Source organism: Giraffa tippelskirchi, chromosome 1 (assembly GCF_054371585.1).
Source record: "Giraffa tippelskirchi isolate mGirTip1 chromosome 1, T2T-mGirTip1v1.2.pri, whole genome shotgun sequence".
Taxonomy (NCBI): domain Eukaryota; kingdom Metazoa; phylum Chordata; class Mammalia; order Artiodactyla; family Giraffidae; genus Giraffa; species Giraffa tippelskirchi.
This window is the reverse complement of record NC_137275.1, coordinates 124,495,903-124,567,991: the sequence shown is the minus strand read 5'-3', so window position 1 is coordinate 124,567,991 and position 72,089 is coordinate 124,495,903.

Here is a 72,089-nt window from a genome sequence, read left to right as displayed (position 1 = left end):
CCAATGTTTTAATGTACAAATAAAAAACAGCAATTAACCAGGATTTCAGAGATCTAAGTGTAACAGTGGACAGCTGACTCTATATTGAATCTATTACTTGAGTTCTAACCCTTGTGCTCTGTTGCTTGTGCTAGCAATGCTGACTCTGCACCTTCATCTCAAAGGGCAACAGAATGTTGCTTATTGTCTGAAATATACATAATAGTCCATTCTCAATGCTATGCCTCCCAGGCTTTACTTTTAAAAGTATAATACTTCTCATATAGAGATAAAAAATTGCAGAACAGAATATAACATTTATTTAGTTGGAAGTTCACAGGAATATTATGACCAGACCTACATGGATAGCTGTAAGAGCAAAGGATCTGAAACCAAGGTGCTTGAAACTAACAGCCACTCTCTTCCCTTTTAATACAAAAGAAGCCTAAATTTTAACTTAGGGAATGTGTTTCTTTATGACACTAGTCCACCATCTTCTCTCTCTTCTGGCTTTCTGAAAAATGTCTCTCTTCTTTGCCCCAACATCTCATCTCTCAATTTATTGTCCTGTATCCTGCAACAAGCAGCACAAGCTTCTACTTGGTAACATATACAAGGAAATGCACTCTTTTTAAGTATACAATTCAAAGGATATTTTAAACGAATAAAGTTGGATAACAGTCACCCTAAGTGATTAGTAAATCCATATACCCCACTTACCTGGAAATGATTAATTTGCTAACAGTTATGTCTTTTCTTGAGTTTCATAAATACAATTATAAAGTACATACTCATTCATGTGTCTTGTTTTTGTCACGAAACAAATTGCTTTTGTGTTTCATCCATGCTATTTTATTTATCTGTATTTTCCTTTTCTTGATGAAAAGAAGTCAATCATATACATTTTTACCACATTTTTTATAGAGTAGATGGACATCAAGTTGTTTTCATTTTGGTAGGAATATGAATAGACTGACTTAAAAATTGATTATGAGTATGCATGTGTTTATGTTTTAATTAATTTTCTGTAAATATCAAAAAGAGGGACTGTTGAGTCATGTTGTGACTGTACATTTACCTGTGGAATGCACTACAAAGATGGTGTCTAAGCTGGCTACATCATTTATTTTCAACCCCACCAGCAATATAGGAAAGTATGTATTATTTGTTGGAGCCATGATTTTTAATTTGAGCCACTCTAATGGGTGTATGGTGACATTTAATTGTCATTGTAATTTTCATTTAATTGGTCATTTAATTTAACTTGTATTTAATGACTAAGGGTGTTGAGCATGTTTCCATATGTTTATTAGCCATTCATTTACCTATTTGTTTGAAGTATTTGTTCAGATCATTTACCCATTTAATATTGAGTCATTTGTCTTAATATTGAGTCCAAAGGATACGCTGTATATTCTGGATATGCAATGGATAAGTGTATCAGTCCTTTATCAGATATATTTTTTGCCAATATTTTATCTAAGACTGTAGCTTGCTTTTGTTTTTCTTAATTGTCTTTTGAGGAGCAATACTCATTAGTTTTTATTAGATTTCCCTTATCACTGTTTTTCTTTAATATTTTTTGATTTCAGACCTAAAAAAAATATTGTAGGGAAGATTTTCTCCTAATTTTTTTTCTAAATATTGTAAGGAAACTTTTCTCCTAAAAGTTTTATAGATTTAGGGCTTACATTTAAGTCTATGATCAGCTCAATAATCCTGAATCATAAGCTTAACTCCCGAACGTTCAGTTTGAGGAACACAATCAATATCTAAATGTGTATTCAAGGAAAAGCCAGGATCAATTTGGAAAGTGTAGATGAATGTGCCTCAAGAAGAGAAATGTGAAATGTGTTTCCTGAATCCCAAGTGTCTTGCATTTTGAGAATTAACTTATGTGACTCTGTGTGTACCATATTAATCGTTTACCACAGTAAGCCTAGCTAATAAATTTTTAAAATTTTACATAGGACAGATTTTCCAATGTGAGAAAATTTACTGACTCTCCAGTACTATGGTGGTGGTGGTGGTGGTGCTCAGTTGTGTCCGACACTTTGCCACCCCATGGACTGCAGCCCACCAGGCGCCTCTGTTCGTGGCATTTTCCAGGCAAGAATACTATAGGGGGTTGCCATTTCCTTCTCCAGGCAATCTTCCTGACCCCAGGATTGAACACGCATCTCCCGTGTCTCCTGCACTGCAGGAGGATTCTTTACCGGTGAGTTCCCAGGGAAGCACCCTAGTATGATAGCTCCATAAAAGGTTAGAAACATTCCAAAATAAAGTTTGGCTATCACTGGTGAAAGCCAAAGTAATTGAGAGGTAGTAGTTGAGAGGGAAATTCAATGTCTTAAGATTTTACATTCACAGCAAACTGATTTTACACAAAGGCATAATGCTTACTCCAGACCCTCAGTGAGAATATATCATTGTCAGTCTCTATAATTTCCCAGATAGTAAGAAGTTATGCAGAATCATTAAAAACATACAAACTACAAAAGCAAAAATCAAATTTCCTCTTTCTCTTCCTTTCCATCAAATTATCATCATACTTATCTCCTGCTTTCACTCCAAGCTGCTAACAATATATTGTCACTCACAGATTACACATGCTCAGTGAAACCGCTGCCTTCTAAACCCACTTCAGCCCATTTAGTCATTTTATATCAGGATGAAAGCCAGATCGGAAAACGAATTTATTTCACTCCGGTTAATCTCATGCTGGAAATTAACACAATCTCTTACTCAGTTGCGGAGAAGGCAATGGCACCCCACTCCAGTACTCTTGCCTGGAAAATCCCATGGACGGAGGAGCCTGGTAGGCTGCAGTCCATGGGGTCGCTAAGAGTCGGACACAACTGAGCGACTTCACTTTCACTTTCCACTTTCATGCATTGGAGAAGGAAATGGCAACCCACTCCAGTATTCTTGCCTGGAGAATCCCAGGGACGGCGGAGCCTGCTAGGCTGCCATCTATGGGGTCGCACAGAGTCGGACACGACTGAGGTAACTTAGCAGCAGCTTACTCAGTTGATCTGGAAATTGTTTATCTTTTGTTCCCATTCTGACCTCAACAGATATGTTAACAATATTATGGCAGACTTTTTTTTTTTTAAACAAAGCAGTCATAGCCACAGGGAATAGACTTATGAACAAAACATGGTGCCTACAATTCAGAAAGTGATAACTATAACTAAGTAAGAGAGTGAGACATGTAAGCACAGCATGATAAGGATTATACCCAGATGCCTGGATGCCTATGATGGTTAGCATTATGCAGGGATGCAGTGGTGGTTGAGACATGCTGCCCGAGACCCTCTCTGTGCTGGGAGTAAAGCACCCAGAGTTGTAGAAGCCTCAAGAGGTGAAAATCAACACACCTGGAAAGAGATGAACATGAAAAATACAGCACATTTTGAAGGAAAGGATTATTCCCAGATTTTTTGTTTCAGACAAATATATAGTGATACTGACATTAATCTTAATGATTGCTAAAGCAGAAGCAGACACACCTACATATTAATTTTACCATAAAATATTATAGTATAAAATTCAGAACATTTAATATTTAAGAACTTTATATAAAATATTTCCTTTAAGTTTGGAATACTTTAGAGAGCCACCATCTGATTTAGCAATCCCACTTTGGAGTGTATATCCAGAGAAAAACATTTTTTAAAACATGTTCATTGTAGTACTGTTTAGAATAGCCAAGACATGGAAGTGACATGAAGTCTATCAACAGAGGAATGGATAAAGAAGATATGCTGCATTGACACAATAAAACACTATTAAGACATCAAAAAGGAAGACATATATTATTTGCAACAACTTTGATGAACCTGGAGATTAGCAGATTATCATAATAAAGTAAGGTAAGTCAGACAAAGACAAGGATCATGTGATATCATTTATACATGGAATCTTTTTTAAAAAATGATACAAATGAACTTATTTACAAAACAGAAATATAAAGACTTAGAGAGAATGAATTTATGGTTACCAGGGGAGAAGTTTGAGGGCCAGAGGGATAGATTGGGAGTTTGGGATTCACATGTACACACTGCTATATTTTTTAAAAAGTGCCTTTCCATGAAAAATAAAGAAATAAATTCAAAACAAAGTTTGGGGTACTTTTATAGCCTTGCTTTTTGATTATTCTATAAAATAATCTCATGCTTTATTTTTAACTTTTCTAATTCATAATTATTTCAGTGATTTAAGTGGTAATCCATGTCATTTCAACTCTTAAACTGCTATATCTTTTTGCAAGATTTTTTAATTTAATGTTAGTTTGCTATGCATTTTTGTATGACCACTACTTTTATTAATTAAAGAACAATTACAAGAGTAAAATACACAAGGGTATTTTAGAAGGAATGATTTCATGTGACACAGTGAATATTATTTTTTAATTATGAGGATTCAATTTCTTAGGCTACCTTATCGTGGCAGGGACTGAACGTATACATAGATAATTAGTGTCTTAAGGTTGAAGGTTGAAAGAAGTGGCCTCCCACGTGCTGCAGGGTAAAGAATCCACCTGTCAATAGAGGAGATGGAGGCTCGATTCTAGAGTCTGGAAGATCCCTTGGAAGTAGAAATGACAACCAACTCCAGTATTCTTGCCTGGAAAATTCCACGGACAGAGGAGCCTGGTGTCAACGAGTCAGATACAGTTGAGCACGGACACACACTATGGTTCAAGGAAAGACTACAGTGACTCTGTACCACTACAGTTTAGTGTAAGGGAAATACCACCTTCATGTGGGGAAAAAAAAAAAAATCCTGCACTGCTATTTTCTATTGAAGAGGGTCTTTCTTGGGAGGCAGATGAAAAACTCATCCACAAAAAGGATATGACCTTAAAGATACACATTGGAAAAGAAAAGATCCAAAATAAATAAATTCCCATTCATCTTAGTGAAAACTACTATTCACAGAACAAATAAGATGTAAGCCCTATGGAAGAAATATGAATAATAGGGTAGGGTGAGTATAGGGTACACTGAATACAAGCTGTTCAAACATAAAAACTGAAGAATAAGGACTCTTTGAAAGTTCATACTGGACATGAATACTCATAAATTATTCAAAAGGAGTTTCTCCACCTGGTGCCAAAGGAGTTTGGCAGTGATCAATAGCGAATTAACAGTGTTTAAAACTAATCTGGTTGTCATGTAGAACACTGACCTAAGAATCCAAGCTTTACAATTCATCAGGAAAGACATTTGCATATGAAAGCCTAATTATAGGTTATAGAGACTTCACTTTTTTAATAGCACCAAATATATTTTAAATATACTGGGGTCTGGAAATGGTTTTTCCTGGTGGCTCAGCGGTTAAAAATCTGCTTGCCAATGCAGGAGACATGGGTTTGATCCTTGGTCCAGGAAGATCCCACATGCTGAGGAGTAGCTAAGCTTGTGTGCCACAACTACTGAGCCAGTGCTCTAGACCCTGGGGACTGCAAATACTGAGCCCACATGCTGCAGGTATTGAAGCCTGCAAAACTTAGAGCCTCTGCTAGAAGCCACCTGAAGGAGAAGCCCAAACACTGCAGCAAAGAGCAGTCCCTGCTAACTGCAAGTTGAAAAAAGCCTGCACAGCCTGGAAGATCCAGCACCGCCAGAAATGAATAAATAAAATTCAAACAAGTAATAAAAAGAAATACGTATAAATACACTAGGGGGAATAAGATTTATAGATTTGGTCAGCTTAAACACTTCACCTTTTGCTTTGCTTAAAATTAAATTTTAACATGTTGTATTTATTCAATATATTATGAGGGAATATTCTTAATTCTTGTTCTGAATTCTTGATCCCTATGCTGTATTAAAAAATAGGAGAAGTTTATTTTAAATAATGCAACTGGAAAAAAGACCACAGAAGTGTATGCATCAGATTCTAAACTTCTCTAAGTACAGTAAATTTGTAGCTCATTTCTGCATATTTTTTCATTCTGGATTTAATTGCCAAATTCAACAAATGGTGATCTGGGCTCTTTTGAGACACACACACACACACACAAAAAAAAAGAGAGAGAGAGAGAGAAATTATAAGTTAGTCAAAACTTCAAAGAGATGTCTCTGGCTTGTTTGCACATAGTGATAACATTACTTGTTAAGCAAAATGTTGCTATTCAGTCACTAAGTCATATCTGACTCTTTGTGACCCTGTGAACTACAGCATGCTAGACTTCCTTGTCCTTCACTATATCCTGGAGTTTGCTCAAACTCATGTCCATTGGGTTAGTGATGCCATCCAACCATCTCATTCTCTGTCACCTCCTTCTTATCTTGCCCTCAACCTTTCCCAGAATTAGGGTCTTTTCCAATGAGTCAGCTCTTCAAATCAGATGGCTAAAGTATTGGAGCCTCAGCTTCAGCCTCAGCACCAGTCCTTCCAATGAATATTCAGGGTTGATTTCCTTTAGGATTGACTGGTTTAATCTCCTTGCTGTCCAAGGGACTGTCAAGAGTCTTCTCAACATCACAGATTGAAAGCATCAATTATTCGGCACTCAGTCTTCTTTATGATCCAACTCTCACATCTATACATGATCACTGAAAAAAAACATAACTTTGACTATGTGGACCTTTGTCGGCAAACTGATGTCTCTGCTTCTTAATACACTGTCTAGGTGCGTCATTGCTATTCTTGCAAGGAGCAAGCATCTTTTAATTTTGTGGCTGCAGTCACCATCTGCATTGATTTTGGGGCCCAAGAGAATAAAATCTGACACTGTTTCCACATTTTCCCCATCTATTTGCCATGAAATGATGGGACTGGATGCCATGATCTTCATTTTTTGAACGTCAAATTAGCTTTTCCATTCTCCTCTTTCACCCTTATCAAGAGGCTCTTTTGTTCTTTACTTTTTTGCCATCAGAGTGGTATCATCTGCATATCTGAGGTTGTTGATATTTCTGCTGGCAATCTTGATTCCAGCTTGTGATTCATCCAGCCCAGGATTTCGCATGATGTACCCTTGCATGTAAGTTAAAACAAGCAGGGTGATAATACTTAGCCTTGACATACTCCATTCCGAGTTTTGAACCAGTTTGTTGTTCTGTGCCCAGTTCTAACTGTTGCTTCTTTTCCTGCATACAGGTTTCTCAGGAGGCAGGTAATGTGGTCTGGTATTGTATCCTTACATGATTCAACTTGCAAAGAGAGGATGTGCTTTTCATAAATAATTTTGCCCCAAATATCAGCACAATTCATTTTATCTAAGCATTTGCCCACATTTCAGTCTTTTTCCTTGTTAAGAGAGAAGTAATTTGACCTGAGGTCTTTCCAGGTTGTGAAGTGGTAAACAATCCACCTGCCATTGCAGGAGATGTGAGAGACATGGGTTTGATCCCTGGGTCAGGAAGATCCCCTGGTGAAGGAAATGGCAACTCACTCCAGTATTTTTGTCTGGAAAATTACATGGACAGAGGAGCCTGGAGGGTACAGTGAACGCTATTGCCAAGAGTCAAACAGGACTGGGCGGGTAAGTACCTATAATCTGACCTGAAGGAGTCAGAATTGCCAGGCAGTGCATGAACTGAACAGCAGCTCAATCACTGGGGCATGCTAGAAGCCTAGCCCAGGGGGAGCAGGTACCACAAAAATGATTTTCACAGAGACCTCTGATCACAGAGAGCAGCCAGGATGCCCCTCCCCACTCCTCTGCTCCACCTATGGTTAGTGGGCTCATTCAAGACCTGATGGGCATTCTTCCTTGAAGTCTTCATGAAAAACATGCTTTCCTTTCCATTTCCCAGAATACGTTTCACCTCCTCCCTCTTCCAAGATCTCTTCCTGACACCCCATCCAACGCCCCCCACCCCAACCCCCCACGTGTGACTAGGCTTTCGAAAGTCAGGACTTTTTTTTTCCTCTGTAACATAAGACATTCTTATATTTTTTTTATCTCCTCTCCAACTCCAGTCTACGTCTCAGTTTTCAGAGAGTGAATGCTTGTGTTTTAATATGTGAGTGATATTTTCATTTTCAACTGAAGCAATTTGCTTCACTGAGTCACTGTTACTACTTAAACTGGGAAACGGCAAAAGGGCAGAGGGGTAGGGAGATACACACAAGGTCTTCAGAAGTAAATGAAGTGTATAACCTTAAGTATTCACCTGGAGAGGCCCTTGGAAAAAAGTGGAAATAAATCCCTACAGCATGCCATAGAGAATATCTTGATATTTGCTCTTTGGCAATGGAACCCCCAGTTCTCTCTGTACAAGCAGTAAGTTCTGAGCAATTGCAAAGAATCATCGTGACTCATTCTGCCCTCCTTCTAGTGGCCCAGAAGCACTGCTTGCCTATTCCTGTTAAAGCTGTTTTATCTCTGATGCTGTCTTTGGTTCTTATCCGTGTCCTTTCATGAAAAGGAAGATAAATGTTGTAAGAGGAACAGATGTTATTTTGAATCTCAAAGTAGAAACATAGTGTATAAAGCAGGTTAAAGGCAATGCAGAATCACACGTGTAGGACTGGAGTAATGTACTGGCAGATATGGAATTACACACATATTTGATATCAATATTTTACATCTTCAGAATTGGTCTAGAGTCCAGTGAGAAAAGGGGTTGCAATCACAGTTAAGGTAGCTGGCAAATTATTTATTTCAGAGCCCGTTGTAACTCTTGAAACTGTGGACAAGCCCCCATGTCCTTGTCTTTGGAAGTAAAATACTGACACAAGAGTTAACGATTGGGAAAGGTGAAGATGTAGAAACAGAGAATTGCTGTTGGGCTAAGGAACTGGTAACAATTTAGACTATAATTCTGCCATAAAGCAGAATCACGGACTCCCAGTTTCCTGAAAGGTATAGATTAAAAAATCTTGACACAGATTCCTAAGTTATTTTTACAGAAAAACGAAAACTGCTGACCACAAGAACACAGACCCTAGACTGGTTGAAACCAGAAAGTTGATGATGCTTGAAACTTCACCTTGATGCCAACCAATCCAAGAACTGTCTAATGAGCTGATCACACCCTGCTCTTAAACAGTATAAAACTCCTCACTGCCCTCTCCAGGTTGTGTCACATGGTCTTCAGGGCATCAGCCCACTCTTTGCCTGGCAAAGGAATTAAGGCTATTCTCTTCTACTTCACCCCAAACTTTGTCTCCATGTTTCTTTTCAGCACTGGTGAACAGAGGCTGAGTTTCAGCAACATTTGGGGCTTCTGAATCCACTGAGAAACATCAATGTGATCCATCATAAAGCCATAAAAAAGTCCTTGCACAGTAATATCCTTTTCTCTTGAACTGTACCCATCTGTTTTCATTAAGTCTCTTTCCTCCAGGAAAAATATTTAGAATTATTATCCTCATTTTCCTGAATTGTTAGAGAAAATCTATCCACAAATCTTTGTGTAAAAGAGAAATAAATTACCAATGCCTGCCGTGAATTAAGTCCGTACAGCAGTCCAACATGTAAAACATATAAAAGAAAAAAAAAAAAAAAAAAGTTGAAACACTACAATCATGCCACCCAACCTTCTAAACGGGCTTCCCTGGTGGCTCAGCAGTCAAGAATCTGCTGGCAATGCAGGAGGCACAGGTTTGATCCTTGAGTTGGGAAGATTCCATGAAGGAGGAGATGCAACCTGCTCCAGGATTCTTGCCTGGGATATTCAATGGACAAAGGAGACTGGCAGGCTATAGTTTATAGGGTCACAAAGAGTCGGACACAACTTATCAACTAAACCACCACCTCCTACTCTGTAACTCCCTACTCCCACCATAGTTCATCAGAGAACTCTATCATTCATGCATTTAAAACTCATGGAACTCAAACAAGAAACTGGGGCTCTGTACCAATCTAGAGGTGTGGGATGGAGAGGGAGGTGGGAGGGAGGTTCAAGAGGAAGGGGACATAGGTATACCTATGGCGGATTCATGTAGAAGTTTTTCAGAAACCAACACAATACTGTAAAGCAATTATCCTTCCATTAAAAAGAAATATATTTAATTATAAAAAAATAAACAAATTTTAAAAAATTAAAAAAAAAAGAAACCTATCTAGTACAACATCATTTCTCATATAAAAAGTGAACCTGTTAGCCACTCAGTTGTGTCTGAATCTTTGCAATTTCATGGACTATAGTCTGCCAGGCTCCTCTGTTCATGGAATTCTCCAAACAAGAATACTGAAGTGTCTTGCCGTTTCCTTCTCTAGGGGATTTTCCCAACCCAGGGATTGAATACAGGTCTCCCGCATTGAAGGCAGGTTCTTTACCATCTGAGCCACCAGGAAAGTCCATTTCTTATATAAAGGGCTGCACATCCCTCACAATAAGTAAAATCATTGACAGACCTTCTAACAATCTTGAAACGAAAACCTAGCTCTTAAGTGGCTGTTTATAGAGTCTTTCTACTAAGCTATGAAACAGTTTATATTTTAAATTGTTCAGTTGGTGAAAGAAAATATTTAAAATGGAAATTATTTAAAAAGGAAAAAAAAACTTGGATTGGAGAAATAATTGTCCCCATTTTTTAATCCCTGTATTTTGCTGTTTATCACTACTTCAAACACTGCAAAGTTAAAAGATATTCATCATTTAAGGATCATTTCCCATTGTGGAGAGTTTGTCTTCACCGTCTGCTTCTCAACTGCATCTTCTGACAGGAAGCTGATCTCGGGACTACTGATGAAAATGACAAGCTTGAATGTGAGATGTTCAGCATTTTCCCGATGGCAGCTGAGAACGGACATTGACAAAGTGATTTTATTCAGTGATTTCTACCCCACTGACATGAAAGCATTATGATAAAAGCCATATTTATTTCTTCTGATTTTGAAGCTGTGTATCTATGGGCTTTGACATTGTACAGGAGACAGTGACCAAGACCATCCCCATGGAAAGGAAATGCAGAAAAGCAAAATGGCTGTCTGAGGAGGCCTTACAAATAGCGATGAAAAGAAGAAAAGCAAAGAGCAAAGGAGAAAAGGAAAAGATAACCCATTTGAATGCAGAGTTCAAAAGAATAGCAAGGAGAGACAAGAAAGCCTTCCTCAATGATCAATGCAAAGAATAGGGGAAAACAACAGAATGGGAAAGACTAGAGATCTCTTCAAGAAAATTAGAGATCCCAAGGGGACATTTCCTGCAAAGATGGGCTCGATAAAGGACAGAAATTGTATGGACCTAACAGAAGCAGAAGATATTAAGAAGAGGTGGCAAGAATACACAGAAGAACTGTACAAAAAAGATCTTCCTGACCCAGATAATCACGATGGTGTGATCACTCACCTAGAGCCAGACATCTGGAATATGAAGTCCAGTGGGCCTTAGGAAGCATCACTACGAACAAAGCTAGTGGAGGTGATGGAATTCCAGTGGAGCTATTTCAAACCCTGAAAGATGATGCTGTGAAAGTGCTGCACTCAATACTGGAAAAGGTCAGTTTTCATTCCAATCTCAAAGAAAGGCAATGCCAAAGAATGCTCGAACTACTGCATAATTGCACTCATCTCACACCATCCTTATGGCAGAAAGTGAAGAGGAACTAAAAAGCCTCTTGATGAAAGTGAAAGACGAGAGTGAAAAAGTTGGCTTAAAGCTCAACGTTCAATGCTATTCTCTCAGAATTGAATGTTGAGCTTTAAGCCAACTTTTTCCCTCTCCTCTTTCACTTTTGTCAAGAGGCTATTCTCTCAGAATTGAATGTTGAAATTTAAGCCAACTTTTTCCCTCTCCTCTTTCACTTTCAAGAGGCTATTCTCTCAGAATTGAATGTTGAGCTTTAAGCCAACATTTTCACTCTCCTCTTTCACTTTCATCAAGAGGCTCTTCAGTTCCCCTCACTTTCTGCCATAAGGATGGTGTCATCTGCATATCTGAGGTTATTGATGTTTCTCCCGGCAATCTTGATTCCAGCTTGTGCTTCCTCTAGCCCAGCATTTCTCATGATGTACTCTACATGTAAGTTAAATAAGCAGGGTGACAATATATGTGAAACAGAACACCATTCCAGGTTCAATGCATGAGACAAATGCTCAGGGCTGAGGCAATGGGATCACCCAGAGGGATGGGATGGGGAGGGAGGTGGGAGGGGGATTGAGGATGGGGAACACATGTAAATCCATGGCTGATTCATGTCAATGTATGGCAATAACCACTACAATATTGTAAAGTAATTAGCCCCCAACTAAAATAAATAAATTAAAAAAAAAAAAAAGCTCAATATTCAGAAAACTAAGATCATGGGATCTGGTCCCATCACTTCAGAGCAAATAGATGGGGAAACAGTGGAAACAGTGTCAGACTTTATTTTTTGGGGCTCCAAAATCACTGCAGATGGTAATTGCAGCCATGAAATTAAAAGACGCTTACTCCTTGGAAGGAAAGTTATGACCAACCTAGTAAGCATATTAAACAGCAGGGACATTACTTTATCAACAAAGGTCCGTCTAGTCAAGGCTATGATTTTTCCAGTAGTCATGTATGGATGTAAGAGTTGGATGGTGAAGAAAGCTGAGCACCGAAGAATTGATGCTTTTGAACTGTGATGTTGGAGAAGACTCTTGAGAGTCCTGTGGACTGCAAGGAGATCCAACCAGTGCATCCTAGAGGAGATCAGTCCTGGGTATTCATTGGAAGGACTGATGTTGAAGCTGAAACTCCAATACTTTGGCCACCTCATGCGAAGAGTTGACTCATTGGAAAAGGCCCTGCTGCTGGGAAGGATTGCGGGCAGGAGGAAAAGGGGACAACAGAGGATGAGATGGCTGGATGGCATCATTGACTCAATGGACATGAGTTTGGGTAAACTCTGGGAGTTGGTGATGGACAGGGAGGCCTGGCGTACTGCGATTCATGGGGACACAAAGAGTAAGACACGACTGTGCGACTGAACTGAACTGACCTTATCTATGTGCTTTTGAATTAAAGCTCATAAATAATTCTTGCTGCATTCTCTGGTTCCTCTAGTTCTCTTCAGTGATCTGTTGGTTGTATTAGAATGAAAATACTAATTTCCAGATTAATTCAGAAGCCAAAGAAAAATTCTACTTCTCTCAAAGACCAAACATATGGATGAAGAGGAGTTAGTATAAGACTGTGAAAAATGTTTTGTAAAGTATAAGAGAAACTCAGACTTTACCAAGTCATAATTTAATAGAAAAATAAAAATGACAACTTTGTTGAAAGAGATACATAACTCTAGAGAACAATAAATGAAAGAATGAGAAAATTTTAACATTAAAAATCTAAATAAAACTTTTTTAAAACTAACATATTCCTTTCTTCTGTTATGATTTAAGTATTTTATGAGCTGTCAAGCTACTTTGTCCTTCATGGCAAAAATACAGAAAGAGATATACACTTTATAAATATATTTTGGTATACTTGACTCTGTCACAGTCTAATTTTTATGAGTTTAGAAAATAATAATCTTTAGGAAATTCTAAAAAAAAAAAGAAAACTCTGAAGTTATTTGAGATTAATAGCTTTGGAAGTTGCAAATATAGATGCTTTGATCATAAGCTTAAATAAATGCAAAATATAAAAGAATAGTAAGTTGCTTTATCAGTCCCTAAGGCTTTTGTCTAGAGCTTACTGACTTGGAAGAGTAGAAATGTGAGATCAAAAGTAGCTAAGATAAAAGTAGGTTTATAAACTGGACCAATACTTAACAACAAAATGCTAGAGATATTAAACGAAAAAAAAACCCCACAATATTTAGTTCTCAAAATACCTTCAGTCTTCTAAGCCTTGAAAGCCTAGAATGCAGACACTTACATAAAAAAGCTACTCTCTGGATCTGCAATGCTGACTTACATACTGGGAACTCATGTGACTTGTTCAAGGTCACACTTACCTCCTTCTATTCATCGCCTGTCCTACAAATAGGAAAAATACATTGTCCTATTTGTCCTAGTGTCCTACAAATAGGTTATTGATGCTTATATATAAAAATGGGCATTTTGAAGTGTTTTTATCCCACACTTCTATTTTCACAGAGGATGTCAGTGGAGGAGCTACTTCTACCTGTGGGCATATTCTGTAAATCCTGGTGGCATTTTAGTTTCACAGCTTCAGTAGGTGTGGGGCTAGATGGGGTCAGCCAAGTGAGGACCACTGGGGATTAGCTGGCCCTGGTCCTGCCCTGTGAATCCTCAACACTCTCCTGTATGCTGTACAGCTTTTGACTGTTCTTCTATAAATGTGTGGAGGGTAAGATTTTTATCATTAATTACCTGAGACTTACTCTAACCATGCTGCACATAAATGAGAAGTGTCTAAGAACCAATGCAATGTGCTTATTGGGAGCATGTCCTGGATTATCAGGGATTGAATTCTGGACCTATGGTTTGAATTTGCTAGCTGTGTGACCCTAGATGAGTTACTTCATCCTCTGTGCTCTGGTTTCTCTCCTTGTCAAACAGGGAGGGTGACACCGGAAGGTGGTGAGTAAACACAAAGTACCTGCAACAGTGCTTCACAGACTGTAAACACCACATCTTAGTTGTTTCCAATATTTCTAATAGAGAAGGAATAGGTAAATCAGGAGAAGCCTATACTTTTTGTTCAAACTCTATTAAACCTTTGTAACATTTTGCAAAAATCTATATCTACAATGGTCAAATAGCAGCTTTTATATTTAAATAACCAACAGTACACAAATACTGGAGAAGGAAATGTCAACCAACTCCAATATTCTTGCCTGGGAAATCCCATGGGCAGAGGAGACTGGTGGGCTATAGTCCATGAGGTTGCAAAGAGTCTGACACAACTTAGTGACTAAACCATCACCACCACACAATTATACATTTTAGCATGTCCCATGGTGGCAGCAAATGTCTTCCCTCACCCCCAGATTTATGAACATCTGGTCTAATGACACACAGGTGCTCCTGGATGGGAAATCAGTTTATGACTCACATGGTAAACAGGAAATGGACTCCTTCAAGGAGAAAGGCTCAAGTTGTGTATGTGGAGAAACAGAAATAGGGAGAGATGGGTGGCTTGGAGTTTGTGATATGATCGCTGGGTGGGGTGGATGGGACTCTCTACTGTGACACGAATTTCCACCTGTGACCTGAGACACCAGGTGTGGGGGTGCACAGGGAGTGGGTGGGCAGTTTCTGATCCAATTACTCAAATACAGAGCAAGGGGAGGGGTGGTAACCTGAAAACTGTCATCTTGCTAACATCAAAAATGGAATCTTTTTATTACGGTTTCTTTCTATATTTACATCATTCACAGTGATTCCACGTTAAATTGTAAGAATCTCACTACTTCAATCTGACTTATAATGTAACTATGTCTCATAGGTTTACACTGAGCACTATCATTTATTATTATTTTAATATCTTCCTTACATTGATGGTATCATCTTGGTTTATGTTCCTTATATTAAGCTATAGATTATATGAATTTCATTTTAATATAGGTAACTATGTTATAAAATTTTTGTTTCTAAAAAATTTCATTGGGTCCTAGAGGTTTGAGAATATCTGAATTAAAATATGGACTTTTCTGAGACTTAGAATAATGAATAAGGAGGGATAGGGAAAAGTTAAGGGGGCATTCATAAAATGACATGTTTTCCAAGTGTTGTAACATGCAATATTATCCCCCAAGTGAGTTCATTATTTTAACTTTTTATGTATGTATTTACTAGCCTACATACGAATGATTTTTGGAACAAGATGCTTTGTCCCGAATCTCTCAAGGAGAGACCTTTATTGAACAGTCTATGCTGCAAATTTTAAACAAGAAAAAAAGAAAAATCGGTATATGCCAGATGGATTTCATAAACCCAGCTGGTGATCCATGAGTTTGGAGGCCTTAGGCTGGATTAGCTGCCTTGAATTTTTTAATTAATTGCTTTAAGGAATTGATTTATAACCACGGAGACTGCTGTGTAGCAACCAGAAAGTTATTTCACAAATAACTACAGAAAATACACCCTTGGAATCAACAAACTGCAGAGCTCAGGTGAGGGAAAGCGTTGATAAAGACAGCCTATTTACTGAGGAGTTTAGAGTGATAGAATTAAATGGTCTCCACAGAGAAAGAAAAACTGTATAATGAAGTTCTACAAAATAAAACTTCTGAGGTTCTGCGGCCATCCTCAATTGGTAAGTACACTTCTTTTTTTGGGTGGTGGGCCGAGACAAAGACATATTTTGCATCTTGCCACTGTATGCTTTGAGGTGGATTCTAATAAAGTATTTATTATGCATAGCACACTATTCAGACATTTTTGCATAGTGATGCTTAACAAGCTAAAGAGAGGCAGGGTTGTTTTTCACTGGCCCTATTGTTCATATTTCTGTTCAACTTCATTTCCCCAAGAACAGGAGATTATTTACCCCGAATGTGACAAATCCCAGGGTGTTCTTCATCTGCTGGTGTAAATAAAAGCAAAGGCATGGGTGCTCTGTACTCTGGCATTCATTTTTCATTTTTTAGAATCATACAATAGTTCATTAGGACTTCCCTGATAGCTCAGCTGGTAAAGAAGCTGCCTGCAATGTGGGAGACCTGGGTTCGATCCGTGGGTTGGGAAGATCCTCTGGAGAAGGGAAGAGCTATCCACTCCAGTATTCTGGCCTGGAGAATTCCATGGACTGTATAAGTCCCTGCGGCCTCAAAGAGTCAGGCACCACTGTTCGAATTTCACTTTCACTTTCACTTTCAATAGTTCATGAAAAGATATGGGTGTTTCATGGCCTCTCATTATTATAAACAAATATGATACTCTTTTCTTTGAAAACTCCGTCCCTATTGCTAGTTTAACATCTTCTTTTCAAAAATAATTTTATTTTTTATCAGTATTTTGTTAAATCTTTTTATTTATTATTCATGTGGCTGTATTAGGTCTTAGTTGTGGCACACAGGATCGTTTTTGTGTCATGTGGAACCCTTCATTGTTTAATCATACAACTTGCTAATGACAAGAAACTAGTTATCAAAACAACTGTAAGACTCCTCATTTGTGGGTGTGTGTCCATGTGTATTTTCTGACTCTAAAGATTATTATTCACTCAACTTTCAGAGAGAAAACAGTTGGTCTTTTAGAGTAAAAATGTCATATTTGTTTGAAGCTGACTTCTCATTTTATTTTCTTTTTTATTCCTTTCTCTTTTTCCCTCTCTGTAAACTTTAAAGATTAATTAATCAGGAGAAAGCATAAATAAAACATGTCATTATGTGAAGACTCTAGGGATATTTAAATCCAGGTAAGATTAATAATACCTAAATAAAAGAAAGAAAATATATTCAAAATTTTGTGTTTTTTTGTGGATAGTGAAAATATTAATACATCATATATATATATATATATATATACACATATGTATATGTAATAGTCTTAGTTGCTATATCTATAAGTCTTCTCCTATTTTTATTCTGACAAATATAATAGTCATATAACATGTTATTTCATGTCCTGCTGAACTTTAAAATTTAAGTTTTTAAAGTTAATAAAGTTCAATCCTGAACGTTATGACCACAGATTCAATCTTGGCTCCTTTAGGAGGATGAATTATCTTGCTTTATGCTTTCTTCATGATTTTATTCTCTTTCTCAGTGTGTAAACAACACAAACTAAAAATTGTGTTAGTTACATTTTCTTATTTTTATTCTGATATATATTTAATATTTAACCATGTAATGCATAATTATGCCTGGAAAATAAGTGGCCAGTTTTAAATTAGTCCAGTTTTAAATATTTAAAAATCTTATGGTTTATTTTATGTATCCCATATATTGTTCAATAAAATAAAACTGAAGTATATATTCTTATATGATCCCCTATATGTATGGTGTTGAAAAATTAAACCACAAACTCTTCTTAATGGACAAATATTAGAATCATACAAACTTCTATCATATTGTTTGTCTGGATAATTGTGCTATTTAATAATTGTGGATATTTATATGACCTAAAGAAGATAATATATCCATTTAGGTTGATTAATACTTTCCTAGTAGGCAAACTACTAAACAAATGTTGCAGCTATTGATAATGCTAGTTCACAATCATGCCTGCAGAAAATATTACTTAATAGAAGGTTTTTGCTTAAATAACATTAAAATATTTTTTTACCTACGATATAAATGGATATTGACTCTATGCTTCATGAATCTTACAGACCAAAGCAAAATAGAAAAAAAGAAATATGCAACAAGCATAGTTAAATGATTAAAGAAAATGTTTACATTATTTTACACAAAAGGAGATCACTTAAGAGATTATCTGTTTTTAGGAATTGAAGTACTTAATAAAAGATTGTATATTACTTTGCTGGGCTGACTGTAACAGAACTCCACAGATGAAGGAGCCCAATCAATATATATTTCTTTTCTTTTTCTTTCAATATTTATTGATTTATTTGGCTGTGTTGGGTCACAGTTGCACCATGTGGAATCTCTGTTTGGGGTGCCAGAGCTTCTAATTGTGTTACACCAGCTTAGTTGCCTTGTAGCACCAGGGATCAAACCCAAGTCCCCTGCATTGGAAGGTGGGTTCTTAACCGCTGGTCCACCAGGAAAGCCCTGGGCATTTATGTTCTGACACTCCAGAAGCTAGAGGTCCATGGTCAAAGCGACAGCGGGGCTGGTTTCCTTGGTGGCATCTCCCCTCTGCTGGCAGATCGTGTCTTCCAGCTGTGTACTCATGGTCTTCTCCGTACACAAGTGTCCCTGGGATCTCTCTCTCTGTGTCCTCGCCCCCTTTTCTAAGGACACGATGCAGACTGGATTAGGCCAACCTAATGGCATCCTCTTAATCACTCCTTTCAAGGCCCTGTCTCGAAGAACAGTCAATTTAAGGTACTCAGGAATAGTGCTTTAATTTAGGAATTCTCCAGATACATAATTTAGCCCAGTGTGTGAATGTCACTTTATAATTTTTTTTCTAAGCCAATTATTCAAATTGATGATTTAAAGATGCTGATTTCATTTAGCTAGCTTACCATTTTAAAACAAAAAATGGAATTTGCTGCTTAATGGTATTTAAACATGTGGAGACTTCATTTAAATATTGACATGTTCTTTTCCAGACAAATGGAAAATAAAGTCTGAAACAGGCTCATCTGACAAGGAGATTAACACTAAGTGGTCCCTACACTTCACAAGTCTGCGTTCTCCACTGGTCCCTCTTCCGCCTTACCTGTCTCATGGGCTAGTGGTTCTCTTCAGGTTTGAACATCGGACACCTCTTCTAAACTACTTAAACAAGTTAAGCTCCAGATACATGAGTCCATGTTCTGTACATTCATAAGTGCCACATTACTGTATCTTTTCTAATATTTATTTGTTATTTATTTTTATAGTAATGCTAACTTACAATATCACTTTAACATCAGGTTAGGTATACAATATAGTGATTTAGCATTTTTATAGATTCATCACCATACAACATTTTTATAATATTATTGACTATTAGATTCCCTGTGCTGTGATATTACATTATATTCCTGTGGCTTATTTAATTTGCAACTAAAATTTGTACCTCTTAATCCTCTTCACCTAGTTTGCCCAATTCTTTACTCCTAATCCCTTTTACAACCAACAATTTTTTCTCTGTATCTGAGTCTGTATCTGTTTTTTTTTTTCTGATAATTTGTGTTTTGTTTTTGTTTTTTTTAGCATCTTTCTCTGTCTGACTTTTCTTTTAGTATAATACCCTCTCAGTCCATCTACATTGTTGCAAATGGCAAATTTTCTCATTGTTCATTGCAGCACTATTTATTGCAGTCAAGACATGGAAGCAACCTAAATGTCCATCAACAGATGAACAGATAAAGAAGGTGTAATATATATATATATATATATATATATATACACACACACACACACAATGGAATGATATTCAGCCATTAAAAGAGGAAGTTTCTTTCAATTCTGGTTTCCTCAGTGTGTATGCCCAACAGTGGGATTGCTGGGTCATATGGCAGAGACACGTGTACCTCAATGTTCATTGCAGCACTGTTTATAATAGCCAGGACATGGAAGCAGCCTAGATGACCATCGGCAGACAATGGAATATTACTCAGCCATTAAAAAGAATACATTTGAATCAGTTCTAATGAGCTGGATGAAACTGGAGCCTATGATAGAGAGTGAAGTAAGCCAGAAAGAAAAACACCAATACAGTATACTAACTCATATATATATGGTATTTAGTTAATCGGTAAAGATAACCCTGTATGCGAGACACTAAAACAGACACAGATAAATAGAACAGTATTATGGACTCTATGGGACAGGGCAAGGGCAGGATGATATGGGAGAATGGCATTGAAACATGTAAATTATCATATGTGAAACGAATCGCCAGTCCAGGTTCGATGCATGATACAGGGTGCTCGGGGCTGGTGCACTGGGATGACCTGGAGGGATGGGATGAGGAGGGAGGTGGGAGGGGGGTTCTGGAAGGGGAAAACATGTACACCCATGGTGGATTCATGTCAATGTATGGCAAAGCAAATACAATATTGTAAAGTTAAAAAATAGATAAATAAACTAATTAAAAAAAATAAAAGAGGAAATTTCTATTTTTTCCCAAGCACCAAAATGTTTAATAAAAATCTGCATACATTACCTGTTTTATTTTTCTCTAAATGCTTTCATGTCTTTGATATTACAAAGTGAATATTTGCTTCAAAAATGTCTGTATTGTGTGGTGTCTTAAATATCCATAATGATATCATTATCATTTTTTAAACTGTTTGTTTTGTATTGGGGTATAGTTGATTGACACTGAATAATACACGGTCCTCTGCTCAGTGTTATGTGACAGGAGAGGGCTTTGTGAAAGAACTGATAAATGTATATGTGTGGCTGAGTCCCTGTGCAACAGCATTTTTAATCAGTTTTAATGATTAAGTTTATAATGGAAAACTCATATCTGTATTATAAACATATATAATAAAATATAGACAAGATAATTTCTATTACAAAAATCTACCACATTAAAACAGGAATTTTGAACAAAGATGGAATCTAAAATTCTGAAAGACTGCAGTTCAAAAAAAGAAAAAAATGGATGAACATTACTTAATAAAATCAGTTTAGTCCTTTTAAGTTATCCTGCCATTACTAATTGTGATTGTAGTTTTATATTCAATGAAATTCAATATGCTACTCTAAATAATTATTTCTTTTTATTTTTTTAAATTTATTTACTTTAATTGGAGACTAATTACTTTAAACATTGTAGTGGTTTCACCACACATTGACATGAATCAGCCATGGATGTACATGTGTTCCCCATCCCGAATCCCCCCCTCCCACATCCCTCCCCATCCCATCCCTCAAGGTTATCCAAGTCCACCAGCCCTGAGCACCCTGTCTCATGCATCGAACCTAGACTGGCGATCTGTTTCGCATATGATAATATACATGTTTCAATGCTATTCTCTTAAATCATCCCACCTTCGCCTTCTCCCACAGAGTCCAAAAGACTGTTCTATACATCTGTGTCTCTTTTGCTGTCTTGCATATAGAGTCATTGTTACCATCTATGTAAATTCCATATATATGTGTTAGTATACTGTATTGGTGTTTTTCTTTCTGACTTACTTCACTCTGTATAATAGGCTCCAGTTTCATCCACCTCATTAGACCTGATTCAAATGCATTCTTTTTAATGGTTGAGTAATATTCCATTGTGTATATGTACCACAGCTTTCTTATCCATTCATCTGCCGATGGACATCTAGGTTGTTTCCATGCCCTGGCTATTATAACCAGTGCTGCAATGAACATTGGGGTACATGCATCTCTTTCAATTCTGGTTTCCTTGATGTGTATGCCCAGCAGTGAGATTGGTGGGTCAAATGGCAGTTTTATTTCTAGTTTTTTAAAGAATCTTCACACTGTTCTTCATAGTGGCTGTACTAGTCTGCATTCCCACCAACAGTGTAAGAGGGTTCCCTTTTCTCCACACCCTCTCCAGCATTTACTGTTTGTAGAACGTTGGATAGCAGCCATTCTGACCAACTTGAGATGGTACCTCACTGTGGTTTTAATTTGCATTTCTCTGATAATGAGTGATGTTGAGCATCTTTTCATGTGTTTGTTAGCCATCTGTATGTCTTCTTTGGAGAAATGTATGTTTAGTTCTTTGGCTCATTTTTTGATTGGGTCGTTTATTTTTCTGAAATTGAGCAGCATGAGCTGCTTGTATATTTTTGAGTTTAATTCTTTGTCAGTTGTTTCATTTGCTACTATTTTCTCCCACACTGAAGGCTGTCTTTTCACCTTGCTTATAGTTTCCTTCGTTGTGAAAAAGCTTTTAAGTTTAATTAGGTCCCATTTATTTATTTTTGCTTTTATTTCCATTACTCTGGGAGGTAGGTCATAGAGGACCCTTCTGTGATTTGTGTCAGAGTGTTCTACCTATATTTTCCTCTAGGACTTTTATAGTTTCTGGTCTTGTGTTTAGATATTTAATCCATTTTGAGTTTATTATTGTGTATGGTGTTAGAAAGTGTTCTAGTTTCATTTTCTTACAAGTGGTTGACCAGTTTTCCAAGCATCACTTTTTAAAGAGATTGTCTTTTCTCCATTGTAAATTCTTGCCTCCTTTGTCAGGATAAGGTGCCCATAGGTGTGTGGATTTATCTCTGGGCTTTCTATTTTGTTCCATTGATCTGTATTTCTGTATTTGTGCCAGTACCATACTGTCTTGATGACTGTAGCTTTGTGGTATACCCTGAAGACAGGCAGGTTGATTCCTCCAGTTCCATTCTTCTTTCTCAAGAGTGCTTTGGCTATTCAAGGTTTTTCGTAACACACAAGGGGAATCCCCTTGCGTGTTATTTTTTTTTTCCCTTGCTGCTTTTAATATTTGTTCTTTGTGTTTGATCTTTGTTAATTTGATTAATATGTGTCTTTGGGTATTTCACCTTCTGTTTATCCTGTTTGGCACTCTCTGCATTTCTTGAACTTGGGTGGCTATTTCCTTCCCCATTATAGGGAAGTTTTCAACTATTATCTAATCAAGTATTTTTTCATGGCCTTTCTTTTTGTCTTCTTCTTCTGGAACTCCTATGATTCAAATGTTGGGGCATTTGACATTGTCCCAGAGGTCTCTGAGGTTGTCCTCATTTCTTTTAATTCTTTTTTCTTTTTTCCTCTCTGCTTCATTTATTTCCAACATTCTGTCTTCCACATCACTTATCCTATCTTCTGCTTCATTTATTCTACTGTTGGTTCCCTCCAGAGTGTTTTTGATCTCATTTATTGCATTATTTATTATTGATTGACTCTTTTTTATTTCTTCTAGGTCCTTGTTAAACATTTATTGCATCTTCACAATCCTTGTCTCCTGCTATTTATTTGTAACTCCATTTTGTTTTCAAGATTTTGGATCAATTTTACTATCATTATTCTGAATTCTTTTTCAGGTAGACTCCCTGTCTCCTCCTCTTTTGTTTGGTTTGGTTGACATTTAGGGAGAGAGATCAATCAAGCCAGTAATCACACTCCTAAGTAAAAACGGGTACTGAAGATTGGGTTCATAAAGGTACAAAATTGATAACAAATACCAAAAAGCAAAGATTAAAAGTCTAGAGTAGAGATTAGACTCTCAAAAATACAATATGAAAAAAACAAAACAAATTCACAAAAATTATAAAAATATATATGAAATTTGCTTTAAAGATAGGATCTTTTTCACAAGGTAGCAGAGGGTTATAAAAATGAAAATTAAAGGAGCAATAAAGGACTTAAAAGTGAAAAAAAATAAAAATTAAGAAAATGATAATAGTAAAATATATCTAGGAATTTCTATGGAGCTGTTGCAGGAAGTTTGGGGTCAGTTCAGTTTCAGATAGTTCCTTGTTCCAGCTTATACTTTTCATGGTCTATAGGCTCCTTCCAATGTAGTTGGTGCTAACTGCAGGGTTTTAATCTGTTGCACCTGTCACTTCCAAAGTGGTTCCCTCTGTTTATTCTGGCTTCTTCTGTTTATAAGTCTCTTCAGTGTCTAATTTCTGCCCTTACACAAGGGGGTGATGTGGTCACTTATTTAGGCTCACTTGTTCAGTTGTGCTGTGGGGAGGGAGGAACACTCCTTTTGAAATAATGGGCTGCCTTTCTGGGTGCCTGCTGTCCTCTGCCAGCGTTCAGAAATTGTTTTGTGGAATATGCTCAGCGTTCCAATGATGTTTCAATGAATTTGTGGGGGAGAAAGTGGTCTCCCCATCCTATTCCTCCACCATCTTACACTCTTGGTAAATAAATTATGTTTAGCAAAGGGTATTCACAGGTGAGATGCTGAGAGATGAAGACTGGAACAAACTTATTCCCACAAATACCTATCAATTATTTCTTTTTAATGCAATTAAAAAGAACTAAGTTTTTGTCGTATTATTCATTTTAAATGCTATTTTTGTCTCAATTTTATGTCCACCATCACAAAAATGTATTTCATGTTAGTAAATTGATAGAAATAGGTCTTTCTTTTACACCTGACTTATTTAATCTTTGTTAAAATCCAGTTTGAGCTTAATTTTGTTTTGTTTAGCCCTTTTCATCTTTTATTTTTCTGAATTACATCGACAAAATACCACTTTAGTTTTTCTCTAAATTATGTCACACAACAAATGCTTTTCCAGCTTTTTCTTTATATACATTCCAAGTGATATATTTTTATTAATCTATTCTTCAAGTTTTTACACTTGTGGCTAAAACCAGCATATAAGAGTTGCAACTAACAACATTTCTTTTTATAAAACAATTAGTGATAAGTAAATATATCTTTTAGATATGAAAAGTCAAACAATAATTATTAATTTGAAGTATTCAATTCTGCTTTTCCTATCCAGCCCCTGGGAGATAAGAATATATGCTGCAATTTTTAGCAATAAGTGGAGCCACTTTTTCCCCATTGAAATATATGATTTATTTTTTAATTTGAAGTATTTCTGTCTACTGTATTTTTGTTAATACTAATAAATTCAAAATTTCATAGTTAAAAGGGTGACTATAGGATAACTAAGTTTCCAGGCACCTTCTTGTTTGCACCTCTCCCCATGCACATGCCTGGCCCGATCATGACTTGAGATTTCTGCTGTAACTTTGCCGTATCACCTGGTATGCATTCAGCCAGTGAGAAGTTGAGTAAGAAGGAAGGGTATGCATAATAACTTATATCATGTCATGAAATCATCTCACATCAGTGGCCAGCACGTCCTGTCATGGCCACCCGATCTGCAAGCTCAGTGAGTTATTCTGTTGTTGATACTTCATTATTTAACAGAGAACAGACCTGAGTCCATACTGAATGCATTTAGCTATAGCCCTTGTGTTTTGTCTATCTCAGTGAAACTAAGCCATGCCGTGTGGAGCCACCCAAGGCAGATGGGTCATGGTGGAGAGGTCTGACAGAATGTGGTCCACTGGAGAAGGGCTTGGCAAACAACTTCAGTATTCTTGCCTTGAGAACCCCATGAAACAGTATGAAAAGGCAAACAGATAGGACACTGAAAGATGAACTCCCCAGGTCAGTAAGTGCCCAATATGCTACTGGAGATCAGTGGGAAATAACTCCAGAAAGAATGATGGGATGGAGCCAAAGCAAAAATGATACCCAACTGTGGATGTGACTGGTGATAGAAGCAAAGTCCAATGCTGTAAAGAGCAATATTGCATAGGAACCTGGAATTTTAGGTTCATGAATCAAGGCAAATTGGAAATGGTCAAACAGGAGATGGCAAGAGTGAACGTTAACATTCTAGGAATCAGCAAACTAAGATGGACTGGAATGGGTGAATTTAACTCAGATGACCATTATATCTACTGCTGTGGGCAAGAATCCCTTAGAAGAAATGGAGTAGCCATTATGGTCAACAAAAGAGTCCAAAAGGCAGTACTTGGATGCAATCTCAAAAACCATACAATGATCTCTGTTCGTTTCCAAGGCAAACCATTCAATATTACAGTAATCCAAGTCTATTCCCCAACCAGTAATGCCGAAGAAGCTGAACTTGAACGGTTCTATGAAGACCTACAAGACCTTCTAGAACTAACACCCAAAAAAAGATGTCCTTTTCATTATAGGGGACTGGAATGCAAAAGTAGGAAGTGAAGAAACACCTGGCGAAACAGGCAAATTTGGCCTTGGAGTACAAAATAAAGCAGGGCAAAGGCTAATAGAGTTTTGCCAAGAGAATGCACTGGTCATAGCAAACACCCTATTCCAACAACACAAGAGAAGACTCTACACGTGGACATCACCAGATGTTCAACACCGAAATCAGATTGATTATATTCCTTGCAGCCAAAGACGGAGAAGCTCTATACAGTCAGCAAAAACAAGACCAGGAGCAGACTGGCTCAGATCATGAACTGCTTATTGCCAAATTCAGACTTTATTGAAGAAAGTAGGGAAAACCGCTAGTCCATTCAGGTATGACCTAGATCAAATCCCTTATGAGTATACAGTAGAAGTGACAAATAGATTTAAGGGATTAGATCTGATAGACAGAGTGCCTGATGAACTATGGACAGAGGTTTGTGACATTGTACAGGAGACAGGGATCAAGAAAATCCCCATGGAAAAGAAATGCAAAAAAGCAAAATGGCTGCCTGAGGAGGCCTTACAGAGAGCTGGGAAGAGAAGAGAAGTGAAAAGTAAAGGAGAAAAGGAAAGATATTCCCATCTGAATGCAGAATGCCAAAGAATAGCAAGGAGAGATAAGAAAGCCTTCCTCAGTGATCAATGCAAAGAAATAGAGGAAAACAACAGAATGGGAAAGACTAGAGATCTCTTCAAGAAAATTAGAGTTTCCAAAGGAACATTTCATGCAAAGATAGGCTCGATAAAGGACAGAAATGGTATGGACCTAACAGAAGCAGAAGATACTAAGAAGAGGTGGCAAGAATACACAGAAGAACTGTACAAAAAAGATCTTCACGAACCAGATAATCACAATGGTGTGATCACACAGGTAGAGCCAGACATCCTGGAATGTGAAGTCAAGTGGGCCTTAGAAAGCATCACTACGAACAAAGCTAGTGGAGGTGATGGAATTCCAGTTGAGCTATTTTAAAACCTGAAAGATGATTCTGTGAAAGTGCTGCACTCTATATGCCAGCAAATCTGGAAAACTCAGCAGTGGCCACAGGACTGGAAGAGGTCAGTCTTCGTTCCAATCCCAAAGAAAGGCAATGCCAATGAATGCTCAAACTACTGCACAATTGCACTCATCTCACATGCTAGTAAAGTAATGTTCAAAATTCTCCAAGCCAGGCTTCAGCAATACATGAACCGTGAACTTCCAGATGTTCAATCTGGTTTTAGAAAAGGCAGAGGAACCAGAGATCAAATTGCCAACATCCATTGGATCATAGAAAAAACAAGAGAGTTCCAGAAAAACATCTTATTTCTGCTTTATTGACTATACCAAAGCCTTTGACTGTGTGGATCACAATAAACTGTGGAAAATTCTGAAAGAGATGGGAATACCAGACCATCTGACCTGTCTCTTGAGAAACCTGTATGCGGGTCACGAAGCAACAATTAGAACTGAACTTGGAACAACAGACTGGTTCCAAATAGAAAAAGGAGTACCTCAAGGCTGTATATTGTCACCCTGCTTATTTAATTTATATGCAGAGTACATCATGAGAAACGCTGGGCTGGAGGAAACACAAGCTGGAATCAAGATTGCCGGGAGAAATATCAATAACCTCAGATATGCAGATGACACCACCCTTATGGCAGAAAGTGAAGAAGAACTAAAGAGCCTCTTGATGAAAGTGAAAGAGGAGAGTGGAAAAAGTTGGCTTGAAACTCAACGTTCAGAAAACTAAGATCATGGCATCTGGTCCCATCACTTCATGGCAAATAGATGGGGAAACAGTGGAAACAGTGTCAGGCTTTATTTTTGGGGGCTCCAAAATCACTGTGGATGGTGGTAGCAGCCATGAAATTAAAAGACGCTTGCTCCTTGGAAGGAAGGTTATGGCCAACCTAGGTAGCATATTTAAAAACAGAGACGTTACTTTGCCAACGAAAGTCCATCTAGTCAAGGCTGTGGTTTTTCCAGTGGTCACGTATGGATGTGAGAGTTGGACGGTGAAGAAAGCTGAGCGCTGCAGAATTGATGCTTTTGAACTGTGGTGTTGGAGAAGACTCTTGAGAGTCCCTTGGACTGCAAGGAGATCCAATCAAACCATCCTAAAAGAGATCAATCCTGGGTGTTCATTGGAAGGACTGATGTTGAAGCTGAAGCTCCAATAATTTGGCTACCTCATGCAAAGAGTTGACTCATGGGGTCGCAAAGAGTCGGACGTGACTGAGCGACTGAACTGAACTGAACTGAAGTTGTGTTTTGTTGTCTGTGCTTAGTCATGAACCCATGGACTGCGGCACACCAAGCTTCCCTGTCCTTCACTATCTCCCAGAGTTTGCCCAAGTTCATGTCCATTGAGTCTGTGATGCCATCCAACCATCTCATACTCTGCCACACCAATCTCCTCCTGCCCACAATCTTTCCCAACATTAGGGTCTTTTCCAATGAGCTGGCTCTTTACATCAGGTAGATAAAGCTTCAACTTCAGTATCAACCCTTCAAATGAGCATTCAGCATTGATTTCCTTTAGGATTGCCTGGTTTGATCTCCTTGCTGTCTAAGGCACTTGCAAGAGTCTTCTCCAGCACCACAGTTCAAAAGCATGATTTCTTTGGCACTCTGTCTTCTTTATGATCCAACTCTCACATCTGTACAAGACTATTGGTAAAACTATAGCTTTGACTATACACCCCTTTATCGGCAAAGTGATGTCTTTGGTTTTTAATACACTGTTTAGGTTTGTCACAGCTTTCCTTCCGAGAAGCAAGCATCTTGAAATATATGTAAGAGTCCATTCTCAATGCTCTACCTCCCAGGCTTGACTTCTAAAGGTGTAACACTTTTGTATTCATATAGATATAAAAAAAAAGTTGCAGACAGAAAGTAACAGTTGTATTGTTGGTTTACAGGAACAGTGTGACCAGACCTACTTGGATTCTAGCCTCAAGATATTTGTAACAACCAGCCACACCCTCACCTCTTTTGGTATGAGAGAAGCCTAAAATCTAATTCAGGTAAGATGGTTCTTTAGGACACTAGTTCACCATCATTTTGGTCTGCTGGCTTTCCAAATACACTCAGTATTCTTTGCTCCAGCACCTCATTCTCTTGACTTTTTGGCCTGTCAGGAAGCATGCAGTAAGAACTTGGACTCAGTAACCACTACATGATAATAAAAGTTCTTAAAACTTCATTGGCCAGTTCAAGAATCCAGATTACTTTGTAAGATTAAGCATGTTTTTCTTTGCTATAATTACTTCCTGTATATGTTGAAAATAACAAGGAATTCTTAAGTTAGTTATTTGCCTAGTTATAGTGCATTGATTTGCTCTGTGATGCTTAACACTTCCCACAATAATTGAACACCTTCCTCAAAATATAACGCAGAGCTAAAGGTCAGAGGTGAAATTATAAAGCAAATGTGACTAATTCTTATTTGTAACCGATGATGTGAAAAAATTATAAACAAAATTTATATTAATGTTCCTGCATCCAAGCTCACTCTGCTTTCCACACAAGAGGTCAATGAATCTGAGGGATGAGGTGTTGAGACAAGAAATATGACTTTATTCAGAGAGCTGGCTGACCGAGAAGATGGCAGCTAATGTCTCAAAATAATCATCTTTTTGGGGTCTGGATGCCAGGTTCTTTTATGGACCAGAGACTGGGGGAGAAAACAAAGTAAAAAGGCCATTCAGTCTTGCAAGGATCTCCAAGAATGGCAAGCCTCAGGCAGGAGGATGTGTTAAATTTCTTCCTGCCATCTACAGGTGGACAGGTTCTGAAAAACGAAACTTTAACTTAACAGTCAGGCAAAGGGGCAGGATTCTCTGAGGCAGGCCATTTTGTATGATTATAATAACAAAAGTGGCCAGCAAAACAGATCTAGCATGGAAGAGTCAGTTTTAATTCTTTTGTTACAACAATAGTTCAGAAGGCAAAGCACGGTATATTTTATTTCAGCAAAGATAAGACTTTCTTTTTAATGGATGACATTTTGGCCTACTAAATAGGTGTGTAATGTAATCTATAAAAATGTTTGCAATGTCGAAAGCTCTAAGTGATATATATCAGGATTATACAAAAACTCAACAAATAATTTCAACTGGAAAGCTTAAAAAGACTAGCAACACAGGTTTTAGACTTGATGACTTAAAATGCTTTATGTGCCCTGGTGAGGGAGGCAGGTCTGTCCAATCTTTTAAGGACAATATGCCATTGTGTAGTCAAATTGCTTAGCCCGCAGCTATGTCCCAGAGCTTCCCTGGTAGCTCAAATCATAAAGAATCTGCCTGCAATGCAGGAGACAAGGGTTTGACCCCTGGGTCAGGAAGATCTCTGGAAAAGGGAATGGCTATCCCCTCCAGTATTCTTGTCTGGAGAATCCCATGGCCAGGAACCTAGCAGGGCTATAGTCCATGAGGTCTCAAAGAGTCACACACAACCGAGTGGCCAACACTTGGATCATCAGCTAGGTCCCATCACAGGGAAAACAGTTGACACAGAGGGAGAAGAACAGCTGGTGAGGTCAGCTCCTCTCTAGTACTGCTCTCAACTCCCTTTTACACATCAAGGATCTACTCATGGGCACGAACAGGCTCTAATCTACAGCAGAAAATTTCAGGGAAAATGTTCGTGTGTGAAAGGAATTTTTGTGCAGTAAGAGCTTGGATTCAGTTACAACTACATGATAATAAAACTTCCTAAAACTTCATTGGCTGCATACCTGTTGTGTTGCTGTTTTGGTAAATATTCTAAAACATGGATGTTGTAAGTTGGAAGTGAACTGCGTTGTGATAATTCTGTATTTTAACAATTTTCTTATTCAACTTTTGTTTCTCTCTTTGCTTCACGCTTCATTAGAATTTGTAGTTTACAATATATGTGACTATACACGGTGGCTGTTTTTAAGCAGAGGTGTCAAATAGAAGAATAGGATTCTAGATGTAGGAGTAAAGGTAATTCTGACAAAGATGAGGAATTAACATCCTCTAAGTCATTTATTACAGCACTGCAACAAAGATAACAAACGAGTTGGGCATTACAATAGAAGCAAATTAGCTTTTTGCTATCCTATTCTACTGTGTATCATCTCCAGTTCAAAATCTAAAGCAATGTCACCAACAAAACTGAAAAGAAAGTGAAAGGGAATGTCGCTCAGTCGTGTCTGACTCTGTGATTCCATCATGGTTATAGTCCATGGAATTCTTCAGGCCAGAATATTGAAATGGGTAGCCTTTCTCTTCTCCAGGGGATCTTTCAACCCAGGGATCAAAAACCAGGTCTGCAAGTGCATTCTTTACCAACTGAGCTATGAGACAAGTACAAATGATTGCTACTTGACAGTTCAGTTCAGTCGCTCAGTCGTGTCCAACTCTTTGAGACCCCCTGAACCGCAGCACGCCAGGCCTCCCTGTCCATCACCAACTCCCGGAATCCACCCAAACCCATGTCCATTGAGTCGGTGATGCCATCCAACCATCTCATCCTCTGTCGTCCCCTTCTCCTCCTGCCCTCAATCTTTCCCAGCATCAGGGTCTTTTCAAATTAGTCAGCTCTTCGCATCTTGACAAAATGCTAGTGATTTTAGATGGAAATGGGAATCTAAAGAAAAAACAAATCTATAGTTTTGTTTCTTCTTTAATTCACGGTCAGTGAAAACTCTCTGGGTTCTGGAAACAAATTATTAATTTATTGGATGATACTTCAAAATGGTTAATTTTATGTGACAAATACTTGTTTAACCCACAGTATTAAAAACACTTTGGTAACCAAGATTAAGTACACAAACATCTATTATATATAGCAATATAATAGCTTTATAGAAGAAGAATCCTTGACAAATTGTTCTATCTGAAAGGTGAATTGCAGTACTTAAAAAAACAAATAAACAAACAAACAAAAAAAAAACAGTAGGCCAGATTTTACTTAGTGCTTTGAAAAGGAAGCATGTCTGGAGAAATTCAACAGATATTTTTAAATTAGTTGAACACATCTCGGCAGTGGAAAGGAGAAAATGTTTTGATTTTAAGTGATGGAAGTCTTGGATTTAAAAGAAACTGGATTGTGGGGAATATGTTGCAAAATAAAATACTTAATATTTCCACTTGTCCTTTGGCTTGGAAGTAATAAAGGATATGAGAAAGTCTCTCCTATGAAAACCATGTAGGAAAAATGTAGAACACAGAAGAGCAGCATTTTAGGTACTTAAACATCTACATATTTCTCTGAATCTCCTTTTCAGCTTCTGACATGGAGAAAAAAGAAAAGATCCTTACAGAAGGTGGCCTAATAAAGCAGTGAAAGTGAGATCACCTGATTGTACCAGTCAGGTTCCAGATTCTATAAAAGATGAGTACACTGCCACTTACAAGAAAGAAACAAGCATTTTGATACCATGTTTAACATCTTCAATGTGTGAGAAAATTTCCTTATAAAAAAAAAAGGATTAAGAGCAAAGGTTGAAATTCTATCAGTTTACTTAAAGTTCCTCTGTGCTTATTTACACAGTTAAGCAAAGTTAGGCATTTGGGCAGCCAAAAAAATATTAAAGATATAAATTCATCCATGTTCAGGGCAGAAGAAAAAAATTAGGCTTATATAAAGCTGTAAATGATCAGGAAACTAACACATATATAAAACAAACTTGTAAATTCTATCCCTATATTTGGATATATAAGGATATCACTCACTCAGGGAGAAATGCTTTTATATCAGTGTTGAATAAAATTATTTAAGCCATATATTATTCATATTTCATTTAAAGGGTAATTGTATTAGTATACTTAGTCTTCAACACTGTCATAAATTTTCACATTATAAATGATCTTAACTAAAACCAAGTCACATTCACTAAATTAATTCTACCAAGGTTACCTTTAGAAAATTGAATGCTATTTGGATTACAGCATTTATTCATCAGAAAATGTCTACACAATGTTTTAAGATTTTATAAAAAGGGAAGAAAGAAATTGATTTCAAGAAAGATATACTATGTTTCATCTGTATTTTGTTGTTTTTGCTTTAGTTAGTAACTTTTAGTTAAAAGTCATTTTTGTTTAATTAGGAAAAAACAAAACTCAGACTATATCTCATATATCACACCTCATTAACTCATTTGTCTACTGCACAGTAGAAATCTATAATGAGTATTTTAGGCCATTTCAGCAAGTTAAAAAATAAAATAGAAACTTTAAAAAACAAACTTCCTGTACCTAAAATATTGATTTAATTAGAGTAAATACCCTTACAAGGGAGGAGAAATCATACAAAAAGGGAATAAGCTGGCTCAAAATAAGCAAATCTACAAAAAATTATCTTTCACCTCTCAAAATATCATCGACATTTTCCTTTTAGATTGTGATAGAAAACTCAGGGAGTATGTTAGCTAACCTTGACATTAGTTATTATAATTTTTACTTAGGGGTTCCCTGAGACCTGAACATGAGGCAGGAGTGCCTCCCATGTAAAATGCTTGGGAAGGCCACCACAAAGTCATGAGAGTGACTGAACCATAAGATCACAAAGCAACACAGATAAGTTCGCTAAGAATGATGATGCGCATAAGAAGTCAAAACCAAAAGAGTACATAGAGTGTAATGCCATTTATATAAAGCCCCCAAACAAGAGATGTCATTAGTCTTTGATGTGAGGGTTGCTCTGGAAGAGAGTAGTGACTAGTAGGGACACAGAGCATCTTCTAAGATCCTGGAATGTTCTATGTTTTTACCTTGTACAGATTAATCAGACATGTTCACGTGATGAAAGTTCACTCAGCTGTACACTTACAATGTGTGCAGTTCTCAGTGTATAATAACCATCAACAAAATTAATGAAAATCAACATAGCAAAACCAAACAGATTTTACAACAGTGCATTACATAAAAGTAAGTTATTAAGCATACTGAGATGTTTGTCCTTCTGTAGTGAGTCATGGAAGTTGAATGAAGATAAAAAGAAATAAAAAACCCAGAAAATTATGGAATGACCAATAATTCTACTGTATTATGAACTGTGAGTATGATAAACTAAGCTCTCTGATTTAAAAAGAAGATCAAGACAAGATGAAATAAAAACTCTACAAGACTCAGCAATGAAATCAGAAGTGACAAATATTTCATTTAAAGATGCATACATGTCAATGTATGGCAAAAACTATTACAATATTGTAAAGTAATTAGCCCCCAACTAAAATAAATAAATTTATAAAAAAAATAAAAATAAAAAAAAATAAAATAAATGCTTGCTAATAAAAAAATAAATAAATAAATAAAGATGCATACATGTTTATTCCTAGGTATCCCAAGAGTAGATTATATGCATTTCTATTCTTTGGCTCATCTGTAGAAAAATGGAGAACCCTAGAACTACCCTATAGATGGCCTGCAGAGGTTCCTAAAGGTTAGAACTTAGAAATCATCTTTAAAAATCATTTTTATGATGCACTCAGTTTCATACCTAAAAGCACCAGATGTCAATTCAATAAATATTTTCATACTCTTAACAAGCTTGTAATAATTTCACACTCATGACTTATTTATTTCTTGAACATGAGAACATTCATGGGGGTTTTTGTGTGCACACACATATATGTGTACATGTTTTAGTTGGAATAATTCAGTTAATCAAAGTCTAAAGGAAACCTGTATCTTAAATGTCTCATTTTTCAACTGCACTCTGCCTCCATGATTCAAATCCCTCAGGAAACTAGAGCTATTACTTTATGCTGTAACGTGTAGAATGATTCTTGACTTACGTATTATTGATTAACTCTAAAAGAGCTATATTGTATGTATGTTGCTGTACATACAAATGAGAGAAGCCGTATGAAGTCATGATTTGCCCAGCTTTGGTAGGCAAACAATGTACACTATATTATGCAGAGGCAACTTCCAATCTAAGAGTGTAAAAAATCACTAGGAATAATTTATGAGCAAACACTCTTTTATTACTGCTTCACATTATCAGATCCTAAAACAATATGAAATAGATATAAACAAATCATTCATTTCGTCCCCTGATAATACACAGAAATATCATAAAATTACAGACACTGGTTCTAGGAGTAACTTGTAAAGGTCAGTTCATCAGTTGATATTGTTTTTAGGAAGTCGGCACCTAGATAACCTAGCAAACCTCTCATATTTCTGGAAAAAAACAGTGAGATTCAGAGAGTTTAACTGAGTTCCCAGAGATAGTTTTAAGGGTAAATCTAGAACTCGTGTACACTTATTCTGGCCACACTCTTTATGCTATTATAAACCAACTCTATTACTATGTTTTTGGAAAATCTACTCTCAAACTAGGAAAACTGATCCCTTATATTCATTTTTAGACATCAAGGAAAAACATCTGTGAATAATACTCTGAAGATTTTAATGCTTAAAAAAGTGGTCTTGTATCTTAATGAATTTCCAAAGCATATTCTCAAAACCATGTGTATATAAGGATATATTGCATAACACAGGAAACATAGCCAATATTTTATAATAATTGTAAATGGAGTATAACCTTTAAAAATTGTGAATCACTATACTGTACATCTGTACGTTTACTATATATATGGGCTTCCCTGGTGGCTCAGATGGTAAAGAATCTGCCTGTAATGCAGGAGATCCTGGGATTGATCCCTGGGTTGGGAAGATCCCCTGGAGAAGGGGCTACCCACTCCAGTATTCTTGTCTGTAGAATCCCATGCACAGAAAAACCTGACTACAGTCCATGGGGTCCCAAAGAGTCAGATACAACTGAGTGACTAATACTTTCACTTTCAACCTACTCATTAAAGTATCAGGGGAGAATGATACATATATATGTATGGCTGAGTCCCTTCGCTGTTCACCTGAAACTACCATAGCATTGTTAATTGGCTATAACTCAGTACAAAATAAAAAGTTTCAAGCTTGAAAAAAATAGTGTTATCAAACCTTTTTGTGATTTTTCAAATTGGTGTAAAGAATGATATCTCAAAGTAGTTTTGATTTGCATTTCTCTCACCTGGACTGTGATTGCTCATTTTGAAATATATATATAAGAGTGATTTGCATTTGCTTTCATTGATTCATGCTGTCTTTTTTTTTTTAATTTTATTGAACTTTGATTTTTAGGAACTCTTTAGAAATTAATGGAATCAATCTTGTGTCTGTCATATGAATTTCATTTGTTAAACCGACTGGTCATTTGTCTTTTGACATTATTTTACTATATATATGATAATGTGTGACTTTTGTGTCACAGTAAAAATCCTTTCAATATTTCTTTCTGAACTTTAATGACTTCATTCTACTTTTAAATATCTGATGGGCCAAGAAAAATTTAAGAAGAGACAAATACTCACTATCTTTTTTCCTAGCAGCTACTCAGTATTTCCCACTACATCTATTCATTATTACACATATCTGATACTGATTTGAAAAGGCAGCTCTACCTTGCACTGAATTCTTACATGCAATTAGGTTTATTGTTATTCTATTTATTTCACTGAAATTACTATTTATTGCAACATTTTAATGTTTTTAGCTTTTATTTGGCTTGTTCTACATCATTACATTCTTCTGTTGGATATTACAATTCCTTATTTTCTTTTATAAATATGAAATTCAGTCTTTTTAATTCCAAAATAATTTATTTTAATATTGTTCAAGTATACAGGTTGGTATTCTTTCACCTGGCATGGGATGAGCATAGTTTATTTTCTTTTGCATATGTATCTTACATGCATTGTTTCCTGTCACATTATTTCTTTATACAATATATTTTGAATATTTTAATAATTATCTTAATACTTGTACTCATTCATGAAATATTTTTCAGAACTTAATAGTTTTAACATTCTTTGGCATTTTTGTGCATTATCCTTGTTTGAAATATTCACTCTGAAATAATATCACACATTATCTTGATTTTCTTGGACCAAATATTTCTACTCTTTGATCATAAAAGCACATTTAGGGGGACTTCCCTGGTAGTTAAGACTTTGAGCTTCCACTGCAAATGTCTTCTTTGCAGTTTATAACCTCTTGCCTATGTGCTTTCCATTGAGTCAATTTCCACTAAAATTGATATTATTGGTACTGAGGCTCTTCATCACTATTTTTTAATTTATTTTGTAGTTTGTAGAATTTTATGGAAAGTTAAAAGGAATAACAAAATCTAATATCCTGACACTTTATTAGGTTCCTCAATGTTTGAACTTCAGTTAGGACATGGTGTGGATATACAAGAGAAAATAAAATATTCACATTCATCTACTGCTTTGTTATCACATGACCATACTCATCCATTTCTGACTGAATTATTTGTCATTTTTAATGTCCTATTTGTAGGTATAAATGTCTGTGCCAGCCACACACTGAGTTATAAGGCACGCACACAAATCTGTCTAAATTAAACCATCTGAAGTTACAAAGAGAAAGAGCGCCTTGGCTCTCTTGATCTCACTGGTCAGGAGAGGGTTGGCTTTTGGAGTTGCTCAATCCACGGATTCCAATAATAACATCACTATAGCTTTTTTCTTGCTTCTCACAACATGGGGAGGCTTCTAGTCACAGATTAATCATCACTGCCTCTGACATCTAATCAACTGAGCAAAACCTCTGAAAATAGAGTCTGTTCTCTGGAACCTCCTTGGTGGTCCAATGGCTAAGACTCCATACTCCCAATACAAGGGGCCCAGGTTCAATCCTTGGTCAGGGGAGCTAGATGCCACAAGCCCAAACTAAAGATCTTGTGTGCTGTGACCAAGACCCAGTGCAGCCAAATAAATTAATACATATTTGGGAAAAGAGAAAACAGAGGCTTCTCTTTAAAAATGGTAACTAAAAAAGCTGGAAAACTCACATGCTTATGTGCACGCTCTGAGAACATCCATTTAGCCAGAGACTGAGACAAAATGATCAACCAGATCCTGATCATGTTCAGCCTGTCTGCCTTGGAGTCGATGAGGTGAGAGAGTTAATCCTATTCCACTTACATGGAACACAAACTCCTAAGAAAAGAGGGTTTCCAACAGGAATGTGGACATGCTGTTCAGAGAATACTTGATTCCCAAAGAAAGATCTTACCTATGCTTCTATTTAAAATTGGAATGTGTGTGTGCATGCAAGGTCAGTTATATCAAACTCTTTGTGATCCCATGGATGTAGCCCTCCAGGCTCCTCCGTCTGGAATTCTCCAGGCAAGAATACTGGAGTGGTTTGCCATTCCCTTCTCCAGGGCATCTTCCTCACCCAGGGATCAAACCCGTGATTCCTGCATTGTCTGCATTGCTAGGTGAGTTCTTTAACAGCTGAGCCACAGGGGAATTCCTAAATCAAAGAATTGTTCAGTATTGGAGGAAACTGTGTGGAATTCCTTGAGAATCACGTTCACAAGATGAATGACCAATGGATGAAATTTCTTTATCTTCCTCATTCATTTTAACAGGTGGAAGTTAAATTCAGTAGATTATAAGTCTATTTAGAGAAAATATAAAAGATACAAGCTATGACAGTGAGATTTAGAGGAAGACTGTTACCTTCCTTGTTGGCAAGATACACTACTTCTCTAAGAACAGGTGGGAGTCAGGACAAGGCTTTGTTAGAACTTACTCCTAGTCCAATGGAGTAACAGAAGAATTTTTCTTTGGAGTTAAGGAGATTCTCATATATACAAAGTACATAGCTGATTAAAATTTTAAACTGTCATCTGGAATATTTATTTTCCCTAGTGCTAACAGTAGTTCAATCTCAGAGAAGAAAATTGTTGACACACACAGCTTTAAAAAAAGTTAAAAAATAAAGAAATTCTCTTGTTTAAAAAATTAGAGTAATGCATGCACTTTTTTTAATGGCAGAAACTTTTTATCATTATCCTTGGCCTTGCAATATGGTATGTGGGATCTTAGTTCCCCAATCAAGTATCCAACCTGAACTTTTTTTCTGTAAAATGATATGGCATAAATTTATAGAGTTGTTTTCTCTGTGAGATTCCACAGTTCAAAACTATTTCCATAAACTTAACATGAAACCCACTCCAGTATTCTTGCTTGGAGAATTCCTTGAACAGAGGAGCCTGACAGGCTACAGTCCATGGGGTCTCAAAAAGTTGGACGCCACTGAAGCAACTGACCATGCACACATAGTTGGTTTATTGGAACAGTTCAAATTATAGCAAATTATTTCAAGGTTCTAGTTCCCTTTCAGATGATTTGGGTTTATTTTATCCCAATAAAAATATAATAAATAGAATCAAGTATTCTCTTTTTATGCTTAAATGAGATTTTAAAATTTTTCATCAATCTGGAACTCATTTGAAGTTTATTTTCTAGTCAATATAGAAGAATCTGCTGGTGGTGATGAAACAGGAACACACTGTACTGTTTGGATTCAAGGCAGCAAAATAGAAGTTAAAGTGTGTAACCAAAGTTATATGCCACTTTTTGTTTTTTGAATGCAGCTTTAATCAGTAATCTTGAAGCTCCAGATTTATGTATCAAACTGAGAAAATCTGTCTTAGGGTAGCTAGATCCTTTAATCAAATATTGGCAGATGTGATCTTCTGGGTGATAAAAACAGATTTAAAACTCAAAGTGACATTATTTGATGAGAGTCATAGATTCAGAGCATGCTTATTCAAGTCAAGATGAAACATATATTATATAATATGTGCTTAATTCTCAAGTCATTGAAAGTGAAACTGTTAGAAGTTCAGTCGTATCTGATTCTTTGCAACTACATGGACTGTAGCCCACCAGACTCCTCTGTTCACAAAACTCTCAAGGCAAGAAACCAGAGTGGGTAACCATTCACTTTTCCAGGGGATTTTCTCAACCTAGGACTAAACTCACATCACCTGCATTGCAGGCAGATTCTTTACCGTCTGAGCCACAGTGAAGTGCTCTCAAGTCATTACTATTCTTAAATAACATAACTACAATTTTTTATTCCTGATTTCATTAGCATATATTTAAAAGCAAATATCAAACATTTTCCTATTTATGTAACTGAAATACTTAATCTTTTCGTGTGTTTTCAGTTGCTTCTGTCGTGACCAACTTTTTGTGACCCCATGGTATAGCCCACAAGGCTCCTCTGTCCATGAGGATTCTCCCAGAAAGAATACTGGAGTGGATTGCTATGCTTTCTTCCAGGGGATCTTTCTGACCCAAGGATCAAAGGATCTTTTATGTCTCCTCCATTGACAAGTAGGTTCTTTACCACCAGTGCCACCTGGGAAGCCCACTTAATCTATAACTTAAATCCAAGATTTATAAGTAGAAATGTTTAGTTTGTGGGGGTAATGTTGAATCAGAGTTTTAATAGATGAAAACAATTATTAAAACATTTTATATATCTTATTATACCAAGCCTTATGAAATTACTCCTCAGAAACCTAAATCACTATAAAATTAGATAGCATAAAATTAATTAGCTAAATGCACACTTCCTTATAATAGAGATTTCAGGGAAACAAGAGAACTTTGTTCATTTTAGAAATATTTAGTGTTAATATTCTATTTATAGTGCTGCACAGCACACTAGGAGGTTTTTAAAGTGTCCTTGTGTTATTTTGAGTTGATGAACAGATATTAGAGGGTGGAGGAACCACTTTGGGTAAGAATTAGAATAAAAAAGTGATTTTTATACCCAAGGGTATAAATCTATATAAGATTTGAGTGCAGTCATTTTCCTCAAAAATATAGCCTGCAGCCTGGCATGGGAAGAGGAAGATTGTTATATTCATGGTTTAACAATGAAAAATTAATAACTTATTTAAATGTATAACACACTGCATGAAGTGATGCAATAAAGCATCTGCCTATTAATCATGCTTGATGAGAAGTCAGATCCCTGGAGGATGAAAACTTGGAGTCAGGCCTAGTTTTCAATCAAAGTTTTGTAATATGGAAGAAACCCAAATCACACCTTGGCCTTTCATCATGTTGTTTGGATTGTCAGCAGATACTAGCACCATTTACTATTATCTTGTTCTTAGCATTCCAAAAACTCTGACATTTCCTCCTCGTTTTCCATCACTTCACCTGATTTTCCTACACTGAGAGGAGTTTGAGCACAGTTATTCTGAGTTAAAGAGCTGTACTCAATACTCCAGCAAATTTGGAAAACTCAGCAGTGGCCACAGGACTGGAAAAGGTCAGTTTTCATTCCAATGCTAAAGAAAGGCAATGTCAAAAAATGTTCAAACGATTGCACAGTTGCACTCATCTCACACACTAGTAAAGTAATGCTCAAAATTCTCCAAGTGAGGCTCCAACAGTACATGAACCAAGAACTCCAGAAGTTCAAGTTGGTTTTAGAAAAGGCAGAGGAACCAGAAATCAAATTGCCAACATCTGCTGGATCATTGAAAAAGCAAGAGAGTTTCAGAAAAACATCTATTTCTGCTTTATTGACTATGCCAAAGCCCTTGACTGTGTGGATCACAATAAACTATGGAAAATTCTGAAAGAGATGGGAATACCAAACCACCTGACCTGCCTCCTGAGAAATCTGTATGCAGGTCAAGAAACAACAGTTAGAACTGGACATGGAACAACAGACTGATTCCAAATTGGGAAAGGCGTAGGTCAAGGCTGTATATTGTCACCCTGCTTATTTAACTTATATGCAAAGCACATCATGAGAAACGCCAGGCTGGATGAAGCAAAAGCTGGGATCAAGATTACCAGGAGGAACATCAATAACCTCAGATACACAGAAGATACCACCCTTATGGCATAAAGTTAAGAGGAACTAAATGCCTCTTGATGAAAGTAAAAGAGGAGAGTGAAAAAGCTGGTTCAACACTCAACATCCAAAAAATGAAGATCATGGCATCCAGTCACATCACTTCATGGCACATAGATGGAGAGATAATGGAAACAGTGACAGACTTTATTTTCTTGGGCTCCAAAATCACTGCAGATGGTGATTGCAGCCATGAAATTAATAGATAATTGCTCCTTAGAAGAAAAGCTATGACAAACTTAAACAGTATCTGAAAAAGGAGAGAAATTACTTTGCTGACAAAGGTCTGTCTAGGCAAAGCTATGCCTTTCCAATAGTCATGTATGGATGTGAGAGCTGGACCATAAAGAAAGCTGAATGCTGAAGTATGTTTTTGGACTATGGTGTTGGAAAAGACTCTTGAGAGTCCCTCGGACTGCAAGGAGATCAAACCAGTGTATCCTAAAGGAAATCAATCCTGAATATTCATTGGAAGGACTGATCCTGAAACTGAAGCACCAATACTTTGGTGACCTGACTGATTGGAAAAGACCCTGATGTTGGGAAAGACTGAAAGCAGGAAGAGAAGGTGACAACAGAGGTTGAGATGGTTCAATGACATCACCAACTCAATGGACATGAGTTTGACCAAGCTCCAGGAGTTGGTCATGGACAGGGAAGTCTGGCGTGCTGCAGTCCATGGGGCCGTAATAGTTGACACGACTGAGTGACTGAACAGAACTGAACTGAAGTGATGCTGGGGCTGCAACAGATGGGTTATTTAAGTAAAGTTTCAAAAAGTATCCTCCCTGGAAATAAGATTTCTCCCCTTGTGATCCCCCTAAAGTACTGCACTTAGGACTCCAAAAAGCAAAAGAAATGAGAATATTACCAGTAAAGATTAGCACTTTCTTGAATGACTAATAATATTCTCTGATATCCCTAATTAATAGGAAGTGCTGTGTTGTGTTTAGTCACTCAATTGTGTCCAACTGTTTGTGACCCCATGGACTGTAGCCTCCCAAGCTCCTCTATCCATGAGGATTCTCCAGGCATGAACACTAGAGTGAGTTTCCATGCCCTCCTCCAGGGGATCTTCCCAACCCAGGGACTGAATCCAGGTCTCCCACATTGCAGGCAGATTCTTTACCATCTGAGCCATGAGGGAAGCCCAATTAATAGGAAGAATAGGGGCTAATTTGTGAAATACAAGTGAGAGAGAAATACAGAGATTTTAGTTCAGCAATTGTGGAATGCAGAAAACTAACAGTATTTCCTTTCCTTGGTGGTACTGATGGATTATGCTCAGGTAGGTAATATGAGCAGTCTCACTAGATACTTCTAAATGTTTATAACTTTTAAAATCTCTAATTACCAAATGATATAAGCCCATAAATGGCCCTCTCTTACAATTCATGCAAGTGTTGCCATATACTAATCACATTGTTATTGTTGTTTAGTCACTCAGTTTTGTTTAACTCTTTGTGATTCCATGGACTATAGTTCTCCAGGCCCCTCTGTCCATGGAATTCTCCAGGTAAGAATTCTGGAGTGTGTTGCCATTTCCTCCTCCAGGAAATCTTTCCAACTTAGGGATCAAGTCCGGGTCTCCTGTAAGCCTCCGGCACTATAGGTGGATTCTTTACTGCTGAGCCACATGCATTAGGCCTGCATATACTAATGATATGCATACATCTTAAATAACAAGAAAGTCTTTTTCTAACAACATTAATCCTAGCCATGAATTAACATGTGGAAACAAAATTACCAAAAACTAGGTCAGTCAATTGGAACACCTTGACTGTTTACTAGTTCGTCAGATAAATTGTAACTCAAATGAGTATGAAAATGCTCCAAGAAAGTCCATAGAAAATAGGAGTTACAGTAACTCCTATTTTTAAACATGATGTGATGCATTAAATGGAGAATTACTTGGCAAATCTTATTCTGCAACTGATGTAGAGGGTTCTTTCCTATTCTGGACTATCTTCTCCATCTCACAATCTGCTGTATGGTGATAAAACAACATACTGAAAACTAGCATGATAAAATTGAAAAAACTGACCAGTTAGTAATGGAGCCACCTAATATGCTCCAGGCATTCTGCTACAATCTTTGCATACTCATCAGAGAAAATCTTCACAACTGTTCTACAACATGAGTACCATTTCATACATAAGTCTCATTTTAGAGATATCAATATGCTTATGAATTATGGAAGGTGACACAATTGGTAAAAAGTAGCAGAGGCAGGACTTAACCCAGGCAGGCAGAATCCACATTCATAGATTTCTATCCTGGGGGTGGTGGGGAGGCACTCAGAGTCCTATATGGATAATGCTAAACTTGCCCCATTGTAGAAGATGTAGAACATTTGCCAAGTAGAACACTGTGTGACACATTTGTTATGCATAGCAGAGATGATTTTGCTGGGTCAAAATCTGTCCTCCTGAGCATTATTAATAGATTTAATTTTGTTATAAAAATGAAAGACAACAAAATTTATCAGCACGGTACTGGATCATCTGTTACTGAAAAGATTCATAAAATGTGAAGCAGGGTTTTAAATACAATTGAGCCTTGATGGGGGTGGTAACAAACATGCCCTAGAAAATCTATTTACTATGGCTCTCTCTGTCTCAAAAACAAAGGAGAAATGACCCACCCATGGGCAGAAAGCTGAAATATTTTGAGCAGAAAGAGGACTCAAAATCCTAGTTCTTTGACACCATATATTATGATTTCTCACAGGTGACAATATGCAGCCTTTACGTACAGCTTTTCCTATTTGGAACCAGTCTGTTGTTCCATGTCCAGTTCTAACTGTTGTTTCCTGACCTGCATACAGGTTTCTCAAGAGGCAGGTCAGGTGGACTGGTATGCCCATCTCTTTCAGAATTTTCCAGTTTATTGTGATCCACACAGTCAAAGTCTTTGGCATAGTCAATAAAGCAGAAATAGATGTGTTTCTGGAACTCTCTCACTTTTTTGATGACCCAGCGGATGTTGGCAATTTGATCTCTGGTTCCTCTGCCTTTTCTAAAACCAGGTTGAACATCCGGAAGTTCATGGTTCACATATTGCTGAAGCCTGGCTTGAAGAATTTTGAGCATTACTTTACTAGCGTGTGAGATGAGTGCAATTGTGTGGTAGTTTGAGCACTCTTTGGCATTTCCTTTCTTTGAGGTTGGAATGAAAACTGACCTTTTCCAATCCTGTGGCCACTGCTGAGTTTTCCAAATTTGCTGGCATGTTGAGTGCAACACTTTCACAGCATTATCTTTCAGGATTTGAAATAGCTCAACTGGGATTCCATCATCTCCACTAGCTTTGTTCATAGTGATGCTTCCTAAGGCCCACTTGACTTCACATTCCAGGATGTCTGGCTCTAAGTGAGTGATATCACCATTGTGATTATCTGGGTCATGAAGATCTTTTTTGTACAGCTCTTCTTTGTATTCTTGCCACCTCTTCTTAATATCTTCCGCTTCTGTTAGGCCCATACCATTTCTGCCCTTTATTGAACCCATCTTTGCATGAAATGTTCCCTTGGGATCTCTAATTTTCTTGAAGAGATCTCTAGTCTTTCCCATTCTGTTGTTTTCCTCTATTTCTTTGCACTGAGGACGGCTCTCTTATCTCTCCTTGCTATTCTTTTGGAACTCTGCATTCAAATGGTATATCTTTCCTTTTCTCCTTTGCCTTTTACTTCTCGTCTTTTCACAGCTATTTATAAGGCCTCCTCAAACAGCCATTTTGCTCTTTTGCATTTCCTTTTCTTGGGGGTGGTCTTGATCCCTGTCTCCTGTACAGTGTCAAGAACCTCTGTCCATAATTCATCTGCATATAAATGGACCATTACAATTCAAACTGATATTGTTAAAGAGTTAATTGTAATCCTTGTGTTTATATTTTCCCAACATAAAAATGTTTCAATTAACCTATCTGGATATAGAGCCAAAGGGATCCAAAGATGGAATGCATGCAATGTGACTGGTATCATCTGATTCCTGCCTTTTAGAATAAAGTGAAGTTTTTATAAATATAGCCCTATTTATGGACAATAAAATCTTGTCTATATATGTATGTCAATACACTTTATAGGAAATGTATTAAATAAAAACATTATTTTAATTCAGTTGGAAGACAGGCGAATCAGAGGTATGATCATTTAAGTATGCAATTTAAACATTTTAAGTTTCAGATTTTAAAAACCTCAGACTTTCTATGAAGACTCTACAGTACACTAAGTGAATATGTAGCACATTTGACAATATCTTTGACACACAGTTGTTAGTGTATGCAACAGTTAGCTCTTCAAGAAACTGTTTCTTGCAACAGTGCATTTAATGACATTTTATTTCCACAAAGGCTGTCCAAATTCCTTGGTAACACACTTACCTACCACCTATTTACTTGACAAAAAGAATGTAAGGCAAAAACAAAAACAAAAAGCACTTAACAAAAATGTATGAAACAAAACTCAAGGCAATAGATGGCATCTGGAAGATGAAATTCCCCATGTCTGAGTTTATGATGAACCACGGGAGCAAGAGACTTCATTATAGCATATCATAACAGGACTTGAAAAGTCTAGGTTAGTAATTTAATCACTATACGAAAGAAACTGATTTACAGCTACTTTAGACATGAAATAAGCCCCCAGACTCCCTCAATGTTGCAATTTAATAGAGACAATGAGAACAGAATTGGTCCCTTCAGTGAGAAGTCAGAAATTTATGCTACAGTATGCTTCATAGCTTTCATCCTATTTGAAACAAACTGCATTCCTTAAGCTGAACAAAAACGGTTGTGAGAATTAAGTCAAAATTTTACACTTTGCTATAGCTAAAATTTCGATCTACTAGGAAATGTTCAATTCTTTCTGAGCCACTCTATGAGGAAGGAGACTTGGGCCTGGAGAAACTTTATGATTATAGGATAAAGAATGTTAACACGTTTAAATTTTTAAAGAGATTTCTTGAACAAGGAAGCAATAGACCCTCTTCACATCTACTTGTCCTTCCTTTACTTCCTGTAAAGATGACTTCAACTTCTGTTTAGAAACAAAGACCAGATATAGATATAGAAATGTCATAGAAACCATATCTCCTCCAATGTTCTCACTGAAAAGAAGTTTATATCCTGGTTGCAAAAGCACAGGCTGCTAAAACAGCTACATGCAGAAATCTAAGATTTCTCTTTCTTCTGGATGCACAAAGACGTGCCGCATATATTCCTTTGATTCACATGAGTAAGAGAAGAACTAAAAAGCTGGAAAAAAAAATCAGATTCAAACACCATTGGATTATACTATTTTGGAACATGAGGGATGCAGTGAGATTTTTAGTACTAGTTATGTCATTAAAAACCATTTTTATATAATCTTTAAAATTTTCTCATGTCAAACTATACATAGTGAGTGAGATATGGTGTATGAACTCTGATTCTAAGGTAATTATACCGCTTCCATAAGCTCTCCACATAAACCAGTGATCTTAAATCATACTTGCAGAAATAAATACAAATAAGCACATGTTAACAGATAATTCAAATTAGCTTCAAAATTCTTGAATTTTTAAATTATGCACATTATTTTTAATATTTAAAAGTAATAAATTCTCCTATATATGAAATGAATAGAAGAAAAAAGAAGCCAAAGTAAAATTGGAAGACTTATTTCAGATCCATTCTCCTCACTACATGGGATAAAATTTCCTTCCTAAAATTTAGATCCCTCTGAATTAAGAAAGGAGATTACAGCACATGTTGAAGTGGATTCATCTTTAAATGGCATTTTATACTGTTAACTCCCTGCTCTGAAGAAGGAAGAAGTTAACACCATATTCTTCTCCTTCCCTACTTTTCAACATAATTCAGTTACATCACTATTGTTCAGCTTTAGAAAATGTAAGTTTTGCTCACTGAAGAAAATTTCAGTTGTTTACTCTTCATCTTGTATTTAATGACTATGATGTTTACCATCTAACCACGATGTCACCACCCATGCATTACTTATTTTAGTTCATTTTTATGTTGTCTAGCTTTAAAATACAAAGTAACTTAGGATGTTTAATTGGAGAGCTGAATTGTGTTTATTTACCCTAAGGTGAAAGTTTGTGCATGCTGGTCAATATTTCTAAATCCTTTATATCTGAATTTTAAGATAATATACCTGGGCTTAACATTCTTGAAGCCCACCTTTATTCTTACCTTCAGCAACTTGGTAGACAGGTGTTTTACACTGTTGACTATAGATGTGTAAAAATGGACAGAGAAACCTGGGGGGCTACAGTTCACTGGGTCATAAAGAGTCAGACACAAGTGAAGTGACTGAACATGGCACAAAACTATTTTACTCTTTCATGTCTTAAAATTTGCATTTTCTCCTAGAAGTCAATAGAACTTGAATTGTTTTCAATTAAATTTTAAGAAAATAGTTTTGTTTCATCTAATAAATATTTTTATAAATAAATTATTACAACAAAATAAGTTTCTGGTTCAAATACGATTTTTTGTCATTTTTTTTTAACATTGTGCTGTGGTTTTTTCATATATGGCAAAGATGTTCTATTGATAAAGAATACTTTTTCTATGAGTTTTAGCTTTGATGTAGTTAAGCTTTTCCATTTGCAGAGAAATAGTGTATTTGGTAGAATACACTACCGTTTTCCTAAGAGATTTAAATTTATCTTGATCTTTAGTAGAAAAGTAAATCTTTTTGCACTTAAAACCTCTAAGAATTGAAACTTTAAAACATAATGCAATGCTAAACCAGTACTATATTTTCAGCACAAGGGCATTTAAGTTAAATTAATTAAACAATAAAAGAGCAATCTTTTAAGCATTTCATAAATACTTAAGATGGAGTCTTAGGAGATGAAGGGTCAAACACAACACATGTAATTTTCATAAGGTTTACATGTGTTCACATGTGTATGTGTATACATATATATGGTATACTAACAAATTATACATTTAACAAAGCTTTTTGTTAAACACTCAACTTCTGTCTCTCCTATTCTCACCTTTCAAATGAGGAAGATGTACTCAAATAACCGGGTAAGGAAATGAAGGAAAAATGGTTTGGAAAGGAGAGTGAAAGCAAAGGTTAAGAAATGATGTGAGGTTTACAATGACGACTACACAGAGAACTTTAGTACAGGTGAACAGAGTATTGATGACATAAAGGATGGAGAAAAACATTATTTGCAGGAAGAAAACAGGAAAAAAATGTTAAAAAAAAAAAAAAACAGAGGGTAAGATGGATTTCTGTCACTAAAAAAACCCAATTTGGATGGAGAAGAATAAGCGGTAGACAAGGCCAAGAAGTTATGTTGCCAACAGGTAGGAAATGTTGATTTATGCTTCATAAGAATATGTTTTGCTTGAGAAATTTAGTAAGAGCTTCCTAGATGGTGGCTCAGTGGGTAAAGAACCCACTTGCCAATGCAGGAGACCAAGGAAACCTGGGTTCAATCCCTGAGTTTGGAAGATCCCCTGAAGAAGGAAACGGCAACCCACTCCACTCTGTAGCCCTCGTGGGCTACAGTCATTGGGATTGCAAAGAGTTGGGCATGACTTAACAGCAACAACCTTAGTAATGATGTTATTTTTCTCAAAAAGAAAAAAAAATAATATATATATATATAATAAGCATTTAACAATATTAAAGAAGGGCAAGGAAATATCTGCTAGATGGATAGGTAGATTGATTAGAAGTTGATAGAGATGAAATACATAGATAATGTGAATGTGCATATCTTGATGTAATTTTCAAAGCCGTTTTTTGGGAATGATGTCATCATTTTACAGATAGAAGGAAACTGAAGCTCAAAGGAATATTCAAATGGAAAATTGAACCCTGTCTTCTGACTTTAATGTTTATTTTTCAATATTCAAAGTGGTAATGGGAATAAATCATTCATGCGGTATGTGTAACCTCAATTTGACAGACATAAATAATGTTGAAAAATATCAAGGATCACCAGGGAAGTCATTTAGGAAACGGCTTCTGTGTGACTTTAGTAAGAGTTATGATTTATCTTATCATGTCAGATATCTTACCAAGATATCTTATGGAATCTTATCATATTAAGATTTTATGATGCTGGCAATGGGAACCAAAAAAGACAGTGATGGTAACATAAGGTAACTTTAAATTATTTCTTGAATAGAAATTTATATATGATGTGACAGTCTTTATATTCACATTCAGTGATAGACCTGTTAAATGAATGAAAATGTTTAATTCTTGCTTTCATTTTTTGAAATGTTGTATCATTAGAATGTTGTTAATTCGGATATGAGCTACATATCTATGCTAAAAATGGTTCCTATGGATGCAACACACGACATCTGATGAAACCACCTCATCACTGCACATTAACCCCAATCCCAACCAATAAAATCCTGCAAGTGGACCTCTTGGCAGTCTAATTCCCAGCAGCAGTTTCTATGATATTAACAACTTGTCCTACAAGTCCATTCGTTATTTTTATGTATGCTATTGTGTGTTCAGTCACTGAGTTGTGTTTGACTCTTTGCAATCCCCTGGACTGTAGCCCGTCAGGCTCCTTTGTGCATGGAATTCTCCAGACAAGAATACTGGAGTGAGTTGCCATTTCCTCCCAGAGGGGATCTTCCTGACCCAGGGATTGAATCTCTGTTCCCTACACTACGGGTGGATTCTTTACCACTGCACCACCTACAGCAAACTACTTAAAATGTGCATCTTACCCAGATCAGAAGATTAGTCTAATTGATTTGGCGTCAATCAGCTTCAGGTGGAGCTATTTATTGAAATCTAAGAAGAGATAGTTTTAAAGGGCAGATACCTCGAAATGAGGTGAAAGAACAGAAAAAAAAAATGCAATGTCTTGAAATTAAGAATGATGGCAAATAAAACTGAGAAACAATCTTATAAGTGAAAATGGGTAGAAGAAATGATAAGAACAAAAAAATATCAGGTCATCTTAGCACTTAATAGAAGGCTTCCCCAGAGGTGCTGTGATTAAGAAACTGCCTGCAATGCAGTTGACACCAGAGACCTGGGTTCGATCCCTAGATCCAGAAGATCACTGGAGGAGGAAATACCAACCCGCTCCAGTATCCTTTCCTGGAAATCTCATGGACATAGGAACCTAGCAGGCTACGGTCCACAGGGTCATAAAATTTGGACATGACTGAGCACATTTAATAGAGGAAAAAGTGTCCAGGATTGATATGCAAATGCAAAAAAGTACTTCAACATTTGTTAAGAACAGTTTAATGAACATTAGAACCCATTCAAGATTAGGAGCCACAGAAATTTTGAAGGGAGAGAGCCTATATTCATATTCTGTTGGGGAAGACTAGAACTTCCACCCACCCTACACATGTCCAGGTTGCACTAAGTCTAAAGGAACATGTCATGGCATCAGGCAGGGCTGTTCAAGGGGACAAGGGAGGCAATGCGCCCACCTTACACATGTCTGGGTTGCACTATTTCTAAAGGAACATGTCATGGCATCAGGCCAGGCTGTTCAAGGGGACAAAGGAGGCAATGCCGGAGTGGAGAAGGCCAAGTCCTGCCCTTCGTCTGTCTTCAATATCCCATGTCTTTCTGTGGAAACTGGAGCTTCATGCATCTTATTAACACCTGTTAGACTCCCTTGTCTCTACAGGGTTTGCCAAGGTGGTCATATAACAATTTGATGATATTGACCATTTGATTGTGAATGGACTCAACCAACCCTGTATCACCATCTGGTGATGTTTATGCAGAGTCGTCTCTTGTATTGTTGGAAGAGGGTGTTCGCTATGATAACTGCTTTCTCTAGGCAAAATTCTGTTAGCCTTTGTCCTGCTTCATTTTGTACTCCAAGGCCAAATTTGCCTGTTACTCCAGGTATCTCCTGACTTCCTACTATTTCATTCCAGTCCTCTATGATGAAAAGGACATATTTTTTTGGTGTTAGTTCTAGAAGGTCTTGTAGGTCTTCATAGAACTCTTCAACTTCAGCTTCTTTGGCATGAGTGGTTTGGACAGAAACTTGGATTACCACAACATTTAATGGTTTGCCTTGGAAACAAACAGAGATCACTCTGTGATTTTGAAACCATACCCAATTACTGCATTTTGGATTTTTTTGTTGACTATAAGGGCTACTTCATTTTATCTAAGGGATTCTTGTCCACAGTAGTAGATATAATAGTCATCTGAATTAAATTATCCCATTCTGGTCTATTTTAGCTCACTAATTCCTAAAATGTTGATGTTCACACTTACCATCTCCCGTTTGACCACTTCCAGTTTACCTTGATTCATGGACCTAACAGTCCAGGCTCTTATGCATTATTGTTCTTTACAGCATCAGACTTTACCTTCCCCACCAGACACATCTACAACTGGTCAACACTGAAATCAGATTGAAAATATTCTTTGCAGCCAAAGATGGAGAAGCTCTATACCATCAGCAAAACCAAGACTGGGAGCTGACTGTGGCTCAGTTCATGAACTCCTTATTATAAATTCAGACTTAAAGAAAGTAAGGAAAACCACTAGGCCATTCAGGTATGACCTAGATCAAATCCCTTATGATTATACAGTGGAAGTGACAAATAGATTCAAGGGATTAGATGTGACAGAGTGCCTGAAGAACTATGGCTGGAGGTTCATAACATTGTACAGGAGGCTGTGATCGAAACCATCCTCAAGAAAAATAAATGCAAAAAGGCAAAATGGTTGCCTCAGAAGGCCTTACAATGAGCTGAAAAAAGAAAAGAAGCTAAAGGCAAAGGAGAAAAGGAAGGGCATATCCATCTGAATGCAGAGTTCCAAGGAATAGCAAGCAGAGATAAGAAAGCCTTCAGTGATCAAAACAAAGAAATAGAAGAAAACAACAGATTGGGAAAGACTAGAGATCTCTTCAAGAAAATTAGAGATACCAAGGGAACATTTCATGCAAAGATTGACACAATGAAGGACAGAAAAGTTGTGGACCTAACAGAAGCAGAAGATGCTAAGAAAAAGTGACAACAATCCACAGAAGAACTATACAAAAAAGATCTTATGATCCAGATAACCATGATGGTGTCATCACTCACTTAGAGCCAGACATCCCACAGTGTGAAGTCAAGTCAAATCTTCTTTAGGAAGAATCACTATGAAAAGTGAGTGGAAGTGATGGAATTCCAGCTGAACTATTTCAAATCCTAAAAGATGATGCTGTAAAATAGCTGCACTCAATACTCCAGCAAATTTGGATAATTCAGCAGTGGCCACAGGACTGGAAAAGGTCAGTGTTCATTCCAGTCTCAAAGAAAGGCAATGCCAAAGAATGTTCAAACTACTGCACAATTGTGCTCAGTTCACACACTGGCAAAGTAATGCTCAAAATTCTCCAAGCTAGGCTTCAACAGTACATGAACAAGAACTTCCAGATGTTCAACTGGACTTAAAAAAGACATAGAAACCAGAGATCAAATGCCATCATCCGTTGGAGCATAGAAAAAGCAAGATAATTCTAGAAAAACTTCTACTTCTTCGACTACACTAAACCTTTGATTGCGTGGATCACAACAAACTGTGAAAAATTTTTCAAGAGATGGGAATAACAGACCTTACTGGCCTCCTGAGAAACCTGTAGGCAGGTCAAGAAGCAACAGTTATAACTGGACATGGGACAATGGACTGGTTCAAAATTAGGAAAAGAGTATATCAAAGCTATATACTGTCACCCTGCTTGCTTAACTTATATGCACATTGCATCATGCAAAATGCCAGGATGGATGAATCACAAGCTGGAATCAAGACTCCTGGGAGAAATGTCAATAATCTCACATATGCAGATGATACCACACTTATGGGAGAAAGTGAAGAGGAACTAAAGAGCCTCTTGATGAAAGTGAAAGAGGAGAGTGAAAAAACTGGGTTAAAATCCAGCATTCAAAAAATGAAGATCATGCTGTCTGATCCTATCACTTCATGGCAAATAAATGGGGAAACAATGGAAACAGTGACAGACTTTATTTTCTTGGACTCCTAATCATTGCAGATGGTGACTGAAGCCATAAAACTAAAACAAACAAACAAACAAAAAAAACACTTGCTACTTTGATGAAAAGCTGTGAGAAAACTAGACAGCACATTAAAAAGCAGAGACATTACTTTGCCAACAAAGTTCTGTATAGTCAAAGTTGTGTTGTTTTTTTTTTGTTCCAGTAATCATGTACAGATGTGAGAGTTGGACCATAAAAAGGCTGAGCACCAAAAAATTGATGCTTTTCAACTGTAGTGTTGGAATAGATTCTTGCGAGTCCCTTGGACTGCAAGAAGACCAAACCAATAAATCCTAAAGGAAATCAGTCCTGAATATTCATTGGAAGGACTGATGCTGAAGCTGAAGCTCCAATACTTTTGCCACCTAATGCAAAGACCTGGCTGATTGGAAAAAGACCCTGATGCTGGGGAAGATTGAAGGTGGGGGGATAAGGGGATGACTGAAGATGGATTAATGGTTGGATGTCATCATCAACTCAATAGACATGAGGTTGAGCAAGCTCTGGGAGATGGTGAAGGACAAGGAAGCCTGGCATAATGCAGTCCATGGTTTCACAAAATCAGACACCACTGAGCAACTGAACAACAACAAAAAAGGTGGTCATTGGTAACCTGTCAGACAGGGTTTATGAAAAGTCCTTAGCTCATTATACCTGTCCACTGCCCATCTTAATTTCAGAGAACAATATAAACTTCCAAGCACTTTCAATTCAACAAAGGGAGATGCTCAGACATCTGATGAGCATCACAACCTCTTAAAAATAACATGTTTTTAAGAAATAAGATTCTGGAGAGAACCGAGATCACTGTGTTATAAGTTTAAAAATGTATAGCAGTTTGTATGCATTATAATCCCCAGATTACTCACTCCCTTGAACACATTTTATCTGTTCTAGCTTCAAAACAAGTGTTGAATCCGAGTACTTTTCACTTCCTCTAGCATCTTAGCATAGACCACCACTGTCTTTTGTCTGTACCACATTGATAGCCTTCCAAAGAGTTTCCCTACTTCCCCTTTATCCCCATGTCCTGTTCTCCACACCAAAGGGATGCTTTAAAATATGTGATTTTAAATTAAACAATAGTTTTTTTTCTTTTTCAAAATACTGCAAAGTCCCTCAGGGCCAAAGCTTTTCTGTCTGTTCACTGCTGTTTTCCTTTCCCTCAAGCATCACCTGGTCCCTAGTGTCTCTGCCATGTATACCTGTTATTGAATAGCCATGATGTTACCCATGCAGACACATGAGAGTGTTTAGTGAAATCTAAACTAATACTTTTTGTGAAACAAATTAGTGTAGAGCTGGCAGGCTAACCAAAAGTGCTGTACTTCTTATAAGGAGCCCAGAGGTCTCATGAGAAAAAAAAATGTTACTTTTCCCTTAAATTTAAAGGATATTCAAAACTGAATTGACTCAGATCAAAGAAGTTACCTAGGAACTATAATAGTCTCTTTGGAATAAATCTTTATAAGCATGTAAAAAAGCAGAAGCAGTAATCTGATCTTAGTTCTATGACCTGTACCAGAAAGGGAGCTATTGGAGTTGCACATCTGTGATTGAAACAGCAATCAGAGATTCCCTGGCCACCTCATCTTGGTGGTGGTTTTGTGTCCTGCAGAACAACTAGTTGTAAAAACAAAAGTACTGTATACAGAAGGCACAGGGCAACAAGAGATGATTCATCCATGACTAAGCTTCTGGGCTTCCCAGGTAGCTCAGTGGTAGAGAATCCACCTGAAATTCAGGAGACATAGAAGATGGGTCAGGAAGATCTCCTGAATAGGAAATGATAACCCACTCCAGTATTTTTGCATGGAGAATTCCATGGACAGAGGGGCCTGGCAGGCTACAGTCCATGGGGTCCCAAAGATTCTGACACAACTTAGGGACTGAGTGCCACTCGTGCTATGTTGCCAGGGAAGGGAGAGGAGGGGAAGACTTGTCTTCAACAGTTCAGTTTCATCATGACAGATAGTGGCTTTGTCTTCAAAGACCAGAAGTGGCATCAGCAGCAAGCCTCTAGCTGTGTGACCTTGGACCACATACCTACCAATGGCACATCAACCCTTTTCCAGTTGCAGTGATGAAAATCTTAAGTAGAAACCTACAGGCTAGGGGGTTCAGGATGGGGAACACATGTACACCCATGGCTGATTCACGTCAATGTATGGCAAAAACCACTACAATATTAATTAGCCTCTAATTAAAATAAATAAATTAACTAAAAAAAAAGAAACCCACAGGCTTGAAGAAAATTGTGTGTGTCTTGTTTAAATACCAATGTAAGCATCTGTGGATCTGACTGTTGTAATTAGCCCATACCTAGGGAATCCCCAACTTAGATGGAGAGATGGAAAAGGAAGAGGAGAGACTTGATCAGATCCCAGCAGATGCAGGCAGCATTCCACGTGCTCTGCTCTGGGATGCTCCCATGGATGGATGTCTATTTCCCAACAGCAAAGTAAGATGCTCAAGATTTTAGATCACATTTCTAAAGGGCCATGCTTTTTTAAAATGTATTTATTCCTCACATACCTCTGACATCTCAACATGGGGAGTAAATTTTATTTATCATAAGAAACACAATAATAAAAAAATGAGACACTTATAAATACATGATTTAAGTTCTATCTTATCTCTTCAAAATGAAGCTCTATTTTAAATAGGCCATGCGATTCAAGACTCAAGGGATATTTATATAGGCATTTATGAGGAGGTATTTAGAGGAAATAGGATCATTATTCTATGAGAAATAGTTCCAGAAGCATCAGTGTCATGAACTGACATATTTTCTGTATGTTTGCAACTATATGAAACAAGCAGTATAGATCACACCACTTATGATGCAGCTGCCTTCAAAAACATGCTTTCTGTTTTTTGGGTTTTTTTTTCTTTTTTCCAAATCTTTCTTATTGTTGCTTAGTCACTAAGTCATGTCTGATTCTTTGAGACCTCATAGACTGTACCTGCCAGGCTCCTTTGTCCATGGGATTTCCCACGCAAGAGTACTGGAGTGGATTGCCATTTTCTTTTCCAGGTGATCTTCTTAACTTAGGGATCAAACCTGTGTCTTCTACATTGGCAGACAGGTTCTTTACCACTGAGTCACTAGGGAAGCCCTTTGTCTATGTGACTAAAGATCTATTTATCACAATTCTTTTTACCAAATACAACATGTCCATCTTTCAATAACAAATTATAACACACATTTAAATGTGAAAAACACAGTTTGAAGAAACCAAACAAACATCAGAACCACAGAAAAGTATGGCAAGAACATTGGAACATTCAGAGCAAGAATTTTTTTAAAAAGTACTCTGATTAATATGCTAAAGGATTTTGGATGGAAGAAGTAGACAACATACAAGAACAGATGGACAATGTAAGCAGAGAGATGGAAATTTAAGAAAGAATCAAAAAGAAATGCTAGAAAACAAAAATGCTGTAATAGAAATGAAGAATACTTTTGATGGGCTCATTTGCAAAGTGTGCTTTACTCAGGAAGAACCTCTGAGCCTGAAGAGATAACAATAGAAACTTCTAAAACTAAACAGCAAAGGTGACAGACTGAATAAAATACAGCAGAATATCCAAGAACTATGCAGTGACTGCAAAGTTATGACATGAATAAAAGGAATGCCAGAGAGAGAAGAAAGACGGAAAGGAACATAAGCAATATTTGAAGCCATAATGATTGATAATTTTCCCAAATTAATGACACACCAAAGCACAGATCCTGAACAACCTGTGCTTGAACTGTGCAGGTCCACTTACACACAGATTTTCTTTTTTTTCCACAAAATACATACTATAGAACTACATAATACATAGTTGGTTAAATCCAAGGAAGTGCAACTGCTGATATGAAGGGCCTACCATAAAGTTATACAGGCATTTTTGACAACGGGAGTGGCACTTTGAAAATCTCTCTGTTCTTCAAAGATCATCTCTACACATATGCTTGCATATGCTAATATATAAGTGAAATGAATTATAACAATCTATAGGACAGAAAGGAAAAAATGGAGACTGCTGCTGTTGTTGTTATAAGATACTTACTGTGAAGTGGTAGAGTCTTGAAGACACTAAGCAAACATCAGAACCACAGAAAGGTATGGCAGGAATGTTGAAATTATCAGAGCAAGAATAGTTTGCAAGTGGTATTTGAACTGTGGTGCTGAAGAAGACTCCTGAGAGCGGCTTGGATTGCAAGAATATCAAGCCAGTCAATCCTAAATGAAATCAACCCTGGATATTCATTGGAAGGACTGATGCTGAAGCTGAAGCTCCAAGACTCTGGCTACCTGATGCAAAGAGCTGACTCATTGGAAAAGACTCTGATGCTGAGAAAGACTAAGGACAGGAGCAGAAAGGGGTGACAGCATGAGATGGTTGGATGGCATCACCAACTCAATGGACATGAGTTTGAGCAAACTCTGGGAAACAGTGAGGACAGGGAAGCCCAGTGTGCTTCAGTCCATGGGGTCGCAAAGAGTCAGACACAACTTAGCAACTGAGCAACAACAAAAGAGTCTATAGTGGTATATAATTTGGACTCAGATTAATTGTAAGTATATATCGCAAAATCAAAAAAGAAACCACTAAGAAACAAAAGCACAAAGGAAGAGTAATTGATATATTAAGAAAGGAGAGAAAATGGCATCATACAAAATATTCAGTTAAAAGCACAAAATGCAGCAGAAGAGTGGAAGTTAAAAATAGAAGCAAAAAATACCACACTATCCAACAATTCAACTTCTATGTATTTTTCCAAGGAACATGAAAACACTAATTTAAAAAAGACATATATACACCACACACAAAGTTCACTGCATCATTATCTAAATAACCAAGATATTGAAGCAACATAAGTGCTCATCAAGACATGGATAAATAAGATGTGGTATGTGTCTGTATATACACATACACACAATGGAATAATTCTCAGCCAAAAAAATAGGGAAATCTTGTCATTTGTGACAACATGGATGGACTTAGAGGGTATTATGTTAAAGTGCAATAAGTCAGACAGAGAAGAAAGACAAATACTGTATGATTTCATTTATATGTGGAATCTAAAAAAAAAAAAAGAACAAATATGACAAAACAGGAACATGGTTATAAATACAGAGAACAAAGAGGTGATTGCCAGAGGGGAGGAGCTGGGAGTGAAATAGTTGATGACAGCTAAGAGGCAAAAACTTCCAGTTAGAAAATAAATAAATTACAGGGATGAAATATACATCTTGGGGAATATAGATAGTAATTATGCAATATCCTTGTATAGATACAGATGGTAACTCAGCTTAACATGGTGATAATTTGTAATGTGCAGAAATAGTAAATCACTAGGTTGTGTAACAGGAACTAACATAGTCGTATAGGTCACTTATGCTTCAAACAAACCAGTGAAGTCGTAGAAAAAGATCAGATTTGTGGCTGGTTACCAAGGCTGCGGGGAGGGAAGATTAGATGAAAGTGGTCAAAGGTACACACTTCCAGTTATGATATAAATATATCCTATGGATTCAACACAAGTCATACACTGTTGTATGTTATGCATATATATGTACATATATGAAAGTTGTTAACAGTAAATTTTAAGAGTTCTCATCACAAGGAAAAATATTTTTTCTTTTACTTTGTATCTTTATAGGATGGTTGGATGTTCACTAAACTGTGACCATCACTTCATGATGCAAATCAAGTCACCATGCTATCTATCTTAAAACTTATATAACCCTGCATGTCAATTGTATCTCAATCAAATTGGAAGAAAAAAAGGAAAATATAGAGTAGAAATCAGTGAAATTGAACACAGAAACACAGTCATCAGGATGTCCTACACTAGGACTAGTGGATCATCTGTAGCCCATCTAGACCATGGAATAATATTTGATGCCTACAAGAAATGAGCTACTAAATTATGAAAAGATATAAAGCAAATTTAAGTGCATGTTATTAAGTGAAAGAAGCGAATCTGAAGTGGATCCATACTGTGTGATTTCAGCTACACTACTTCTGAAAAAAGCAAAACTATGGAGACAGTAAGAAGATCAGTGGTTTCCAGGGGTTAGGGGGCAGCAGGAATGAATCAGCAGAGCACAGATGATTTTTACAGCATTACATTATCAGATAGATATTATATGATACCATAATCATGGATATGTGAATTATAAACCTATCCAAAGCAAATAAATTATAACACCAAGAGTTAACACCTATCATAAATTATGAACTTTGTACATTTGTAAGTATGTGAAAGTGTCAGTCCCTCAGTTGTGTCTGACTCTTTGTGATCCTATGGACTGTAGCCCTCCAGGCTCCACTGTCCATGGACTTCTCAGGCAAAAATACTGGAATGCGTTGCCATATGTAGAACTCTGATTTGGAATGTTGACATTTTGGGAGGTTGTTCAGAAGGGGAGGGGAATACAAGGTATTTATGCAAACTGTACTTTCCAGTTAATTTTGCTGTAAATTGAAATCTGCTCTAAAATATAGTTAATACTTTGGCCACCTCATGAGAAGAATTGACTCATTGGAAAAGACCCTAATGCTGGGAAGGATTGGGGGCAGAAGGAGAAGGGGACGACAGAGGATGAGATGGCTGGATGGCATCACCAACTTGATGAACATGGGTTTGGGTAAACTCCGGGAGTTGGTGATGGACAGGGAAGCCTGGCGTGCTGCGATTCATGGGGTTGCAAAGAGTCGGACACGACTGAGCAACTGAACTGAACTGAACCGAACTGAATATCATTATTCCATTAAGTTGTTACTTTAATGATTAAATAAAATAACTCATGTAATGTCCACAGTACAATGTTTAGCACCTAATAATCTCTGGAAAGATTATTATGAAAAAAAAGCTATGACAAACCTACACAGCATTTTAAAAGGCAGAGACATCACTTTGCCAACAAAGATCCATATAGTCAAAGCGATGGTTCTTCCAGTGTCATGTCCCGGATGTGAGAGTTGGAAAATAAAGAAGGCTGAATGACGAAGAATTGGTGTTTTTGAACCGTGGTGTTGGAGAAGACTGTTGATAGTCTCTTGGACTGCAAGGAGATCCAACCAATCCATCGCAAAGAAAATCAACCCTGAATGTTCATTGGAAGTACTGATGCTGAAGCTGCATCTCCAATACTTTGGTCACCTGAAGCAAAGAGCCAAATCATTGGAAAAGACCCTGATGCTGGGTAAAATTGAGGACAGGAGAAGAAGGGGGCTACAGAGGATGAGATGGTTGGATGACATCATCATCTCAATGGACATGAGTCTGAGCAAACTCCGGGAGATATTGAAGATCAAGAGAAGCCTTGTGTGCTGGAGTCCATAGGGTCGCAAAGAGTCAGACATGACTGAGTGACTGAACAACGACAAATCTCTGAAAAATGTGAGCTATTTAGGATAAATGTGCTTTTTTTCCTCTCTGTGAAATATTTGAGGATATTTAGAAAGTGAGCATGCTTTTTAAACAAATATACAATCTAAAACAAACAAAGAATAAAGAATCTTAAGTTGGTTATTTTCATTCAAAATATTGAATTTATCCTAAATCATTAAATACATTAGGGAAAATTTAATTTAATGAATAGTTGCAAACTCATTTATTTAAATCATAAAACATTATTTCTTGGCTTTATGCCGTTGTTTTTCATTTCTTTTTCTTTTTTTTTTAATCAGATGAGCTTTTTAAAATCCATTCCACAAACTCTTTCTTCCTTCTTTTTGTATCACTGGAAATGTACCTAGTTCATTAATCAGGGTTAGATCTGAAGAGAAGGACATAGTATAGTGTGGGCATACAGTGGTTGGGATTAATAGGTTATTGCACAGAAGGTAATGGAAACAGAACAATTTATGTACATTCTCTTTGCATCTGCTAGAAAGGGCTATAACTTTATAATAAGCGTTCAGTTCAATTCAGTCACTCAGTCGTGTCTGACTCTTTGCGGCCCCATGGACTGCAGCACGCCAGGACTCCCTGTCCATCACCAACTCCTGGAGCTTCGTCAAACTCATGTCCACCATGAGTGGTGATGTTATCCAACCATCTCATCCACTATCATCGCCTCCTCCCGCCTTCAATCTTTCCCAGCATTGGGGTCTTTTCAAATGAGTTAGCTCTTCACATCAGCTGGCCAAAGTATTGGAGTTTCAGCTTTATCATCAGTCCTTCCAATGAATCCCAGGACTGATTTCCTTTAGGATTGACTGGTTTGATCTCCTTGAGGTTCAAGGGACTCTCAAGAGTCTTCTCCAACACCATAGTTCAAAAGCATCAATTCTTCAGTGCTCAGCTTTCTTTATAGTCCAACTCTCACATGCATACATGACTACTGGAAAAACATGGCCTTTACTAGATAGACCTTTATTGGCAAAGTAATGTCTCTGCTTTTTAATATGCTGTCTAGGCTGGTCATAGCTTTTCTTCCAAGGAGTAAGTGTCTTTTAATTTCATGGCTGCAATCACCATCTTCAGTGATATCGGAGCCCAGAAAAATAAAGTCTGACACTGTTTCCACTGTTTCTCCATCTATTTTCTTTGAGTTGATGGGACCAGATGCCATCATCTTTGTTTTCTGAATGTTGAGCTTTTTTTTTTTTTTTTTTTAATAAATTTATTTATTTTAGTTGGGGGCTAATTACTTTACAATATTGTAATAGTTTTTGCCATACATTGACAAGAATCAGCCATGGGTTTACATGTGTTCCCCTTCCCGAACCCCCCACCCACCTCCCTCCCCCTCTCATCCTTCTGGATCATCCCATTGCCCCGGCCCTGAGCCCTTGTCACATGCATCGAACATGGAATGGTGCTCTGTTTCACATATGACAATACACATGTCTCAATGCCATTCTCCCAGAACGTCCCACCCTCACCTTCTCCCTCAGAGTCCATAAAATTGTTCCATGCATCTGTGTCTCTTATTCTGTCTCACATATAGGGTTATCGTTACCATCTTTCAGATTCCATATATATGCATTAGTATACTGTATTGTTGTTTTTCTTTCTGGCTTACTTCACTCTGTATAATGGGCTCCAGTTTCATCCATCTCAGTAGAACCGGTTCAAATGTATTTTTTTAATGGCTGAGTAATATTCCATTGTGTATATGTACCACAGCTTCCTTATCCATTCATCTGCTGATGGACATCTAGGTTGCTTCCATGTCCTGGCTATTGTAAACAGTGCTGCGATGAACATTGGGGTACACGCGTCTCTTTCAATTCTGGTTTCCTCGGTGTATATGCCCAGCAGTGGGGGTTGCTGGGTCATATGGCAGTTCTATTCCCAGTTTTTTAAGGAATCTCCACACTCTTCTCCATAGTGGCTGTACTATGAATGTTGAGCTTTAAGCCAACGTTTTCACTCTCCTCTTTCACTTTAATCAAGAGGCTCTTTAGTTCTTCTTCACTTTTTGCCATTAGGGTGGTGTCATATGCATATCTGAGGTAATTGATAATTCTCCCGGCAATCTTGATTCCAGCTTGTGCTTCATCCAGTCCAGGATTTCTTATGATTTACTCTACATATAAGTTAAATAAGCCCATTGACAATATACAGCTTTGACGTACTCCTTTTCCTATTTGGAAACAGTCTGTTGTTCCATGTCCAGTTCTAACTGTTGCTTTCTGACCTGCATACAGATTTCTCAAGAGGAAGGTCAGGTGGTGTGATATTCCTTTCTCTTTCAGAATTTTCCACAGTTTGTTGTGATCCACACAGTCAAAGGCTTTGGCATAGTCAGTAAAGCAGAAATAGATGTTTCTATGGAACTCTCTTGCTTTTTTGATGACCCTGCAGATGTTGGCAATTTGATCTCTGGTTCCTCAGCCTTTTCTAAAACCAGCGTGAACATCTGGAAGTTCACGGTTCACATACTGTTGAAACCTGATTTGGAGAATTTTGAGCTTTACTTTACTAGTGTGTGAGATGAGTGCACCTGTGTGGTACTTTGAGCATTCTTTGGCATTGCCTTTCTTTGTGGTTGGGATGAAAACTGACTTTTTCCAGTCCTGTGGCCACTGCTGAGTTTTCCAGATTTGCTGGCATATCAAGTGCAGCACTTTCACAGAATCATCTTTCAGGAATGGAAATAGCTAAACTGGAATCCCATCATCCGCACTAGCTTTGTTCATAGTGATACTTCCTAAAGCCCACTACACTTCACATTCTAGGATGTCTTGTTGTAGGTGAGTGATCACACCATCGTGATTATCTGGGTCATGAAGATCTTTTTTGTATAGTTCTGTGTATTCTTGCCACCTCTTCTTAATATTTTCTGCTTCTGTTAGGTCCATACTATTTCTGTCCTTTATTGTGCCCATCTTTGCAAGAAATGTTCCCTCGGTATCTCTAATTTTCTTGAACATATCTCTGATCTTTCCCCATTCTGTTGTTTTCCTCTATTTCTTTGCTTTGGTCACTGAGGAAGGCTTTCTTCTCTCTCCTTGCTATTCTTTGGAACTCTGCATTCAAATGGGTATATCTTTCCTATTCTTCTTTGCTTTTTGCTTCTCTTCTTTTCACAGTTATTTGTAAGGCCTCCTCAGACTGCTGGTTGCTTTTTTTGCATTTCTTTTCCATGGGGATGGTCTTGATCCCTGTCTACTGTACAATGTCATGAACCTCCATCCATAGTTCATCAGGCACTCTGTCTATCAGATCTAGTCCCTTAAATCTATTTCTCACTTCCACTGTATAATTGTCAGGGATTTGATTGAGGTCATACCTGAATGGTTTAGTGGTTTTCCCTACTTTCTTCAATTTAAGTCTGAATTTGGCAGCAAGGAGTTCATGATCTGAGCCACAGTCAGCTCCTGCTCTTGGTTTTGCTGACTCTTTAGAGCTTCTCCATCTGGGCTGCAAAGATTATAATCAATCTGATTTCAGTGTTGACCATCTGGTGATGTCCATATGTAGAGTCTTCTCTTGTGTTGCTGGAAGAGGGTGTTTGCTATGACCAGTGCATTCTCTTGGAAAACTCTGTTAGACTTTGCCCTGCTTCATTCTGTACTACCAGACCAATAAGTGTACAAGTAGCTAAATGACTCCAATATAAATCTCAAGAAGTCAAAGAACTCAATGTTTAGAATTTTACCCTTTATATTATTTCACTTTAGCAAGTGTTCTATACTCAAAAAACAAACAAACAAAAATCAACCTTAAATTGTTGGAAAGAAAGGTAATGTGCAATGTACACGTATCTGTGCCACACAGAACAAAGAAAAAGAGTATATAGGAGCATATTTTTGAAAATAGAAATTGGCACATTTCAATTAATGTCAGAATTTTTTATCTGGACATAATTGAATAGGTTGTCAGACTAACACTCTTCACATTAGAAATAGCACATCAGTTTAATTGACTGTTGAGAATGATATAAAAAAAGTACAGTATCTTATATATTAGTGGATTGACTCTTGAAGTAAGCAAATTTAATCTAAGGATGACAGCATCCTGCCCAGATGGATTTTGAATTTATTTGTTGTTCAAAAAATATTTTTGTTAAAAGATATTTATCTTATTTTCTAAGTTACAGAATTCTATGGTACATTAATCAACACATAGTTTCAGTGGGAAAAATGAAGTGAAATAATTTAGTGATGTAAATAATGACTATTTCTTCACATTCAATTTCCACTAAGAATTGCAGGTAAGACTTTACTAGCATAGATTTAATTTTAATGTTGAGGGTAACCCTCTGATAAATATATTGTTAGCATTTTTGTGTGAGAACTGAGAAGTAGAAATGCAATTTTTAAGATAAGTACTGAGAAGGGTAGAAGGAGAAGCTCATGTTCTCATTTTTGTCACTTTAGAGCTTCTACTCTTAAGGGCTACACTATACACTTTTACAATCACATATGCTTATCTTCTGGAGCAATTGACAAAGGAGTTACTGGATATTCAGATCATGGTGATAGGCGTTAGAAATTACTCAATATTTTAATTTCATTGGACACCAGACAGAGATTCTTTTTCATTCAAAAATATATTAGCAGCTAACAAATATTTTTTTTCCTTAAGATATAGAAGACTGAATTAAATTCAAATTATATTTCAAAGTCTTAGTAAATCTGAAGTGGTAGTAGATCTGCTTAAATAAATTCTAAGTCTTTCTTAAAATTTCAAAATAAATATTGAAGAAATTGGAGTAAATAAAAACAAATATGTTCTGCTGAGAAAATATCATGAAAGCAGCATTTTTAAGGCTTTGAAAATACCTTTCTTATGGTAGTTCAAATGTGAGAAAAACTGGAGACATTTTACAAAATATGTTTTGTTGAAAACAAGTTTAGTTTTTAATAGACATTGCTTCAATCTCTAACTAAAATTAATCTTGTGTTGTTTCTAGCTTAAATATAGTCTCAAAAATATTACAAACCATCAGAATAATGGATGGTTTGTAAATAAAATAATTACAAACCATCAAATAATAATAAGGAACATCAAAATTAAGGAAAAAATAAGAGTAAATGAATTTATATTTGTTTGTTGTATTATTCTTTATCTCTAGAGAATCTGATGGTATAACATTGCTGAACACACAGAATCCATTGACTAAGTTATAAATATTGTTTAAGTTGTCCTCAGAAATGAATAGCATTTCATGAATTCTCATTGATGACATATAAGTCTTAGTAGTGGATCTCATATTCTACTTGAGAATTATCTATTCAACTCAAGTATTTAAGGTTTATCTCCATAACATGCAAATAATGCTTTGAAATGTAGTTGAGGTCAAGAAAGAAAAAACAACAAGAAATTTTTATACTTAAATTGATCATAAAGTAAAATGTTTGCTAGAGTGACATATCATAAAGCCTAAAAGTCCCCCATGTCTTACAAAGAAAACATATCCTATTAAGCACTAAAATTCCAAGTCTTTCACAGTTTATTTTAATTTGCACAGTTACAGTATCTATAAACCAGGCTTTTCAGTCTTCCATGAAGCTTTATAGTGCAAATTTCAAGAAATAGCTAAAAATATTTAACAGCTTCTGTTATATCTTCTGTGAAATATTCCCTAATTGGAAATTAGGTGGTTAGTGGTTTGAAAGAGTTAATGTGCTCCTAAAACCCTTCTTATTATTTGGGAATAATTGTAGGCATTGGGTTCATTAGGCAACAATTTGACTCTCATCTACTTACACAGAGAATTCACATTTATGTTTTCTCTCTTTTTATTCAAAGTTTGTTTTATTTCCTCTTCATCCTCTTTAAACTGGCTAGAATAAATTCAGCTTATATTTTAGCACAGAACTCTCTTTTAGGATTAAAACTTCACACATGCATGTGGTTTTCACCAAAGCTGTTTTGTAATTATTTCAGACAATATTATGACTGACCACACTGAATTTGCCTCATAGCCTTTCAATCAGTTTTACCTCCCATATTCTTCTTTTCATTTCCCCAAAGTGCATTTGATTCCCTTCTCTACTCAATTGAAATAGCAAAGCAGAAATTTTCTCGTAGAATTTTTAGCCCAGCTATATATTTATGTTTGCTCCTAAACATTTCTGAGGATGAAGATTTTATTGTTTACAAGTTAATGTTTGGATAAACTGATTATAAAGATGAAATCTAATATTTATTGCTAACATTTTCTCCTAGCAGGTAATATTTTGCTGGAATGATACAAACATTGGAATCCAAGATATCTGGACTGAAACACATGTTCCATTACTTGCAAGATGTTTGTTTGCTATCTGGCAAATGTCTATGCCATTGAACTCCATAGATATTTTGCTTAGGGTTAATTTAGATGATGATTTCTTAATAGTATGTTTGTTTAGTCTCTAAGTCATGTCTGACTCTTTTGTGATCCCTCCAGACTCCTCTGTCCATGGGATTTCCCAGGCAAGAATACTGGAGTGGGTAGCCATTTCCTCCTCCAGGGGATCCTCCTGACCCAGGGGTTGAACTCGTCTCATTCATTCGCAGGTGGATTCTTTATCACTGGCAGGTGGATTCTTTATCACTGAGTCACCAGGGAAGCCCTCTTGATAATATAGTTTCTAGCCATGGAACATAATCAGATAATGATGATTATTAATAATGGAAAGGATTATAATGATGAAGTTGGAATTGATGATGATGCACTCTGCAGTACAACTTATTAAATGGCAATCCACTCCAGTACCCTTGCCTAGAAAATCCCATAGACAGAGGAGCCTGGTAGGCTACAGCCCATGGGGTCGCAGAGAGTCGGATATGACTGAGTGACTTCACTTTTTTTATAAGTCAAAACTCCTTAGTAAAAATATATGATCAAGCTTCTACCTTCCATATTATTAATGACTCCTGTGTAGAAATTCATGATCCCTCATTTACAGAGCCAACATTAGTAAAAGAGCAAATAGTTGCTTTTAAAGTAGAAATAAAATTTTCCTTAAAAATAAAATGATACAAGACAAATGATGTATTTTGTGATGTTTGAAAAAAAATGCCCATCCTTTAATAAGGAAAGTAGTATTTAACTTTTTCTTCTCCCCAATTTACAAAAAAAAAAAAAAAAAATTGTGCTTCTCCCATAAAAATAATTCTTCAATCAGTATTTGAGGATATATATGTTCAGATACCCTCTGTGAAGCTAAACAGCTACTTTTTCTTCGTGCCAAATCTCAGAAAAGAGTTTTCAGAGATCAAATTATTTTCCTCTTGCTATAAGATAAAAAATACTTTTATTTTTATACTCCACTTATATCTGGAAATATGAAGAGGAAAATGAGAAGCAAAGGATTAAAATTAAGATCACTCCTTTTCTGGAGTCCTGAAAGGTTCTCAGAGAAAATTAACTAAGATGGGTCACAATGTGCTCTGAACGAGAAACAAATTAGTAAATGTGATACAGCCTGGCAGGCTACTGTCCATGAGTTTGCAAAGAGTCAGCCATAACTGAGTGACTTAGCTCATATACATGTAAACATGATACAGATACACATTTTTGTTTTTATTATCAAAGAGAGGGAAATCAATTAGATCCATGAATGAGAAGGTTAATGTCAAAACCTAGATACCCAATGCCACTAGCTTGTATGCGTAGCATTCATTGTATGTTCCTGATCACCCTTTTTAAATGAATATCAGAGAAGGTATCCTCTAACATGCCAAGGTTTTGCCCTATACTTCAGGGACTGAATTTCTGCTTTAAATAAGAACCAAGCAATTCCATTAAAATTCTACTCTTGCCAAAAGATTCTGATTAACATTTGACATCAATTTTGAGCTCTGGAGCATTTTAGTAGAGGTTACACAGGATTTAATATCTTGGAACATACACTGAAGCGTATTATCTAAGAAGACACAGGGACCTTGCAGTAGAAAGTCCTATTTTGAAATGTTAATTTGATTTAGAGCCTTGGAAGCATTGCTAGAAAGGCTTTCTAATAAGAGAGGAAAGGAGAGGAGATGAGATTCATTTGTTCTCTGACAATATTATTTAATTACTATCTCTGAGCTGCCCAATTCTCTAAATAACGATCAAATCTGTCCATCTAATGGTAGCTATCTGATATGATTGTAGTTTAGCAATATAACTAAAAATTAGGCAATACATTCCCACCAGTCTCTATAAAAACATATCACCCAATACAGATTCTAGATGCATTTTCTACTTATAGCTGTTGTTCTAAATAAATGAAACTATTATCAACAACAATTCACTGAGTTGATGTTCATTTTTATTTGCAAGAGATACTGAATGACCTCATAAAACAATTCTGATCAAAAATAACTCTAAGGTTAATAAAATCCACAAAAATTGCTTCAGGTAATGAAACACTTGAGTTTCTACTCATTCAGTGCATATCAATTAATGTGACTTAACACTTGCTATCAAATTGTTAAATTCTCTGAGGAATCAGAGACAATAAAAATTGGGATGAGAGGCAAGATAATTGCTCTAGAAAAAAATTAAAAGCAAGAGAAGAATATAACTGATTAGAAAACATTTTCACATTTAATTTACCATTTTAAAAAACTGTTTATATGGTAAAACATTAAAATGATAGAAAAAATATACTATAAAATATAAATCTGTGCTTTGTCTCTGCTAACCGCCCACCTCCCTTCTCTGAAGGCAAATATTTCTACTGGACGTTTTTATATTTGTCTTTCTAGAGATATTTTATGCAGATATTTATATTTCCAAACTCAAATGTTAGCAATATTGTGTTATTAACACATGCATTGCTTTTAATTAATCTATCTTTTAAATCCTTTGATATACAGATGTAAATAGTAGCCTTATTTACCATTGTTTGGAAAACTGGATATCTCTAAGCAAAATAATTAATTTGCATCTTATATATATGATATATAAAAAGAACTGAAAATGAATAAAGACCTAAAAATAAGATCCAAACTATAAAAATCTTGGAAGAAAATATAGATAGGTTATATCCTGTCATTGGCTGTGGCAATGATTTCTTGGATACGACACAAAAAACACAGGAAATGAAAATAAAAATAGACACATGAGATTATATTAAAATTAAAAACTTTTGTGCACTTCTGTTTCTGGCCCAATAGGTAAGTACTTGAACATCATCACTTTATCATAACAATGTTAAAAAGCTGAATAAACTGGAAACTCTCATTTAATCTTTTAGAGATGAGAAGTCATAACGTAAACTACTGATTCCCAAATTGGAGGGACAGATAGAACATGGAATCACATAAAATGTTCACTTAAAAACACAAAAGGGAGAAAAACAGCAACAAATGACTAATAGAAAATAATAGAAAACAGTAACAAATATGATTGAGAGTAATTCAAATGTATTGATAGTTTCTTTAAATGTCAATCATCTATATATGACAATTAAAAAGATAGATTTTCAGAGCAGATCAATTATAAGAACCAACTACATGTGGTCTACAAGAAAATCTCTGCATATAAGAAGACATATACTGATTAAAAGTGAAGGAATGGAGAAAGATATGTATTGCTAACAACAACAAAAAGAGAGCAGGAGTAGCTATGCTGATATCCTAAAGAGTGCACTTAAGAGTAAGGAATGTTATCAGGGAGAAATGGGGATTACATAAAGATAAAGGAGTCAATTGTCCAGTTAGATATTGTAATCCTTGATCTGCATGTAACAGAGTATCAAATTATGTGAGACAAAACTGGAGAAAACTACAGAGAAATAGATGGATATACTACCATAGTTAGAGACTTCAATACTTTTCTATCAGATATAGACAGATCTAGCAGACCTTGAAATCTTCTATCAGATATAGACAGATCTAGCAAGCAGAAAAATCAGTGAGGCCATATTGAATTCAACAGAACCATCAATCAACCAGATATAACTGACATCTGTAGACTATCCAGCAACATCAGGATGGCTATTTTTCTCAGCTCACGTGAAACATGCACGATGTTACACTGCATTTTGGGCCAATAAAATAATGAGCTTGACAGTTTACCAGAACAAGACCAACGGGGCAATGTGGAAATTGTGGTTCCAACTTCAGTGAAATCCCCACTGTCAACCAATGCAAGCATCCACCCTCTGCAGATCAGCACTGTTTTGCCAGCAGAAAGAAAGCTGTGAGAAAAGGAAGCACAGACATTATACCATCTGTCACAAAGAGGCATGGTCAGCAGGTTTCTACTTCAAACTCTTGGTGCCATGACCCACTGCGGACGATGCTGTTGTTTAATCACTAAGTCATGTTCAACTCTTTGTGACTCCATCGATTGTAGCCCACCAGGCTCCTCTGTCAAGAATACTGGAGTGGGTTGCCATTTGCTCCCCCAGGGGATTTTCCTGACCCAAGGATAGAACCCATGTCTCCTTTGTTGGCAGGCAGATTCTTCACCATTGAGCCACCAAAGAAGCCTACTGGGGACATAGCACCATTTATTAGCAATTGAACAAGAATGTCCTAAACCCACACAATAGGATTGAAGCTAAACATTCAAATGGGCATTTCTCCATTGAATTAATACAAATGTTTCTGAGTAATGGGGTTATTGAGACAACTAGGGAATTCCTTGGCTAAGCCAACTGTTATCATTTTTTTCTCTAAAGTATATCCTTTAAATCAAGGTAATATTGAATATGGTATAACGTCGCAAAAGAGCTGCTGAATGTTACCATGAGACTCTACTTTCAAAGATGTGTTCACATATAACTTCTTCAAATTTCCTTGTCTCTGAGTTTCCAATCTTATTCATTTTATGTCATTGACAAGTTAGCCAAATTAAATGCTTTTGGGTCAGTATAGATTCATGTCTCTAGCTGCTTCTCCTTCATCTGATAGAAATGATAAGAAAAATTATTGCAG